The 72089-nt window shown below is 43.4% G+C and overlaps 1 non-coding gene across 1 annotated transcript; it reads right to left on the reverse strand.

Annotated features, from left to right (window-relative positions):
* Positions 1–39848: 39848 nt before the first annotated feature.
* On the reverse strand, positions 39849–39986 carry LOC119931236. Its single transcript, XR_005452089.1, has one exon. It is a non-coding gene; the product is annotated as a small nucleolar RNA SNORA7 (small nucleolar RNA).
* Between the last annotated feature and the right edge of the window lie 32103 nt (positions 39987–72089).

Below are 72089 nucleotides of genomic sequence, written 5' to 3' on the forward strand. Positions count from 1 at the left end.
AAAGCAGCATGGCTTAGTGGATAGAGCACGGGCTTGGGAGTCAGAGAACCTGTTTCTATTCCCAGCTCTGTCACTTGACTGCTGTGTGACCTTGGGCAATTTACTTCACTTCTCTGGGCCTCGGTTATCTCATCTGTAAAGTGGGGATTAAGAGTGTGAGTTCTATGTGGGGCTGGGCTTGTGTCCACCCTGATTTAATTGTATCTGTCCAAGCTCTTAGAATAGTGTTTGGCACATAGTAAGCGCTTCACAAGGACTGTAACTATTATTATTATTATATCCAGTGTACTGCAAGTGCTACCACTGGCCAGTGCCTCCTGCCCTGTAGTCTCCAGAGCTGAGAGTGGTCACTCTGGCCAGCTGTCAGAAACACTGTTCCAGAGTGCCCCTTATTAACGAGCAGTACATTAAGCAAATCTGATTTTTTTTATGGAACTTCTGAAGTGTTTACTATGCGACAGGCACTGTACTTAGCACCAGTGTGGATACAAGCTAAGCAGGTTAGTTTGTCCCACATGGGGTTCACAGTTTTAATCTCCCTTCTACAAATGAAGGACCTAAGATACAAGGAAGTGAAGTGACTTGCCCAAGGTCACACAGCAGACCAGTGGTGGAATTGGGATTAGAACTCAGGTCCTCTGACTCCCAGACCCATATGCTCTTTCAACTGTGCTATGCTGCTTCCATCTTTGATTGTTGGCTGTCTCAAAGCCTTGGCCTCAACTAGCCAGGACTGGAGACCTAGTTTGCCCCTCAAAATCACTCCTCTCCCTTCCTCACAAACACCACCTACTTTCTGGGAGAAACAACAAAATACAGGGAATGCAGAGTCATGACCTTCTCCGCCTGAAATCACCCAGTGACTCAGGGGAAGAAAAATAGGAAGAGGATCACCACCCACAGCCTCTAGCCTGAGGGGCTGGAGTCATCTCAGGGACTGCTATTGCCCAGTGGGTGAGTAATGGACCTCTTATTAGGCCATGCAAGCCCAGGGCGTGTCCCACTCAAACTGGAGCCCAGCACCTACGCAGTTCGAACCTCTTCAACTGTGAGAGGGCTGGGGAAAGTGTGGTGTGAACGACAGTAGTAGTAGTAGTAGTAATAGTATTACTAGTAGTAGTTGCAATAGTAGTAGCAGTAGAAGTAGTAATAGTTGTAGGAATAGTAGTAGTGAAGCAGCATGGCCTAGTGGAAAGAGGACAGGTCAGGGGATCAGAGGTAGTTGTAGTAGTAGTAGTACTGAAGCAGCATGGCCTAGTGGAAAGAGGACAGGTCTGGGAATCAGAGGACCTAATTTCTAATCCCAGCAATTCCACTTGTCTGCTGTGCGAACTTGAGCAAGTCACTTCACTTCTCTCTGCCTCAGTTACCTTATCTGTAAAATGAGGATTAAGACCGTGAGCCCCATGTTGGACAGGGACTGTGTTCTAACCACCCCAGCGCTTAGAAAGGTGCATGGAACAGAGAAAATGCTTAACAAATACCACAGTTATTATTATTACTATTACAAGAAGACCGGTGAGGAGGCTGATGTAGTAGCTGAACTGGGATATGAGTGGACTGATTAATAATGGATATGAAGCCTTAAGACCCTCTGGACTTTCCTTTCCTGGAATGGATGAGGATTGAGAGGGCCCACCCAATGAACCCCAATTTCTTCATCATTTAGACCACGACCACCACCCCTTGAATCTCAGATGAACACCCCTAAACAGCAAGGGGATCATCTGTAAAATGAGGATTAAACCATATTCCCTCCCATTTAGACTGTGAACCCCATGTGTGGGACAGAGACTGTGTCCAACCTAATTATCTTGTAGCATTTAGTACAGTGTTTGGTACATAGTAAGCTGAAGCAGCATGGCCTAGTGGTATAGTACAGGCCAGGGAGTCAGATGGTTGTGGATTCTAATTCCGCTTTACCATTTGTCTGCTATGTGGCCTTGGGAAAGTCACTTAACTTCTCTGTGCCTCAGCTACATGATCTGTCAAATGGGGATTAAGGCTGTGAGCTTCATGTGGGACAGGGACTGTGTCCAACCCAATTTGCTTGCATCCAACCCAGTGCTTAGTACAATGCCTGGCACATAGTAAGCACTTAACAAATACCACAGTTATTATTATTACTATCTTAACAAGTACGATAATTATTACTATCTTCAGTATTTACTGAGTCACCATTTGGCACACTGATCTAGGCGCTTGGGAAGTGCATGATAAAGAGACGGCACATACTCTGCCTACAAGGACCCTGTGATTGTGTGAATCCTAGGAAACATCATGGACGATGGAAAGGCTCTGAGAGGAGGAGGAGGAGGAGGAGAGTAGGACAACAGAAGCCCTGGATGGGAGCTGATGACAAGGGCAGTGGCAAAGCTGCCACTACCAGGGCGCCATGTCTGTGTCTCCTCTTAGATCACCCCACGACTCCTTAATTGTGGCTCCACTTCTCTCTTTGCCCAGCTACAGAATCTCAGCCCCTTTTTGATTGTGAAGCATCATGGCCTAGGAGTCAGAGGCCATGGGTTCTAAACCTGGCTCCACCACATGTCTGCTGTGCGACCTTGGTCAAGTCACTTCACTTTTCTGTGCCTCAGTTACCTCATCTGTAAAATGGGGATTAAGCCTGTGAGTCCCATGTGGGACCCCTGTTGTTCAACCTAATTACCTTGTACCTACCCCAGCTTTTAGAACAGTGGTTGGCACATAGTAAGTGCTTAACAAATACCACAATTATTATTTTTATTATTATTTGATATCCCTCAAAGTCATGGGACTTTTAGGTGGGACTCCCTCGCATTTCATGGGGGCTAGCAACATGGGCATATGCAAATGTGTTTGACAGCTAACACAGAGGGATGGTTAGAGAGCACTGGAGATTTCTTTTTTGTACTCATGAAATATCCTCAGGCAGTTTCTCTTCAGCTCCGTTTATGCTGATCATGCACACAATTCACATATTTGCATTTTCAGGTAGATTATTCCAAGTTAGTCTTTTAGGTAGGTTAGGTTTATCTGGGAGGAGAGCAGGTAACTGGTCACTTTGCAACATGGCATAGTGGATAGAGCACGGGTCTGGGAGTCAGAAGGTCATGGATTCTAATTCTTGCTCGACCACTTGTCTGCTGTGTGACCTTAGGAAAGTCTTCTCTGTGCCTCAGTTACCTCATCTGTAAATGGGGATTGGAACTGTGAGCCCCGCAAAGGCCAGGGACTGTGTCCAACCTGATTTTTTTTGAATACAACCCAGCACTTAGTACAGCGCCTGGCACATGGTAAACACTTAACAGATACTGCAAATATTATTGCATTCTTGCTCTCTATAGGTTTGTATTCTTGAAGATGGAACTGTTTCAGAGCTTTACTGCATCTATGTATCTCCTGGGAAAGTCAGGCTTCTCACAGATGTTGTTGGAAAGTTAGAAGTGGTTTTTTCCAGTTAAACAATATCTCAAAGTCCTGCCATCAAGGAATGTTTGTGGAATTGCTTAGTCTGTGGCTAGAAGATCATGGGGGAGAATTGTTAAGACTACCCAGCTCTAGATCCTATTTGCAAGTACAATACTGTTCTATTGTTACAATTCCTTTTCTGTGCCAAGAATTCTTTCTGGCAACCAAAGGGAGAGGTTTCTGTCAGTATGGGTCAATTGAATCTCAGCCTGGTACAGTATTTGGAAAGAAGTATTTTTTTCTTGGTTTTCCTTAAGTGGTATGGCGATATTTTCAAAAAAAGAGGCATGATTGAACACCTCAGTGGAAGTCTCAACATTAATTAAAAAGCTACTAATCACTTGCGCTGCAGTCTTGTTAAATAAAATTGCAAATTCATGGCTAATTTGTGTTTTGTTTAGCATAGATTTGCATATTTGGGTCAAGAGGCTGTAGTTAACAGTTGGCAAAATAAAACCAAGGGAATTAATTAGAGCAATTGGCTGCCACTATTCTCAAACTGAGTAGCCAGTATATAAAGCACAGCTAATTATTTGCTAAAATTGATTTTTAAAGGATGGCATTCAGTTATGTAGACCACAAATCTCAGTAGTATCAAGAGGGACTTTCATACATTCATGAATGATTGATCTATTATGAGTTATTAGAAATTAATGAAGGTTGAAATTGATTAGAAGGAAAGTGAGATATGTAAAGGGAAGAGTTTGAGATGTTGGATGGTCCAGACTGACACAGGAGGAGGTTGCCAGGAAACAACTATCATTTCCATGCAGAAGTAGCATGAAAAAGTGGAAAGAGCACAGGACTGGGAGCCAGAGGATCTGGGTTCTTACCCGGCCCCATCACTTGTCCGCTGTGTGACCTTGGGCAAGTCACATTACTTCCCTGTGTCTTAGTTCTCTCATCTGTAAAATGGAGATTCAATGTCTGTTTTCCCTCCTACCCAGACTGTGAGCCCCATGTGGGACCTGATAATAATAACTGCATGTTCTAAACACTTATTTAGTGTTAAGCACTGTTCTAAGGCATTAAGCACTGTTCTAAGCACTAGGATAGATACCAGATGACAATCTTGTTTCTTGTATCTCCCCCAGCGCTGAAGTGGTGTGGTCCAGTAGAAAGAAGACAGGCCTGAGAGTCAGAGGACCTGACTTCTAGTCCCAGCTCCACTATGTACCTGCTGTGTGATCTTGGGCAAGCCACTTAACTTCTAGGTGCCTCAGTTTCCTTATCTGCAAAATGGGGATTCATTATCTGTTCTCCCTCCTACTTATATTGTGTACTCCAGCCCTTAATACAGTGCTTGGCACATAGTAAGCACTTAACCGCCACAATTTTAGTAAGCGCCTACCAAGTGCCACAATTATTATTTGCCTACTCTAAGGGCTTTGTTTTTTATTTTTATTATTTTTTAAAAAATGGTATTTAAGTGCTTACTATTTATTTTATTTTGTTAGTATGTTTGGTTTTGTTCTCTGTCTCCCCCTTTTAGACTGTGAGCCCACTGTTGGGTAGGGACTGTCTCTATATGTTGCCAATTTGTACTTCCCAAGCACTTAGTACAGTGCTCTGCACATAGTAAGCACTCAATAAATACGATTGATGATGATGATGATGATGTTCTAAATGCTAGGGTAGACACAAACTAATCAATTTGGATTCCATCCATGTCCCACATGGGACTCTGTCTTAATCCCTGTTTACATATGAGGTAATTGAAGAAAAGGGAAGGTAAGTGATTTGCCCAAGGTCACACAGCAGACAAGTGACCAATCAGAATTAGAACCCATTCTAATTCATTCGATCGTATTTGTTGAATGCTTACTGTGGGCAAAGTACTGGACTAAATGCTTGGGAGAGAACAATACAATAAAAGACTTCAGGTCCGCATTCTATCCATTAGGCCACACTGCTCCCCAGCACACTTTCTTGCCATGAAGACCAAATAACAGGCCGAACGGACCACTGGTCTGATCAGTAAGAGCATTTCTTATTGTCTTATGATGTTCCGTTTAGGGCTGAGTAGAGCTTTAATCTGAACCTGAAAATTTCTGACTTTATTTTTACTAGTAAAAAGCTTCAGACTCCAGAACTTCGAACCTCTAAAAACTTACTTCCGTTAAGGTAGATTCACTTTGTGCTTTAAATATTTTAGACTCCTCGCAAGGCACTTTGTCTTCTCTATGCTTTCTGTTTCAGAGCAGATGGAAATTTCCAGTAGAGTAGAGCTGAATGTGTAAAATGAGTTAGCCAAGAAAGAGCCAGGAGGTTTGTGATATTGTGAAGCTGATAGAGTGGAGCTGAAAAAGAGAAATATTAAAAGAGCATTAGACTCCCAAATCCTGAAACCACCAGAAGGTGTTTCTAAAGGATGGACTATCGCTTTGGTCATATTTCAAACACAAAGTCAGGGGAATCAGAGATAATGTTGGAATAGTTTCATGTTTTGTGTATTTCTCCAAGTTTTGAGTTCCCAGTTCTAATTAACATTTGGATCAGGATTAAAGTTCTTCCCACTCTGATACTGTACGTGGATTTCTTTATTACAAAACCCAGGAATTCATTAAAATGCTGCCTAAGAACACCTCCCCAGTCAGAACAGGAACTTCAAAAGGCTATTTTCAGGGGCAGGCCCCCTCCCTCAGTGTTGCTGTTGTTGCTGCTGCTGCAGTGAAATCACCCTGGTGATGATGCACCCAGAAACTCGGGAGAGCTAGAGAGAAGTGAAGGAGAATACCTCATCTGTGACCTATAAGGGTGATTCACTGGGCAATAGAAGAAAAGATCATGGGGTTTGGAGTCAGAGGTCATGGGTTCAAATCCCGGCTCCACCACTTGTCAGCTGTGTGACTTTGGGCAAGTCACTTCACTTCTCTGGGCCTCAGTTACCTCATCTGTAAAATGGGGATTAAGACTGTGAGCCCCATGTGAGACAACCTGATCACCTTGTAACCTCCCCAGTGCTTAGAACAGTGCTTTGCACATAGTAAGCGGTTAATAAATGCCATTATTATCATTATCATGGGGCCAGAATCATGATTGATTCAACCAGTCCAGTATCCTGCCTCCATTTATGGCCATAGGATGGTAAAATGAACTAGATGAGAAGCAGTGTGGTCTTGTGGGAGTCAGAAGGAACTGAGTTCTAATCTTGGCCCTGCCACTTGTCTTCTGTGTGACTTGGGCAAATCACTTAACTTCTTTGTGCCTGTTACCTCATCTGTAAAATTGGGATTAGTACTGAAACTCATCTGAAAATGGGGATTGTCTCTCTTTATTGCTGAATTGTACTTTCCAAGCTCTTAGTACAGAGTACTCTTACAGCGTGCTCTTAGCACACAGAAAGTGCTCAATAAATATGATTGAATGAATGAATGAATGAATGACTAGGAACCCCATGTGGGACAGGGGCAGTGTCCAACCCGATTTGCTTGTATCTACCCCAGAGCTTAGTACAGTGCCTGGCACATAACAACACAACAAATACCGCAATTATTATTATATGGTGTTAACTTCCTGGACATCCATGCTCTTGGTTAGGGATGGACCATTTAAACCAACCCTGCCCCCTAACACTTCTCTCTTCAGCCCTCAACTCTCTTTTTAGTAACTATTCATTTTTCAATAAAATGCAAATACATTTTATTCAAGTGATTTGTTGACTATCTTCTCTGTCTATTGCACTGATGTAGACTGTAAGCTTGTAGTTGGCAATGCACTCTCTCCATTGCTTAGTACAGTGCTCTGCACATGGTAATCACTAAATAAACAAATAAATAAAATCAATAAATACAATTGGTTGATGTAGGGTTGAGCAGAATAGCCAAATTAAATTCCAGATTTCTATAGCTTTATGTACATATTTATAAATTATATATTATAAATTACCAATATCTGTCTCCTCCTCCAGGCTGTAAGCTTGTTGAGGGCAGGGAGTGTGTTTACCAACTCTGTTGTATTTTCCCAAGTGCTTAATACTGTGATCTGCACAAAGAAAGCTCTCAAAAAATACCATTGATGATGATGATGGTGACTTCTTGACATTGTGAATTGTAAATTAGGCAGAAAACAAATTAGAAATGTTGATTTGAGATTGAGCCACATCCCACCCACACTCCGGTGCTGTAGCACATACAGAAGGAATGGCCTTCAGTGGATCAGAGAGAGGGCCAAATGTTTTTTGAGTCTCAGTACATATTCAATCAATCAATCAATCAATCAGCCAACACACTGAGCACCTGCTGTGTGCTATTGTATATGTAGAGCTCAGTACTAAGTTCTTGGGAGAGTATACAAAAAATAGAAGCTATGATCTCTGCTCTTGAGGACCTTGCAATCTAGTGGAGGAGATGACGCTAAAATGAATTACAGATGGGAGGAAGAAAGAAAACCAGATATGTACACGTGGGTTCTAATCTTAGCTCTGTCATGTGTCTACTGTGTGACCTTGGGCAAGTCACTTCTCTGTTCCTCAGTTTCCCCATTTGTGAAATGGGGATTAAATACCTGTTTTCCCTCTCCCGTGAACTGGAAACCTATCCACAGTGGGATAGGAACTGTGTCTGATCTGATTTTAATGAATCTGCCTCAGTCAGTCAATCATATTTACTGAGAGCTTGCTGTGTGCAGAGCACTGTACTAAATGCTTGGAAGAGTACTAAATAAGAGACACATTCCCTGCCCGGGATTTAGCACAGTGCCTGGGACAGTATAAATGCTTAACAAATGCCACTATTATTATCATTTATGATGATGATGATGAAGGCATTTGTAAGTGCTTACTATGTGCAAGGCACTGTTCTAAACCCTGGGGAGAATAGGAGGTAATCAGTTTGTCCCACGTGGGGCTCACAGTCTTAATCCCCATTTTACAGATGATGTAACTGAGGCACAGAGAAGTTAAATGACTGCCCAAAGTCACACAGCTGACAAGCGATGGAGCCAGGATTAGAACCCATGACCTCTGACTCCCAAGCCTATGCTCTTTCCACTGAGCCATGCTGCTAATAATAATTGCTATTATTATTACATTATCATTACATGAGTGAGAACTTGTTAGAAAATGGAAGATATGTACAAAATTGCTAACTTCTACAGCACAGGAGCACTGAAGTGGCAGTTGGAAGACCTAAGAATGGTGGGTATATGTAATAATTGGGGGAGACCTGGGGGAGATGAGATTTCAGAAGCGCTTTGTAGATGGGGCTGAAGCCTGAAGAATTTGAATGAAGAGTGGGTACCAGGCAAGTGGGAGAGAGTGAACTAGAAGGAAATAATGGGAGAGACAAGAAGGCAGAGTAAGGGAGTAAGAAAGACGTGGGAAGAGGGAGAGCTGAGGTGTATTGGGAGATGAGTGTAGATAAGTAGAAGGGACAGAGCTAATTGAGAGTGTAAAGCCACTGGTCAGTGGTTTCTGCTTCATGTAGAGAGGAATGGGAACTCAGTGGAAGTTTGGAAAGGGTGGGAAGATGTGCGCAGAACAATGTTTTAGTAAAATGACTTGGGTAGTGTAGAGAAGTGTGAACAGGAGGGGAGAGACGAGGCAAGGAGAGAAGCCGTGTGGCCTAGTGGACAGAGAACGGGCCTGGGAAATCAGAAAGAACTGAGTTCTAATCCCTGCTCTGCCACTTGTCAGCTGGGAGACATTGGGCAAGTCACTTAACTTCTCTATGCTTCAGTAACCTCATCTGTAAAATGGGGATTACAACTGTGAGTCCCATGGGGAACAGGGACTGTGCCCAACCAGATTTGCTTGTATCTTTATCCCAGCTCTTAGAACAGTGCCTGGCACTGTGCCTGGCACAGAGTAAGTGCTTAACAAACACCACAATCATTATTATTATTATAATTATTGTTACAAGAAGAGCAGTGAGGAGACTCATGCAGTAGCCAAACTGGAATATGTCTGGACAGATAATGGTTTTAAAGCCCTCTGGACTTTCAGTTCCAGGAAGGGGTGAATATTGAGAGGGCCAAATGAGTGAACTACAATTCCCTCATCCCTTAGGCCACAACCACCATCCCTTGACTCTCAGATGAACACCCCCAAACCAGCAAGGGGAACATTCAGGGTCCAGCCAGCAATGTTTCCTCCCGAGGCTGGCTGCAAGAAAGTTGGAGGGGCTTTATCTCTCACTCTTTCTCCCTCCCTTCCTCAGCTTCCCCAGAGAATCTGTCCCCCAGGCATCCATGATCCAGTAAAACCCTCATTAGACTTCTGATTGGGTTTTTAGTAGAATAACCTCCACTGGTCTGCTGTGTAGCCTTGAGCAAGTCACTTTACTTCTCTGTGGGCCTCAGTTATCTCATCTGTATAATGGGGATTAAGACTGTGTGCCCCATGTGGGACAGGGACTGAATCCAACTTGAATTACTTGTACCCACCCCAGGTCTTAGTACAGTGCCTGGCACATAGTAAGCGCTTAACAAAAACACAATTATTATAATTGTTAAGGGGGTAACAAATAGAAAAATACGTTAATTCCAAAATACCTTTGCCTCTTCTCTAACACATTTCCCTTCCCTCAGGGTTCTTTCTGCTCCCTTGCAAGTGTCTTGTTGCCCACAGTCTGCTGGCCCATCCCTCTTAGCCTCTCCCTGGCAATCCAGGTTGCAGATTCCCCTCCCGGATCCTTCTTTTGGGAGTTTCAGATTCCGGGATAGAAACTGCTACTGATCTTCATAATAATTTCCTCCACTTTTTTTCTTTAGGGTATTTGTTAAGCACTTACTTTACTAAGTGCTGGGGTGAATACAGGCAAATTGGTTGAACACAGTCTCTGTCCCACATGGGGCTCACAGTCTTAATCCCCATTTTACAGATGAGCTACCTGAAGCCTAGAGAAGTTAAGTGACTTGCCCAAAGTCACACAGCAGACAAGTAGTGGAGGGAGGATTAGAACCAAAGTCCTTCTGACTCCCAGAACTGTGCTTTATCATTAGGCCGTGCTGCTTTCCTGGGAGAAGAGGGGAAGAGCATCAGTCCTCTGGAATTCTGGACCTAACTGTGGAGTATTCAATAAATATGACTGATTGATCAATTGGTTGAGCCCCCAGTTACACTCAGTTCCAACTCTAACTTTAAGTGGTTGAGAGGTTTCTTCTTCCCAGTGAACAAGGCCCTTCCCGTTTTCCCAATCCTCCCCCATGGTAGGCTGGGTTTTAGTTGGGGTCAGCAGTTAAAGACCTGTTTTTTCATCCAAAAATCAGGCCAGACACAGTCTCTGTCCCACATGGGGCTCACATTTTAAGGGAGAGAGAGAGATCAGGTGTTGAATCCCCATTTTACAGATGAGGAAACCGAAGCAGAGAGAAGTTGAGTGACTTGCCCAAGGCTACGCAGCAGACAAGTGGCAGAGCTGAGATTAGAACCCACACCTTCTGACTCCTAGGCCCTTGCTTTTTTCACTAGGCCATGCTGCTTCTCATTCATCCAAAGTCTTCCACTCTCACTCTAGGCTGCCTTTTGGAAGATGGCCACATATATATGTACATGTGTGGTTCTGGATGTTTTTACTGGAAATGGTTTGCACTTTGTCTAAGGAGAGGCGGCAATGGGCTATCCACCTAGACCAGTTAGGACCTAGAAGTCGGACACAAATGCCCCGAGAAGCCTCTGCTCATACCCGAAGACTAGATGAGGGGTGAGGGAGAGCTTGCTGGGTGTGATCAGGAAGCAATGATTTAATTACCTCTGAAAAGTTCTGAAAAAGGGCTGAGAGATTCTTCCCCACAGAGTCAGCCCCAGAGAAAAGGCCCAGAGCTGTCTCCATTAAGTGAAACTATGAGATTTGAGTGATGGGCAGTTGTTCAGAGTTGAACTCAAGGTCCATAAGAACCATAGTAAACTGTCAGTATGCCCCAGAATTAGATCCAAGGCCATATACAGTGGGTGAAGATACAAGGTTACAAGATGCACTTGAGCTACAGGCTTTGCAGAAGTTTATGTGGGGGTTTTGACTGGGGGCTGCCATTTTGAGAGAGGCCGGTCTTTCGATGGAATGGCCAGAATGGAGAACTATCAGTGGAGGTTGCAGCTTCTTGTGGGGGTGGGGGTGGGGGGGTGTCATTCTAGGTGGTAAATAAACCTGACTGACCCCCATCTGTGACAATTGCTTGCTGCATTTGACTATTGGAGGCTGCCATTGGTTGGACTGTCCTGAGAAACCATTTCTTAACCAGTAGAACAGTCCATGGCCTTCAGAATCTCATCTGACTTGGATGAGGCACAAGTAAATTTACAAGTCTCACTTCGAAAGGGAAGACGCTTTAGTGTTTGGAAGATGACCACATTGGGCATATCCTTTTGCAATCGGATATGATTTATCTCCTCATGCTGCTGTAGAGTGCTTTCTGTTTTAATATCCTCTGTGTTTTGGGGAGGGGACAATTATCTCATATTTTAGTAAGGATGTTAAAAGTCTTCCTTGCTGTCAATTGGTGCCGCTCTGAGTTGGAAAATTAAGATAGGTCCTGATGAAATCAATCATGGTTAGAGTCAGGCGCACTCTCTGGGGAAAAATGAATCCGTTACCTCACTTCATCTGTCACTCTGTGAATGGAACCAATGTCTGGATTTTTCCCTGTAAATCACTGTGAGCTTGCTGGATGCTGAGAAAGAAATTTCTGAAGCAGTCCAGAAGCTTCCCCACATGTGAGGAGTGAACATAGGACTCATCCATCATTTCCAAGGTGTTCTCTTACAGAATAAACATCCTTAGGTTGAGTCTCTTCAGATGCTTCCCCTCCTCAGCCCCAATAATCAGAAGAGGCTCTGATGACTTGTGCAGGAGATTCTGCTGTTCAGATAAGATTGCTTGTCCCCATGAGCCTTTGCTCTCTACCTGTCCTGCATCCATGGGACATTTAAGGGAATAAAAGCAGAAACAGCACACCCCTCTGGAGTGTTGAGCTAAGTCATTATCATCATTATTATTGTATTATTATTACATCCATAATGAGCTTATTAGGTGTCAAGCACTATTCTAAGTGCTGGGATAGATACAAGTAAATTAAGTCTTTTTTTGTCGTTGTTATTGGCATTTGTTAAGCACTGCCTGTATTCCAGACACTGTACTAAGTACTAGGGTGGATACAAGTTAATCAGATAGGACACAGTCCATGTCCCATGTGGGGATCACAGTCCCATCATACAAATGAGGTGAATGAGGCACACAGAAGTTAAGTGACTTACCCAAGGTAACACAGCACACAAGTGGAGGAGTCAGGACTAGAACCCAGGTTGTGTTGTGGTCAGGGAATGCATTTACCACCTCGTTTGTATTGTATTCTCCCAAACTCTCAGTGCTGCACTCTGCACACAATAAGCACTCAATAAATACGGTTGATGATGAAGTTGGACACAGGGGGAAGCAGCATGGCATAGTGGTTAGAGCATGGACCCGGGAGTCAGAAGGTCATGGGTTCTAATTCCAGCTGCACCATTTGTCTGCTGTGTGGCCTTGGGCAAGTCACGTCACTTCTCTGTACCTCAGTTACCTCATCTGTAAAATAGGGATTGAGACTGTGAGCCCCACATGGGAGAGTGACTGTGTCCAACCGGATTTGGTTGTATCCACCTCAGCTCTTAATACAGTGATTGGCACATAGTAAGCGCTTAACTAATTTCACAATTATATGGAGCTCCCAGCCCTTTCCCTTTAAAGATCAGATGATTGAGTGTGAGTGTTGACCTAGGAAATGCTGACTATGGATTCTTTTCAAAACTTTAAGTCTTTTTTTTCCCCTCTGTGGTCAGTTTGCTTGGATCTCACACCCCCCACCCCCCGCCTCACCCCATTCAAGTGCATTGTAAACCAACATATTTTGGTTGAGCAGAAAATGATATTAATTGTGGCATTTGTTAAGCATTTACGATATGTCAAGCACTGAACTAAGTGCTGGGGTATATATAAGATAATCGGGTCAGGTACTGACTCTGCCCCATATGGGGCTCAGAGTCTTTAGAGGAGGAAGAATAGATATTGAATCCTCATGTTACAGATGGGGAAATAGAGTCCAAGATACTTGTCCAAGGTCACAGAGCAGTCAAGTGGCAGAGGGAGCATTAAAACACAGGTCTCCTGCTTCCAAATCCTCTACTTTTATGCCACTTCTGAACGTTTTCTTCTATGTTTTGGTACAAAGTATTTTTTCAGAAAGACCATTCCACAGTGCACAGTTTTTCAGAAAGCAGATTTTGTAATAGTGCATTTTAAGAATACAAGAGCTTAGAATGTGGAATTTTATCTCCCTCAAAAGCTCTGATTTTTCTTGCCATACAATGTTTCCATCTTGCCTTGTCCATGTAAGGCATTAAAAAGAAGACACACTTTCTGCATTTCCACATGAAATCAAACTAAAATCATTTGGACCATCAATTTAATCCTAGGCTTCTTTTGCATCCACTCTTGGTGTGAGGTCAGTGACTGTCAATCACTCAATCAATAAATGATATTTATTGAGTACCTACTATGTGCAGAGCACATTAGCACTTGGGAGAGTGCAGTACAACAGAATTAGCAGACATTTTCCCTGTCCATAATGAGCTTGCAGTCTAGAAGGAGAAACAGACATAAATATAAATAAATAATTTATAATGTATAATTTAAAGATATGTATATAAGTGCTGTGGGGTTGAAGGTGGGGCAGATATCAAATGCCCCAAAGTAACAGATTCAAGTGTGTAGACAACACAGAAGGGAGAATGAGCCAGGGAAAAAAAGGCATAATCGAGGAAGGCCTATTGGAGGAGATGTGACCTTAATAATACTTTGAAGGAGAGGAGAAGGGAGTTCCAGGCCAGGGGAAGGTCATGGGAAAGGGATCAGTGGTGGGATAGATGAGATTGGGGCCCAGTGAATAAACTGGAGCTAGAGGAGGTGAGGTAGGAGGGGGCAAGGTGATTGAATGCTTTAAAGCTGAGTTTCTGTTTGCTGCAGCTGTGGATGGGCAGCCATTGGAAGTTCTTGAGGAGAGGAGAGACATGGACTGAATAGAGCAGAGTGGAGAATGGGCCAGAACGGGGAGAGACAAGAGGCCGGGAGGTCAATGAGGAGGCAGATGCAGGAGTCAAGGTGGGATAGGATAAGTGCTTGGATCTCTGTGCTTCAGTTACCTCATCTGTAGGATGGGGATGAAGATTGTGATCCCCCTCCGTGGGACCACCTGATCACCTTGTAACCTCCCCAGTTTTTGGAACAGTGCTTTGCACATAGTAAGCATTTAATAAATTCCACCATTATTATTATTATTTTTAAAAATGCCCTTATCTGGGTTTGGGTAGATAAGCACAATAAATTTAGGATTAAAGAAAAAATCACCAGAAAGGACAGGTAATTCTAGACCTCTGTGCTCTCCTTAATTACCCTCGTGCCTATGAGCAGAATGTATCTAAAGTGCAGTAGGATCAGCTATTCATTATTGGTGTAATGTGGTATTTCTTGTTAAATATTAACAGTAGAATAAAAGACATCTGTCTTCACCTCCCCTCTCCTCTTTTCCTAAGAAACTTGTTTAATTGGTAAACTTTCTATTTTGTTTACACATCTTATAATTAAGTCAATTCATAGTGTTAATTGAGCACTTATTGTATGCAGAGCACTGTACTAAGTGGAGTACTTTATAACAGAGTTGGTAGGCGTGTTCCCTGACCACAATGAGTGTGTAGAGTTACACTGAAGAGTTACTGCCCCTGCAACAAAATAGGAGTTGGGCCTTTCCATATCAGCCCTAAATTCCTCTGCTCCCAATCCCACTGCTGTAGCGCTTGCACTTGGATTTCTAAGAGAATCCAAGTGTGTGTTCTGTTTTGTTTTGTTGTCTATCTCCCCCCTTCTAGACTGTGAGCCCATTGTTGGGTAGGGATTGTTTCTATTGCCGAATTGTACTTTCCAAGCGCTTAGTACATTGTTCTGCACATAGTAAACACTCAATAAATACGATTGAAGGAATGAATGAATGAATATGTGTGGTAGCAGTTTGGCTGGAGATGGGAGGATGAGTTTTAGCGATCTTGTGAAGCTATATCCAATGGGATTTGGAGACAGATCGAATAGGTGGGTGGAATAATAATAATACTGATGATGGCATTTATTAAGCACTTACTATGTGCAAAGCACTGTTCTAAGCTGAGAGAGATGAGTTGAGAACAACGCTAAGGTTGAGATAGGGAGGATAGTGGCATTATCTTCAGGAATGGGAAAGATAGGGGAAGGACGTTTGTTCTGGAAGATAAAGCGTTCAGTTTTGGACATGTTTAGTTGAGGTGTCAGACTTACTGTTGGGCCCATCCCTGGGTGAACAGACATCTGCAGAACCTGGAATGGTGCTGGCCTAGTGGAAAGAGTACGGGTCTGGAAATCAGAGGACCTGGGTTTTAATATATACATATTATATTGATGGTAGTTATTAAGAGCTTACTATGTGCCAAGCTCTATTCTAAGCGCTGGGGTAGATAAAAGGTAATAAGGTTGTCCCATGTGGGACTCACAGTCTTCATCCCCATTTTACAGATGAGGGAACTGATGCCCAAAGAAGTTAAGTGACTTGCCCAAGGTCACACAGCAAATAAACGGTGGAGCCGGCATTAGAACCCATGTCCTCTGAATCTCAAGTCTGTGCTCTTTCCACCAAGCCACGATGCTTCTCTCTTTTAATCCCAGCACCACCCCTTGCCTGCTGTGTGACCTCAAGCAAGTCACTCAACTTCTCTGTGCCTCATAGTTTCCAGTAAGCACCTAGCAAATACTGAAATAGTCATGATCATTATTGTACTAATAGCAAAATGGAGTACAAAAAATGAATAAATGGGAAACAGAATTTGGGAATACCCTAATCCTGAGGTCCTGGGCAACTAGCCTTATCATCATCACCACCAACATCATCATCATCATCAATGGTATTTATTGAATGCTTACTATGTGCAGTGCACTGTACTAAGTGCTTGGGAGAGTACAATACAACAAAATTAGCAGACTTGTTCCCTGCCCATAATGAGTTTACAGCCTCCTGGCACCTTAATAATAATAATAAATGTGGTATTTAAATCCTTACTGTGTCCCAGGCACTGTACTCAGCACTGGGGTAGATACTGCATGGGACTCACAGTCTCAATCTCCATTTTACAGATAAGGTAACTGAGGCACAGAGAAGTGAAGTGAAGCGATTTGCCTAAGACCATACAGCAGACAAGTGACGAGTCTGGGATTAGAACCCATGACTTTCTGATTCCCAAGCCCGTGCTCTAGCCACTACCCTCTGTGGCTTCTCCAAGGCACTGAGCATGGGGTAATGACTAGTTAGATCGAGCTATCAAGCACTGGTCCCCTTTGGAATGGGTGTTCTGCTCATGGGATGGCTCGTGGCTTTCTCTGGACATGATGTGTCTTTTGGGTGGAGAATGACAAATTTTGCACAAGTTCCCTTTTCTCATCCTTGGATTATTAAGAAAAAGGTTTGAACATTTTGTAATTACTGTGCAATAGGAATGAGTGAATCCTTTCACTATTACGAAAACATAAAACAAATTAGATTACTGTTTGGAAAATGTCCCCTAGCAACTGTTGGGCTGTTTTTAGTTGAGTAAGTTTTTCTGCTGAAGAATGTTCTATGTGGCCCTATTTTTTTCCCCCAATTTTGACCTATGAACTTACTACCCTCTCTCTGCATATGGATATTGAATTCAATTTCCCTTTTCTTGCAGTGTTGTCATTATAATCTGCTAATTCTGCAGTATTGTTCTCTTCCAAGCACTTAGTACAATGTTTGCCACATAGTAAGCACTCAGTAAATGCCATTGATTGATTAAAAAAGGCAAGACTCAATCATTCACTCGGTGGTAGTTATTGAACCTTTACTGTGTGCAAAGCACTGTTCTAATCACTTGGTAGAGTACAACAGAGTTGGGAGACATGTTCCCTGTCCTCAAGGAGCTTATAGTCTAGATGGAGAGATAAAGACATTAAAATAAATTATGGGTATATACATAAGCGTTGTGGGATTGAAGATGGGATGAATTTCAAGTGTTTGTAGGATACAGATCCAAGTGCATAAGTGACAGAGAAGAGAGAGGGAGTTGGGGAGAAGAGGGCTCTATTGGGAAAGCTTTCTTGGGGGAGCTGAGATTTTAATAGAGTTTTGAAAGTGGGTAGAGTGGTTTAAAATCAGCAAACAGCCACTTGTGGGATATCCTGCTGTAAACCATTCTCCTCATTGTCTTTCAGAGCACACGTGTTGATGTGAGTATTACACTGAAAAAATGTCATCTGTGTAGAAAGGTTTTTTGGTGCCATTTGTTTGGGAAACTCTTGAAAGTGGACTTTTGTTTTAGAACTGTGTCCTCGTTTCTCCCATTACTCCTCGATAGTGCTTTGGAGAAAACCATATTTAACCAAATTTTCAGAAATCTCAAACAGACAATGAGTAGTCTTAATAATGATAATAATAATAATATTTTTAAGCACCAACTATGGAACAAGTACTGTACTACTGATAGTGTAGATGCAAGATAATCAGGTTGGACCTGGTCCCTGAGCCACATGGGGCTCAGTAGGAAGGAGAAAAAGTATTGGATTTCCATTCTGCAGATGAGAAAAGTGAGTTACAGTGAAGTTAAGTGACTTGCCCAAGGTCACATACTGGAAAGAGGCTGGATTTGAACACCCCATCTCCTGAACCTGTGCTCTTTCCACCAGGCTATACTGATCTTCTTTAGATTCAGGGGTCAAAAGGTCATCATTTTAATGAGGGAATGAGTACTCATTCTCCCTATTATATTGAGGACAAGAACCATATATTTTGCTTCTTGTGTACTTGTTTAAGTATTTAGTATAACTGTGGATATAGTAGGTGCTCAAAAGTGCCCTTCATTTATTGTTTGGTCTAAATAGGAATTCAACACTGAAAAGTAGTGTGTTTTAGTGGATAGAGCACCGGTCTGTGAGTCAGAAGAACCTGAGTTCTAGACCCGGCTCTGCCATTTGTCTCTTATGTGAGCACGGGCAAGTCATTTAACTTCTCTGTGCTTCAGTTACCACATCTGTCAAATGGGAATTAAGACCATGAGCCCTATGTGGGACAGGGACTGTGTCCAACCTGATTAGCTTGGATCTACCCCCAGCAGTTAGTACAGTGCTGACACATAGCAAATACTCAACAAATACATAAAAAAATTGGATTTCATATACGGCACTGGCCCACCAAAGGGTCAATCACTCAACTAATCATTGATATTTATTGAATGTTTATTGTGTGCAAAGCATTTTAATAATTGCTTGGGAGAGTACAATACAACAGTTTTTTTAAATGGTATTTATTAAGCGCTTTCTATGTGCCAAGAAACATTCTAAGTGCAGGGGTAGATACAAGATAATCAGGTTGTCCCACGTGGGGCTCACAGTCTCAATCCCTGTTTTACAGATGAGGTAACTGAGCCTCAGTGAAGTGAAGTGACTTGCCCGAGGTTACACAGCATACAAGTGGCAGAGCTGGGATTAGAACCCAAGTCCTCTTACTCCCAAGCCCGTGCTCTTGCCACTAAGCCACTCTACTCCCCAGTGAGAGCCTTCCAGCTACAAAGTGACTAGACTATAAAGTGCGAACTGCCAAGGTTCTTGGGTGAACAGCAACCCATAAATCAATCACTCGATCAATAGTATTTATTGAATGTTTACTGCATGCAGAGCACTGTACTAAGCACTTGGAAGAGTACAATGTAACAGACTTGGTAGATGTATTCCCTGTTCACATTAATATATTTATTGAACGCCTACTCTGTGGAAAGAGCTGCACTAAGTGCTAGGGAAATTATAATACAAATTAGTGGACAGGATCCTTACCCTCTAGGAGTTTACAATCTACAGATGGGGGAAGTAGTAGAATATATACCATATGTACGTAGTGCTGTGGTGAGTTGAACAGAAAATTGTGTAAGCTTAAATACCTAGGTGACCCAAGAAGGCTGAATTAGCATAGAGATAAGTTAAGAAGACTAGAGACAGTTCAGATGCCTATGCGGTAGACATAATTTAAAAAGGGGTTTGAAGATGAGAAGAGCTGTGCTCTGTCTGATATGAAGGCAAGGGAGTTCCAGACATGGGGGAGGATGTGAGAAAGAGGTTGACAGCCAGAGTGACAAAAACAAGACATGGTGTATCTTGAGAGCGGTGAAGAGTGTGATCTAGCTGGTGGTGGGAAAAGTGAGTTGATAAGTAGAAGGGAGAGAGTTGACTGAGTGATTTAAAGCCAGTGATCAGGGGTTTCTGCTTGATGTGGAGAGGAATGAGCAGCTATTGGAGGTTTAGGAGGAGTGGGGAGAAGTGGACAGAATGGCACTGTAGAAAAAAGGATCCACTGGAGAGGAGAGAGAATGCAGGCAAAGATAGGAGGACAGAGGCTGATGAGGCAGTCAAACTGAGGTATGACAAACTCCAGGATCAATGTGGTGGCCATGTGTATGGAGAGAAAGGAGAGATCCCGGGAATGTTGTGGAGGATTTTGTGACATTTGTTGAATGGGTGGATTGAAAGAGACAGAGGAAGATAATGCCAAGGATACAAGCTTGACAGATGGAAAGGATTTTATTAACAGTGGTGGGAGAGTTAGTTGGAGGAGAAAATTTAGGGGGGAAGATGAGGCGTTCAGTTTTGGAAATATTGAGAGCTTGAGGTGCCGAAGGGACATCCATCTAGTGATATCTTGGAAGCAGGAGAAAATGCAGAGAAGGGGAGAGGACAGGGCTAGCAATTTGGGGAGTGGGAGGCAGAGGAAATTTCAGCAAAAAAGACCAAGAAAGGTTGCCTAGGGAGGTAAAAAGAGGACCAGGAGAAAATCGTATCAGCATGCCAGTGTGATATAGTGATTTCAGGAGAAAGTAGTGTCAAAGACAGCTGAGAGATTGAGGAGGATTAGGGCAGAGAAAAGTTTGACACATTTCTCAAGAACAAGGGGGTGGGGAGGAAAGAGGGAGAGGGAGAGGCACCTCACTTCACTGGAGTGATGTGGAAATAAATTGGATTGTAGAGGAAGCCAGATTGAAAGTCTTTTAAGTGAGCTCTAAACTCAGATTCAGAAAAGGGAGGCTTCTATTTTAGAAAAGAAAACATCTGTAGGATTTGACCCTGCATTTTGGGACATATGCCAAAAATGAGCCTGTGAAGTTTTACATTAAATTTCAGAATCATTTTATGCAGGCCACTGCACTTATTTCCGTATTTTTTCAGCCTCTTTGAAACACATCATGGGACTAGCCAGTGTAGAGGAATCCTGATAACTTCTTTCCTCTCTGGTTCTCTGAACCGATTCAGAGATTCAGGTAATAGGATACTGCAAGTCTTTTGAGGGTAGAGTCTGGGTCTTGTTACATTGCATTTTACATAGATCCACTACAGGGTTCCCAAATAGAAGGTACATGTTATTTATTGAGGAAGATGATAATGAGTGCTTAAAAACCCTTCAGTACAACTCTAAGTTTGTTCTTCCTCCTTCAATCCTTGCATCAACCCATTTCAAACCAGGAAAGCTAAATATTGGGGGTCAAAGTCCAGCAGGTGAGTGGTCTAGCTATCATTCGACTTAAGATCTTCTGAAGTTGCTATTGAAAACTTGGAACCTGGCATTAAGGAGAGACCTGGATCGTGCAGCTGATTAACTATGCCCATTCCTGCCTCCTGGCTTCTTAATATTACTAAAGACAGGGCAGCATATTTTGGAAAGGCTAAATTCTTCCACTTCCTTGGCTCATTTATGTATTCATAGCAAATCCTTACATATCTTCCATTCCAATCCCTTCCTCCTGGGGTGGGGGTGGAGGGGGCTACCAGACAGCGAATCAACATTTCTGAAGATAATGGAATCAGGCATGGGGTTATGAGTGGAAGTGTCTTAACCCAGAGAGTTGATCCACCCTCTGCTTCACCTGGCATCCAAAGGCTTAAGTCAATTCTGAGTTAACGAGGGATGTTTTCCAAGTGCGAATGGCTGCCATGTGTTTGCTTGTAGTCGGGACTCAGGCCAAAGCCTCCTGATTTGCTATCAGTGGTTAGGGCTTACATCTTGTTGTGACCTTTGTGGTCCCTGTAGACACATGATGCTGGTAGAGAAGAAAAGTTATTTTCAAGCATTGTAATTCAGTTTGCAAGCACTCCTCCGGTCTCCCCTCTCCTTTTCCCCACCCCTCCCCAATGGGATTGATGTAAACTGTTGGGTTGCAATGGTCTATTAAACAGCTGTTGACCCCAAAGAGTTGAGTAATTTCTTTATTCATAGTTTAGAAAGCTCTGGAGAGGTATTGTTGCTAAGTAAATATAGGTATTTATGTTTCTGGTATATAGATCTGAAAGTGCAATGCTTAAATTCACATGAAGATGATGGAAACGTGCCTTGATATCATGCTAAGTCCTTCTATATGTCAAAGGAGATAGTGAAAAAAGAAAGGAATCCCATTTTTCAACACACAGTACTTGACTCGAGCTACTATTTAAAATTAAGCAGCAAATAGCTTGTTTCGAGGAAAGAGAAAAGGAAACCATATTTTATCCAGAGTGAAAAGGCAATGACTAAACTGAAATCAAGTATAATCATAGTGATAACAGTAATTATGTTGTTGTAAAATTTACTAAGCACTTACTGTATGCCAAGCCTTGTACTAAGCATTGGGGTGGATGCAAGAGGCTTGGGTCCAACACAGGCCCTGTCCTACGTGGTGCTCCCAGTCTAGGAGGGAGAGCAGGTATTGAATCCCCATTCTACAGATGAGGCAACTGAGCCCCAGAGAAGTTAAGTGACTAGCCCAAGATCACACAGCAGACAGGTGGATGAACTGGGATTAGAACCCTGGTCTTCTGACTGCCCCCTCCAGGCCTGTGCTCTTACCACTAGGCTATGCTGCGTCAGTATCGCTGGGCATGAGGAAAATGATCATGGAATCATTTACTAATTTACTTATTCTGGAGGACCAAAATGCTTTGGATGCTTCATTTAATAATAATAATAACTATTATTATTATTATCATGGTATTTGTTAAGGGCTTACTATGTGCCAGGCACTGTTCTAAGCTCTGGGATAGACACAAGCAAATCAGGTTGGACACAGTCCCTGTCATCCATTCATTCATTCATTCAATCATATTTATTGAGCACTCAGTGTGTGCAGAGCACTGTACTAAGCACTTGGGAAGTTCAAGTCGGCAACATATAGAGACGGTCCCTACCCAGAAACGGGCTCACAGTCTAGAAGGGGGAGACAGACAACAAAACATGTAGACAGGTGTCAAAAATCATCAGAACAAATAGAATTATGGCTATATGCACATCATTAACAAAATAAATAGAATAATCCATATGTACAAGTAAAATAAATAGAGTAATAAATCTGTACAAACATATACAAGTGCTGTGGGGAGGGGAAGGAGGTAGGGCAGGGGGATGGGGAGGAGGAGAGGAAAAAGGGGTCTCTGTCTGGGAAGGCCTCCTGGAGGAGGTGAGCTCTCAGTAGGGCTTTGAAGGGAGGAAGAGAGCTAGCTTGGTGGATGTGTGGAGGAAGGGCATTCCAGGCTAGGGGAAGGACGTGGGTCTGGGGTTGACGATGGGACAGGCGAGAACAAGGCACAGTGAGGAGGTTAGTGGTGGCAGAGGAGCGGAGGGTGCAGGCTGGGCTGGAGAAGGAGAGAAGGGAGGTGAGGTAGGAGGGGGCGAGGTGATGGAGAGCCTTGAAGCCAAGAGTGAGGAGTTTTTGCTTGATTTGTAGGGTGACAGGCAGCTACTGGAGATTTTTGAGGAGGGGAGTAACATGCCAAGAGCGTTTCTGTACAAAGAAAATCTGGGCAGCAGAGTGAAGTATAGACTGAAGCAGGGAGAGACAGGAGGATGGGAGGTCAGAGAGGAGGCTGATGCAGTAATCCAGCCTGGACAGGATGAGAGATTGAACCAGCAAGGTAGTGGTTTGGATGGAGAGGAAAGGGCGGATCTTGGCGATGGTGTGGAGGTGAGACCAGCAGGTTTTGGTGACAGATTGGATGTGCAGGTTTTGGTGACAGATTGGATGTGTGGGGCGAATGAGAGAGGGGAGTCGAGGATGACACCAAGGTTTGGGGCTTGTGAGACGGGAAGGATGGTAGTGTCATTTACAGTGACGGGAAAGTCAGGGAGAGGACAGGGTTTGGGAGGGAAGATAAAGAATTCAGTCTTGGACATATTGAGTTTTAGATGGCTGGCAGACAACCAGATGGAGATGTCCTGAAGGCAGGCGGAGATATGAGCCTGGAGGGAGGGAGAGAGAACAGGGGTGGAGATGTAGATTTGGGTGTCCCATGTGGGGCTCACAGTCTCAGTCCCCACTTTACAGATGAGGGAACGGAGGCACAGAGCAGTAAAGTGACTTGCCCGAGGTCACACAGCAGACAAGTGGTGGAGCCAGGATTAGAACCCATGACCTTCTGATTCCCAGGCCCATGCTCTAGCCACTAAGCCATGCTGCTTCTCATTTATTATTCTCATCTGTATTTATTACTATAGGATCATATGCTCATTGTCATCATCACAGCAGCATTAGGTCTGACTCCTTACACTTTGAACCGAAGCTCCTGTCTTTGAAAAACTTCAAAATTGTGAGGTAATGTCCCATGTCTTTAAACTGAGGGTGTCTGAACATTGACAGGCCAGAGGTTGCCAGTGGAGTAGTAAACTGGGGGGTTTGATCAGCTCAGAACCACTTATCACCACTGTTGTGAAATGGACTGAGTGTCTCAATGTATGCTGTATTGACAATGGGAAACTCTTACACTATCCTAAATAGAATTCTGGGTAAGTCAGCAGCGCAGGGCAGCTGAGGAGATGGCAGGATGTGGTCTCCCACAGAGACTAAACGGTCTCATTTAGGAAGGCACTAGTCACCCCAGATGGAAAAGAGGTTAGAAAAGGTGCTTTAAACATGTGGAAAAGAGGTTAGATATTGTGAAGGTGGGACTGACTGTATTTGGTGACAGATTGAATATGCACGTTGCCTGAGAGAGAGGAGTCAAAGATAACACCAAGGTTACAGTCTTGTGAGATGGGAAGGATGGAGGTGCCGTCTACAGTGACAGAAGCCTAGGGAGCAAATGAGTTCTCCAAGGGAGTGAGTGTAGATAGAGAATAGAAGGGGACCAAGAGCTGAAACTTGAGGAGCCCCTACAATTAGGGGATGAGAGGCAGAGGAGGAGCCTGTGAAGGAGACTGAGAATGAGCAGTCAGAGAGATACGAGGGGAACTGGGAGAGGATGGAGTCAGTGAAGCCAACATTGGATAACGTTCCCAGGAGAAGGGGGTGTTCCACAGTGTCGAAGGCAGCTGAGAGGTCGGGGACAGGGACTGTGTCCAACCTGATTACCTTGTATCTACTCCAGTGTTTAGAACAGTGCTTGGTACCTAGTAAGTGCTTTTAAATATCACAATCATTATTATTATTGTTAATAATAACAATTATTATTATTAATGAATTGGACTCCAGCATTTAAACACCAGTGGGCCAGAGCCTTCACTGTGGCTTTTTTCAAATGCTGTGACTTTATGTGTTCTGGAATTTGGACTTCTTTGGTATGGCCCCTGCTGTGGGAAGTTGTGCATGTGAAAGTATGTGTGCAACATGTACGTGTATGTGTGTATGTGTGTGTTCTTAAGATGGTTCCAAAGCATGAGGTCAGAAAAGCATCCTTGACAAGAGCAATAAAGTGGAATCATAGCTTACGCAGATATTAACAATCATAGGAGTGTTCCAAGGCCAACCTTTTGTCTTTATGCCAACATGATGCTGTTTTTCCCATAAAAAGGAAAGAAAAAGAAAGAAAAAGCTGGTATGACTTCCCCAAAAGAGAACTGCTTCTTTTCAATTACTTCTGATTTATGAACTGCTTAAGCCATTTCCCAACATCTGCCTTCAAACTCTTGATTCTGTCTGATAAACACAGCCCCAAGAATTCTGCAGGCTTGCAAAATATCTTTCTCACAGCCCTAAAGTCACATACATGCAGTGTAAGGACAGAAAGATTCAGAAGAGCTGTTGGTGACAGATGTCTTCTGCATTTCCCGTTGTCAGAGAACAAAGGCAAAGCTGAAAGGAAACCACATAGACTGCTGGAATTCTTTATTTTTCCTTCAGCTCTCTGCAGCAATTGCTGACATCAGAAACTAAACTTTGTTCTGTCTCTCCCTCTCTTTCCTTGTCACTTCTCCTTCTCTGCCTTTCTGTCTCTCTCTACCTTACCATCTCTCCCTTTCTCCTGTGCTATCTCTCTTTCTCTCATTCTTTTTCTCACTCTCTGTCCTTCAAAAAACCTTGGTCTCATGGACAGTGACAAAGCTTTTGCTTTAAAACTAGGATGAAAGCTAAAAAACAAACTATAAAGTTCCCGAGTCCACAGTTTTTTCACAGGCCAGAGGCAAGAAAATAGAGGCAGGAGATTAGGGAGGTGGTGGAAAGTGATAAGGGGAAAATAGACCCTCTTTGAATGCAAATTTGCAGGCACAAATGATGGTAGAAAATCCAACACTGCACAAGGCATTGCCTGTGTTGAGCTCCAAGCAAGAAAAGCCCAAATCGGTGAACCATCCAAGGAAGTCTTTTAGATATGCCTCAAGTCACTTTGAAACAACTGGGTGAGGAAAAGGGGAAAGGAGAGGGTTCACAGTGAGGGAGTTAGCTCCCCAAATGGATCCTCATCTTTAGCCTGAGAGAATGCCTGGGAATTATGAGGAAGTTTTGTGAGTAACGTTTCTGGTCGACAGACACATGAGGTCACCCTTGAATTCCAAACTCTCGCCAGCAGTGGAAGTGAGGTTTGGCTTTGGGGCTGAGGAAAGGGGGTTAGAATCCCATCCACACTTCTGGGTGAGGGGATTCCAGTTCCAGACTGACCTTTGGGGCTTTTCTGCATTCATTGCAAGCCAAACCTGCCTTCCTGTTTTTAAGGGAAAGACCTTCAAAAGCTGAATTTAAACCGATCCAAAATTTCCTTGGGCATCCAATAAATGTTAACAAAACAGCACTGGGATGACTTTTTGAATATAAGTGATTCAGAAACATGTGGAAACAATTTCCCTAGAATTACCCCAAGCTTTTAAATGAAGAAGAGAAAGTACTGTGACAACTTTCATTTGTTCGAGAAACTAGTAAATCTGAACGGGATGGTTTTTCCTCTAGACAGTCCCCCTTTAGACTCTAAGCTCCCCATAGGCAGGGAACGTGTCTACCAACTGTTATAGTGTACTCTCCCAAGTGCTTGGTAGTGTTCTGCACACAGTAAGCACTGAATAATCAAATCGTTGGGTAGACTGATTTCTCTCTGGTTGGGAATCTCTACAGACACCACAGTTCTCTGAGGTTTCACACTGACAGTGTCAAGGAAACACTGTGATACAGTCAGGTCTCCTAGATAATCAGGCTTACATTTTTGCAAAGCCTTGTATTAAGGAATGCTCACCCTAGCAGTCATCATCTATTTACTAGATTGTAAGCTTCCTGAGGGTAAGGATCATGGCTACCAACTCGAACTTCCCCAAGCATTTAGTATAGTGCTTTGCACACACAAAGTACTTAATAAATACCCCTGATTGATTGATCATTGGTTCTGACACTGCCAGTCGCTGAGCCTAAGCAGGCTCCCGTTGTCAGAATAGTGTTCCCTAGAAGCAGCATGGAAAGAAAGGAGGCCTGAGAATCAGGAGACATGGATCTGCCACTTTTTTTTTCCATTATGGTATTTGTTAAGTGTTTACTATGTGCCAGGCACTGTACTAAGCGCTAAGGTAGATTTAAATTAATCAGATTGGACATAATCCAAGTCCCACATGTGGCTCACAGACTTAATTCCCATTTTACAGATCAGTTAATTGAGGCCCAGAGAATTTAAGTAACTTGCCCAAGGGTACAAAGCAGAATCCTGGTCCTTCTGACTCCCAGACCTGTTTTCTGTCCACTAGGCTGGTGAGGCCAGGCAAAACCGAGTCCTGGCTCCCTGCTGCAAGCCAGTGTCTCTCTGGGGACTTCCCGGCACCCCACTCCCTCCCACCTAGATGAATCCATGGGTAGGGCATGCAATAAGTAGGTGCAAGCGTGGCTCAGTGGAAAGAGCATGGGCTTTGGAGTCAGAGGTCATGGGTTCAAATTCCAGCTCTGCTGCTTGTCAGCTATGTGACTGCGCAAGTCACTTAACTTCTCTGTGCCTCAGTTACCTCATCTGTAAAATGGGGATTAGGACTGTAAGCCCCCTGTGGGACAACCTGATCACCTTGTAACCTCCCCAGCACTTAGAACAGTGCTTTGCACATAGTAAGCTCTTAATAAATTCCATCATTATTATTATTTTCATCTGCCTGCTGTGTGACTTTGGGCAAATCACTTATAATGATGGTATATGTTAAACGCTTACTGCGTGCACTGTTCTAGCTGTGGGGTAGGTACAAGAGAACCAGTTTAGACACAGTCTGTCCTACTTGGAGCTCACACTCTTAATCCCCATTTTATAGATGAGGTAACTGAGGTCCAGAGAAGTTGTGACCTGCACAAGGTCATACAGCTGGCAAGTGGCAGAGCTGGGATTAGAACTCAGGTCCTTTAGATTCCCAGGCCCTTACTCCACCCACTGGGCGGTGCTGCTTCACTTACCTTCTCTGTGCCCCATTTTCTTCATATGGAAAATGGGAATTTAACATTTGTCCTCACTCTTAGACTGTGAGCCCTATATCTGATTGGATTTGTTTTCATCTACCTCATTGCTTAGCACAATGCTTGACACTTGGAAAGCATTGAACAAACACCACAATTATTATTACTATTTTTGATTCCCTAACCAAGACACATAGTGAAACATACATTATGGCAGAACTGAGTGTTCGTGGTATTTTAGGGGAAAAAATGTTATTTTCCTCCTCAGCAGAGATCTCTATTTATTCAGTGCTTAGAACAGTGCCCAGCCCCTAGAACAGTGCTTGGCACATAGTAAGCGCTTAACAAATACCATTATTACTATCTGACCCAAATGAGTAAAGATATAGACACCTTATCCCCATTTTGATACTCACCCCAAAGTGAGCGGAAGGGGTGGGGAGAGGAAAACTTCTTTGTTTAAAACACATACCTATACAGAGTTGTGGTTAGTCTAAATTCTGCCATAGAATTTTAATGAATGCCCCTATTTTGGTTTCCAGGGAAAAGACTTTTAGATGCTGCATCCTTCATTCTAATGGTTTGCTTTACTAAAAGAAAAGCTGAGATATTGGGTGCATTATACCCAGAGGTATGAGGTACATTTTGCTCCATTGGATGTTCCGCCCTAACGGTTGAAAACTCCTTGAGACTGTGAGCTTGTCATGGTCAGGGATTGTATTGTACTTTCTCAAGTGCTAAGTACAGAGCTCGGCACACAGCAAGCACTCAATAAATGTGATTGAATGAATGAATACATCTCACCCTTTGGGGCAAACAGGAGATGAAGTAACTCTGTCTGAAGCTACACACGGAGAAACTTACATAACAGTGCTATGAAACTGAGAAGACACATATAGATATTAAAATTATTAGACTGACCCTTGATTCTTTATTGAATGGTGTCTCCACCATTAGCAGCTCCATCATAATCTCCATTGTCATCATCATCCTAAACCACCATGGTCAGCACCATTTTTATCATCATCATCATCATCATCATCATCATCCCCAGCTCCCTCTTTATAGCCATTCCATAAATAACATCTTTTAGGCCCCCCCAAACTTCAGGGTACTTTTTAAAGGCTTTCACAGAAGTTCAGGTTTGTACTGATCCCTGCTCTCCAGGACCTTACCATCTTTCAGAAAGGAGAAAAATCTCCAAAGACTTCCTTCTTTCTGGTTTCTTTGGTCACACCCTTGACCACCAGATTAAGAAACAGGGCAAATTAAGTTAATGGTGGTTTGGCCTCCTTGGCCAGTGAACTAAAAAGGAACTTGAGGGATGGTATACGTGACTAGTTTGTTTTATTAATCGTGATTGCAAGGAGATTTAAGAAGAATGTGTCATTGCAGTGCACAAAACAGGAAACAGATGTAGACGGTTCCTTTCCCTTCTATGTAGTAAAAGGCAAACCCATACAGAATAAATATGAATTGAAGAATAGAGGATCACTAATATTGTAATCCTGCAAAATTGTTTGGGGATGGCAAAGTTACTGAAAAGACAAATTGTGTATCTTAGATTTGTTCAAGGAGCAATGTGGCTTAGTAGATAGAGAATGGGCCCGGAAGAATAGAGGATCACTAATACTGTAATCCTGTAAAATTGTTTGGGGATGGCAAAGTTATTGAAAAGAAAAACTGTGAATGTTAGATTTATTCAAAGAGCACCTCCCTTCTCTCCTTCTACAGCCCAGCCCACACCCTCCGCTCCTCTGCAGCTAACCTCCTCACCGTACCTCGTTCTCGCCTGTCCTGCCGTCGACCTCCGGCCCATGTCCTCCCCCTGGCCTGGAATGCCCTCCCTCCACACATTCACCAAGATAGCTCTCTTCCTCCCTTCAAAGCCCTACTGAGAGCTCACCTCCTCCAGGAGGCCTTCCCAGACTGAGCCCCCTTTTTTCTCTCCTCCTCCCAATCCCCCCTGCCCTACCTCCTTCCCCTCCCCACAGCACCTGTATATATGTTTGTACAGATTTATTACTCTATTTATTTTACGTGTACATATTTACTATTCTATTTATTTTGTTAATGATGTGCATCTAGCTTTATTTCTATTTATTCTGATGACTTGACACCTGTCCATATGTTTTGTTTTGTTGTCTGTCTCCCCCTTCTAGACTGTGAGCTCGTTGTTGGGTAGGAACTGTCTCTATATGTTGCCAGTACTTCCCAAGCGCATAGTACAGTGCTCTGTACACAGTAAGCGCTCAATAAATATGACTGAATGAATGAATGAATGGCTTAGATTGAGAACGGGCCTGGGATTCAGAAGGACCTGGGTTCTAATCTGACCTCTGCCTCATGTTTGCTGTGTAACCTTGGGCAAGTCAGTTAACTTCTCTGAGCCTTGGTTACCTCATCTGTAAAAAAATGGGGATTATAATTCTGGTATTTATTAAGCGCTTTCTATGTGCCACACACTGTACTGAGCTCTGGGGTGGATACGAGCAAATTGGGTTAGACACAGTCCCTGTCCCTCGAGGGGCTCACAGTCTCAATCCCCATTTTCAGATAAGGCAACTGAGGCACAGAGAAGTGAAGTGACTTGCCCAAGGCCACAAAGCAGACAAGTGGCATAGCCAGGATTAGAACCCATGACCTTCTGACTCCCAGGCCTGTGCTCTATCCACTATGCCAGGCTGCTTCCAGGATTACGAGTGTGAGACCTTTGTGGGTCAGGGACTGTGTCCAGACTAATCTACCCCAGTGCTTAGAACAGTGCTCGGCACATAGAAAGCACTTAACAAGTGCTGTAATTATTAGATTTGAAGCAATTGAATGCTAATAAATGTGACTTCTGAACTCTCAGCAGGAAAATACAATTCTTTCCCTTCCCTTTTTTTGCTGAATTGTATCTCCTCCGGGAGGCCTTCCACTAAGCCATCAACCCCACAATTTCACTCATGCACCTAGACTCATCCCGTTAAGCATTTAGATATTCACCTCACCCCACCCCTCCCTCATTCCCCAAAGCATTTATATTCATATCCCTATACCCCATTGAATTCATGTTCATATCCTTATACCCCATCAAATTAATTTTAATATCAATCTCCCCCATTTAACTGAAAGCTCTCTGAGGGAAGGCATTCTGTCCACCACTTGTGTCATATCTCCCAAGTGCATAGTACGGGGCTCTACACAAAGTAAGCATTCAATAAATACCATCGATTGGCTGATTTTATTGTTACAAACCTGAAACAGTACAATTTAGTTCAAGTCCTGTGGTGCCTCTTCTTTTATCCTCAATTATAACTAGGACCCTAGGACCACCTGACCAGTGACCCTCCATATGTGAGTAGCTAAAGGATTGAAGAGACAGAGAGGACAAAAGAGCCAGGAGAGGGTGTGTGCCTTGTATCTTGAAGGTTTTCCCTAAGATTTCCAAAGCAGGGATTGATACTGGGGAGAAAATTCTTCACAAGCCACTTTCAGCTTGACAGAGACCTCAACAAAAGTAGAGCGGTAGTGTGCCCTAGCAGATAGAGCAAGCCTAGTAGTCAGAAAGACCTGGATTCTAACCCCAGCTCCACCATCTGAATGCTTTAGCCTTGGGGAAGTCACTTTACCTCCTTTGTGCCTCAGTTTCCTCATCTGAAAAATGAGGATTAAGACTGTGTGCCCCATGTGGGTCATGGACTATGTCCAAAATGATTAGTTTGTATCTACCTCATTGTTTCATACAGTGTCTGGCCCATAGTAAGTGCTTAACAAATACCATCTAAAAAACACACAACAAAAAGAGAAACAACAAAAACCAAAAGCTGTGGCAACAGCTCCATTGTGTATGGTTCCCTTGGGGGATGATGGAGCCCAATGTACCACTCCCAAACCACAAATTATCATAGGTCAAATTGCCCTCCCACAGCTCTGACTAAGGCTCCTGTATCTATAACTGTTGGTTCGAGAGCAAGGTAAGATGCAGAAGTGTCTGAGGAGTACAACGTTTAGTACAGTGCTCTGCACACGAGGGCTCAATAAATGCCATCGATTGATTGACTGTGTATATACACCTCTATGGTAATACCCCCTGGTTCAAATACGTTCCCTGGGCCTGGGGTCTCTAACCACCCTCGGTCTGTCTATATGAAGTCCTCTCTCTCCCTGTCAACCCTGCTCATGGAGCACACTGTGTCATAGACTCAACAATTCTCCCTTCCATCTGGAAGAGATCATTCTGGAATTGAACAGGGAAGAGTCCTGATATTTATGTTAAATGGACATTACTCCAGATAACTAAGATTTCCCCAAACGTATTCCATGACAGCATTTAGATTTCCATGGCAGGGAAAAGTTTCTCAGTTCTTTTTGGATAAAACAACCCCAAACCACTGAGCTCAATGCTATAGGCATGTTCAGCTCTACAAGATTGCTTGAGATAAAGACGTTTCAAAACTCACAGATCTTTTCTTTCTTTTCACCCAGCTATATGGATCCAAATTTATATGTCCTTCGAACTTTAAGATGATTTGCTTTTCTTGTTATGTTATTTGTTAAGCACTTACTACGGGCCAGGCACTGCGCTGAGCCCTGGGGTAAAATACAAGCTAATCAGTTTGAACACAGTCCATATCCCACGTGGAGTTCACAGTGTAAATTTCCATCTTAAAGATGAGGTATCTGAGGCACAGAGAAGTTAAGTGACTTTTCTAAGGTCACATGTGGTGGATCTGGGATAAGAATCGAAGTCCTTCTGATTCCCAGGTCCGTGCTCTGTCCACTAGACCACACTGCTTCTACAGTGTGTCAGACTTCCTAAGCACTACCCTCCTGCTATATAAATGGCTTTTTGATCACTGTAGAATCATTGTTATCTAGCTCTCAGGATCAGAAAATTAGGATTTGGTAGGTACAGGAACTCTATCAATGTTTAGGGATTTGAATTCAATTGTACTAGCTATCTCCAATCTATTTATATATTAAAATATCAACTTCAAAAATAAATGGAGTTCAGTAGATGTAAAGTGCTCATCTTTCCTTTATTATGAAATATTTATTTTCTTCAACAGAGATTACGATTGATTTCCTTGTTAGCTTTTTCCTTCAAGGACATTATTTTTCCTAGAGAGCCAACTGGCTAAATTAGAAAACAGATGAATCATGCCTATATCCCATTTACTCAGAACAATATTTTTTAAAATGCTGTTCTTATAGAGACATTCAATATTTACAAAATATTAAATATTTCCTGTGTCCCAAAATATATGATTTATCATTTTACACCCAGAAGAGTTCAGGGAAATACTTGCTTGTCCAGTATATTTTAATGGTATTTGTTAAGTGCTTAATATATGTCTAGCACTATACTATTACTAATAATGATGATGGTATTTGTTTAGCACTTACTATGTGCCAAGCACTGTTCTAAGAGCTGGGGTAGATTCAAGGTAATCAGGTAGTCCCAAATGGGCTCACAGTCTTAATCCCCATTTTACAGATGAGGTAACTGAGGCAAAGAGAAGTTAAGTGACTTGCTTAAAGTCACAGAGCTGACAAGTGGCGGAGCCGGGAGTAGAACCCATGACTTCTGACTCCCAAGCCCGTGCTCTTTCCACTAAGCCATGCTGCTTTGGGGTAGATGTAAGGTAATCAGGTTGGACATATTCTATCTTGGAAGGGCTATAAATCTAATGGGTGAGACAAGCAGGCTCCAATTTTTCCCTTGTCCATAAAGATGCGTGTGAGCTTTGGGATAGTCAGAGGTAGTAGGAGAGAAGATGGGTGGAGGGACAGATTGGGGGTGTAGGTTTGGGAATGTCATCTGACCTTCATAAATAATGATAATAATAAGGAAAATAATTGTGAAATTTGTTACGTGCTTCATTCATTCAATCGTATTTATTGAGCGCTTACTGTGTGCAGAGCACTGTACTAAGTGCTTGGGAAGTACAAGTTGGCAACATATAGAGATGGTCCCAACTCAACAATGAGCTCACAGTCTAGAAGTGCTTACTACGTACCAGGCACTGCACTAAGCCCTGGAGTGGATACAAGCTAAACAAGGTTGGACACAGTCCTTGTCCTGCCTGGAGCTCACCACCTTAGTCCCCATTTTGCAGATGAGGTAACTGAGGCACAGAGAAGTGATGTGACTTTCCCAAGGTCATGCAGCAGACAAGTGGCAGAGCTGGGATTAGAACCCATGAACTTCTGATGCCCAGGCCCGTGCTCTGTCTACAATGCCATGCGGCTTCCCATCCCAACCTCTGTGGTTGAATAATAATAATAATGATGGTATTTGTTAAGTGCTTACTGTGTGCAAAACACTGTTCTAAGCATGGGGCGGGGGGGATATAAGGTGATCAGGTTGTCCCACATGGGGCTCACAGTCTTAATCCCCATTTTACAGAAGAGGTAACTGAGCCCAGAGAAGGTAAGTGGCTTGCCCAAGGTCACACAGCTGACAAGTGGCAGAGCTGGGATTCGAACCCATGATATCTGACTCCCAAACCCGGGCTCTTTCCACTGAGCCATGCTGCCTCTCTGTGAGGTTTTGTGGAGACCTGACTCAAACAGGAGAGGGTTGATTTAGCTCTCTCGAGTTGCTGTGGACGGGCCAGAAGGTGGAATTTCCAGTTTATCACAATACCCTCCTGAATTTCCCCATTTTCCCATTTCCATGGGTCAGCAGCAGGAAGGCTGAGAACTTGCAGTATTCATTGCCTGAGTGAGGGGACCAGGAATCCCCAGTCCAAGATCAATCTCAGGGGTCCTTGACCATGCTGGGCTCCGTGTGTCCTACAGGCTACTGAGGGAGGGGATGAATTCATCAGTTGTATTTACTGAGCACTTACTGCATGCAGCTTGGGAGAGTAAAATGTAAGGAAGTTGGTGGACATGATCCCCCTTCTGAACAAACTGTGTCTGGTCCAGTTAATTCCCTCTTTCCTAGGACCTTGCAGGGTTTCGTGTGAGTGGGAGATGAGGTTACACCACTTTAAGGAACCATCTCTACACCTGCAGTGGGACCTGCAGGGGTCAGTGCTTTACCTGCAGGGGTAAAGCTGACTCAACAGTTAGTCCAATGTTCACTCGGAATAATACACTCAGGTTTTAATATTTTGGTTCAGTGGTTTTTAGCTTCAAGTCTTACCCAAATGTCTTTGGTTTTCCATGTTTTACACATCCCACTCTGAGGACATCCTTCAGTGAGAAAAAGATAGAAATTAGAAGGAATCTGATCTACTTGGGAGACTAATGGAGACTGGAATTAGAAATGAGACAGCTAGTATGCCATCTAGTCCTCCCTTTCATGCCAGTGAAAAACCATTGTGAACAAACTTATTTTCCAAATTGCAGTCCAGATACAGCATTAATTACCTAGAAGAAGGAGTTTCCGTGACTTCCCTAGGCTTAATACACCCTGCCATTAAACAATGGTTCCTGATACTTAGCCCAAATATTTGGTTTCAGTTCGCTTCATTTCATCATCTTTCTTCCAAGCCTGCCATGTCGAACCACCCTAAACAGCTTTTCTTCTTTTGCAGACTTTTCCTTCTGTTTCATATCATAGTGGGATTAAAGTAATAGACCACCGGAGATACACATAATTCTCAGAGTTAGGAGAACTCCATGGGACCTGGCTTGCTTGGGGCCAGTGTCACTTGAACAAATGAAAACTCCTTTCTCTTGCGTTGATTCTAAAGGTCATTTTAGAACAACCACATGGACTTTAATATTCAACAGCAGGTTATGAAGCAATCACATTTTCCAAATTATATTCCAGATCCACCTAAAACGACCTAAAAGATGAGGCTGCTCTGAGTGCATATTGAATGACTTTTCAGCCTCTGGAGCCAGGTTAAAGAAGCAGGGTAGTAAAGTGGAAAAAGCCAAGGCTTGGGAGTCAGGAAATCTTGAGGGTTGTTTGGGGTTACTTTTTGGTTTGTTTTTATTTTTATGGCATTTGTTAAACACTTACTAAGTGCCAGGCACTATACTAAGCACTGGGGTAGATACTAGATAATCAATCAGGTTGGACACAGTTCCTTTCCTACATAGCAGTCCCAGTTTTAATCCCCATTTTAGAGATGAGGCAGCTGAGGCACAGATAACTTAAGTGACATGCCCAAGGTCACATAGCAGACAAGTGGCAAAGACAGGTTAGAACCCAAGGTCCTCTGATTCCCAGGCCCATGCTCTTTCCACTAGACCACATTGCTTCTCTTGTTTCTAATCCTGACTCAAGTACTTGTGACTTGGGAAAAGTCACTGAACTTCTCAGTGCCTCAGTTTCCTTATTTATAAAATGGAGTTTCTGTACTTCTTCTTCTTCTCTTCTAGATTCTGAGCCCCATATGAGACACGAGTGGTGTCCTACCTGATAAACTTAATCATAATAATTGTGATATTTGTCAAGTGCTTACTATGTGCCAAGTCCTGGGGTAGATAATCAGGTTGGATATAGTCCCTGTTCCTAATAGGGCTCCCAGTCTTAACCCCTATTTTACAGATAAGGGAACTGAGGCACAGAGAAGTGAAATGATTTGCCCAAGGTCACACAGCAGGCAAGTGGCAGAGTTTACATTAGAACCCAGGTCCTTCCGACTCCCAAGCCCATACTCTATCCACTAGACCATGCTACATCTCCTGAATCTACTTGTATCTACCCTAGCCTTTAGTACAGTGCCTCACATATAGATAGCACTTACCAAATACTGTAAAATAGGAGGGAGGGAGAGAGGAGAGAGCGAAAAAAAAAGAAAGAGGAAGGAAGAAAGGAAGGAAGAAAGAAAGGAAGGAAGAAAGAAAGGAAGAAAGGAAGAAAGGAAGGAAGGAAGGAAGAAAGAAAGAAAGAAAGAAAGAAAGAAAGAAAGAAAAAGGAAGGAAGGAAGGAAGAAAGAAAGAAAGAAAGAAAGAGAGAGAGAGAGAGAGAGAGAAAGAAAGAAAGAGAAAGAAAGAAAGAAAGAAAGATAAAGAAAGAAAGAAAGAAAAGAAAAGAAAAGAAAAGAAATGAAAAGAAAGAAAGAAAGAAAGAAAAAAGAGCACAGGGCTGGATTTTTTTCCCTGGCTTTGCCCAAATACAGCTGGGCGAATGGGAAATACCTCAGCAACAACAGTGGTAAAATGGGAAGCTAGATCCAGCAACTAAGGTTTGTCTTCCTTCTTCAAGAAGACTCCCAGGAGATACAAAGGGCATGGAGGGAATTTTCCATTGTAGAAAATGATGATTAATCAAGTAATTCTCTCCCTTCAGCATTGCCAGTCCACACCCTTTCTTTCTATCAGAGCCATTCTAAAAAGTCACCTCCTCAGGAAGGGCAGTGTGCCCAGAGCATGGGGCTGGAATTCAGAGGACTGGGTTCTAATCTCAGCTCTGCTATGGACCTGATGTTTGACCTATGGCAAGTCACTTAAATTTACTGTGCCTCAGTTCCCTCACCTGCAAAATGGGGATGCAATACTGGTCTCCTTCCTACTTAGACTTGGAGCTCCATGTGGGAAGTGATTGTCATGTATCTACAACAGCACTCAGTATAGTGCTTGGCACAAAGTAAGTGCTTAACAAATACCACATTTATTATTAGGAGACATTCCCTGAATATATCCTCACCACACTGCTCTTTTAATCCTTCTTCTGTATTGAATGACATATTTTTTCCTGTTGATTCATTTAGTGACTTGTGTTTATTGTTCAAATTCAGCCTTACATTCTTAACAGGATATGATATTCCAGAGCTCAGGAAGGACTTAAGGAGTTCCACTCTCTTCAACTTGGAACTACGTTCCCCTCCTAATTCTCTCTCCAAAGGGGCATCATCTTGGACTCCTCGCAGTCATTGCACGCTCACCAATCAGTTAATGTTATTTATTGAGCACTTTCTGTCTGCAGAGCATTTCATTCATTCATTTGATCGTATTTATTGGGCGCTTACTGTGTGCAGAGCACTGTACTAAGTGCTTGGGAAGTATAAATAGGCAACACATAGAAACGGTTCCTACCCAACAACGGGCTCACAGTCTAGAAGGGGGGAGACAGACAAACACAAAACAAAAAACAAGTAAATAAGTGTCAGTACCATCAGAATAAATAGAATTAGAGCTATATACACATCATTAATAAAATAAATATAGTAAATATGTACAAATAAAATAGAGTAATATATATATACAAGTGCTGTGGGGAGGGGAAAGGGGTAGGGCAAAGGGAGGGAAGGGGGCGATGGGGAGGGGAGGACGTTGTGCTGCTTCCTCTCTAGGCTGAGGACTGGCTGCGGAGAGTATGGTGAGTTGCCCTCCAGTGCCCGCTGGCCTGCCCCGAGCCTCCATCCGGTGCCATCTGCCGCCTGGTGACCGCCCCGCCGCCATCGGGGGCAGGGACCGTTTTGTCGGGGAGCTTTGCTGCTTGTCCCTCTGGCTTTGTAGGCAGATGTGGGGATTCCCGGCAGCGGGGCAGGGCCTAGCTGGGCCTTACCCGGTCGGATGCCCGTGGCCCGAGAAGGGGAGCCATGCCAATTGTCAGCTGGGTGACTTTGGGCAGGTCACTTCACTTCTCTGGGCCTCAGTGACCTCATCTATAAAATGGGGATGAAGACTGAGCCCCATGTGGGACAACCTGATTATCTTGTATCTACTCAGCACTTGGAATAGTGCTTGGCACATAGTAAGCGCTTAATAAATGCCATTATTATTATTATTATTATTATTATTATTATTATTATTATCATTATTATTATTATTATTATGTGGCTTGGTGGGCCGAGGGTCTGGCTTTATTTCTATTTATTCTGATGACTTGACACCTGTCCACATGTTTTGTTTTGTTGTCTGTCTCCACCTTCTAGACTGTGAGCCAGTTGTTGGGTGTTGTTGGGTACTGAGAGCTCACCTCCTCCAGGAGGCCTTCCCAGACTGAGCCTCCTCGCCCCCCCAACCCCCCCACTCACAGCACCTGTATATATGTTTCTACATATGTATTACTCTATTTTACTTGTACATATTTAATATTCTGCTTATTTTATTTTGTTAATATGTTTTGTTTTGTTGCCTGGCTCCCCCTTCTAGACTGTGAGCCTGCTGTTGGGTAGGGACTGTCTCTGTATGTTGCCCCCGCTCACAGCACAGGTATATATGTTTGTACATATGTATTACTCTATTTTACTTGTACATATTTAATATTCTATTTATTTTATTTTGTTAATATGTTTTGTTTCGTTGTCTGGCTCCCCCTTCTAGACTGTGAGCCCGCTGTTGGGTAGGGACTGTCTCTGTATGTTGCCAACTTGTACTTCCCAAGTGCTTAGTACAGTGCTCTGCACACAGTAAGCGCTCAATAAATATGATTGAATGAATGAATGAATGAGAGGAAAAAACGGGGGGCTCAGTCAGGGAAGGCCTCCTGGAGAAGGTGAGCTCTCAGTAGGGCTTTGAAGGGAGGAAGAGAGATAGAAGGGAGGAATAGAGCACTGTACTAAGTGCTTGAGAGAGCACAATACAGCAGAGTTGGTAGACATGTTCCCTGCCCATGAGAAGCTTACACCCCATTTATGTCTTGTTGTTGTTGTCTTTTGCTGTCATGTCCAACCCATAGCGATGTCATGAACACATCTCTCCCAGTACACCCCACCATCATCTGCAGTCGTTCTCGTAGTGTATCCATTGAGTTTTCTTGGTAAAAATACGGAAGTGGTTTACCATTGTCTCTTTCTGCACAGTAAACTTGAGTCTCTGCCCTTGACTCTCCCATGCCTTTGCTGCCCGGCACAGGTGAGTTTTGACTTGTAGCAGATTGCCTTCCACTCGCTAACCACTGCCCATGCTAGGAGTGGAATGGATATACCTCTGCTTGACTCTCCCTCCCATAGTCGTAACTGCTAAAGTACTGGAAACTCTCCAGGTGTGACCCTGAGAGGGGCATTTATGGCTAATTCAAGCCAATTATTCCTCAAAACAATTTTATGAATCCACCTCTTTCCCTTCATTCTTTGAGTCATTGCTATGTTTCAGGGAAGTAGTATGGTCGAGTGGAAAGAGCACAGACTGGGAGTCAAAGAATTTGGGTTCTAATCCCGACTCTGACATCTGTCTGCTGTGTGACCTTGGGTAAGTCACTTCATTTCTCTGTGCCTCACTTTCCTCATTCGTAAAATGTAGGATCTCCCTCTCCCCTAGTCTCCATGCCCATGGAGTTCCATGTGGGAAAGGGCCTGCATCCAACCTGATTAATTTGTAACTACCCCAGCATTTAGAATAGTGCTTGATGCACAGTAAGTGCTTAATAAGTATGATAATTATAAATCGTGTATTATAAAGTATTTATATCAATATCTGTCTCCCCCTCTAGTCTTTAAGCTTCTTGTGGACAGGGAACATGCCTAACTCTGTTGTATTGTAGTCTCCCAAGTGCTTACAACAGTGCTCTGCACTGTTTGGTGTCCTCTTTGGTGTCCTTGCTTCCAAGCACTCTCCTCCATTTCTGTTCATAGTCCATAATGCTGCCCAGACCAGCTTCCTGTACCATCACTTAGTGCACGGCTCTTTTCTCCTCAAAACCCTCCAGTGGTTGTCCATCATTCTCTGGATCAAATACTGGCTTCCAGGCTTCCCAGAGAGATCTTTTTTTTTTGGATGGTATTTATTAAGCACTTACCTTGTGCCAGGCACTGTACTAAGTGCTGGGGTAGTTTCAAGTTTATCAGGTTCGATATTGTTCCTGTCCCACGTGGATTTCACAGTCTCATTCCCTATTTTACAGGTGAGGTAACTGAGGCCCAGAGAAGTGAAGTGACTTGCCCAAAGTCACACAGCAGTTAAGTGGCAGAGCTGGAATTAAAACCCAGATCCTTTTGACTCCCAGGCCTGTGGTTTAGCCTCTAGGCCCTGCTGCTTCTCCTTACATGTTACCCACCAGCTCTTCTTATTCCCTTGCTCTCACCCTTTTCTCTCCACAAGCCCATCTCCTGGCTGTACCCCGCTCTTGCCTTGACCATCTCACACTCTTTGCTCAAATTATTCTCAAGACTCAGAGCTTTCTTCTGCCACCAACATTCACCCAACTTCAGCCCTCTTCACCCTCAAAATTTTATTTGGAAGAAATAGAGAAGCAGCGTGGCTTATTGGAAAGTGCCTGGGCTTGGGAATCAGAGTTTGTGGGTTTTAATCCCAGTTCCACCACTTATCAGTTGTGTGACTTTGGGCAAATAACTTCACTTCTCTGTGTCTCAGTTCCCCTCATTTGTAAAATGGGCATTAAGTCTGTGAGCCCCATGTGGGACAATCACATTACCTTGTATCTATCCCCAGAGCTTAGAACAGTGTCTGGCACATAGTAAGTGCTTAACAAATACCATTATTACTGTTATTATTATTTATTTATATTAATGTCCGTCTCCCCCTCTAGAAGATAAGATCTTTATGGGCAGGGAATGAGACTGTTATATTGTTATCTTGTACTCTCCCAAGCACTTAGTACAGTGTTCTGCACACACTAAGTGCTCAATAAATAATGGATTGACTGACTGACTCTAAAACCCTCCTAATTATCATTACCCTGGTTCTTATTAGTCCTTATCAACCCTCCAGTCATTCTTTGCCTTTATCTATCTATCTATCTATCTATCTATCTATCTATCTATCTATATCTATCTATCTATCCCCATCACTTGGGCATGTACATGTATTCAACATCTTTATGTCTACCTCCCCCAACAACGTGAAAGCTCCTTATGGGAAGGAAACAAGTCTTAATAACTGTGGTATTTGTTAAGCTCTTACTATGTGTCAAGCACTGTACTAAGTGCTGGGGTAGATTCAAAACAAGTCCCACATGAGGCTCACAGTCTAAGTAGGAAAGAGAACAGATAATGAATGCCCATAATGCAGAGTAGGGAACTGAAAACACAAAGAAGTTAAGTGACTTGCCTAAGGTCACACAGTAGGTAAGTCGCAGAGTCGGGATTAGAACATAGTTCCTTCTGACCCACTCAGCTCTCTTTCCACTAGACTACACTGCTTCCCCTAGCTTGTACCTCAGTTCTATCTCCCAAATGCTTAGTTCAGTACTTAGAAGCATTCAGTCCAGTACACAGTACATTATACTCAGCAATCACCCATTAGAAACATTACAACAATCAATCAATCAATCATATTTATTGAGTGCTTACTATGTGCAGAGCATTGTACTAAGTAGTTGGGTTGGTACAATACAACAGAATTAGCAGGTATGCTCCCTGCCCACAGCAAGCTTACAGTCTAGAGGGGGAGACAGATTTTAATATGAACAAATAAGTAATTGATAATGTTTACTTTAAAGATATGTGCATAATTGTTGTGAGGTTGTGGGTGGGGAGAATGTCAAGTGCCCAAATGTCACAGATTGAGGTGCATAGATGACAAAGAAGGGAGAGCGAGCCGGGGAAAAAGAGGGCTTAATCAGAGAAGGCCTCTTGGAGAAGGTGTGACCTTAATAATGCTTTGAAGGTGGAGAGAGTATTGGTCTACACATATGGAGGGGGAGGGAGTTCCAAGTTAGGGGGAGGATGTGGGAAAGGAGTTGGCGTTGAGATAGACAAGATCAGGGTACATTGACTAAGCTGGTGCTAGAGGAGTGGAGTGTGCGGTCTGGGCTGTAGCAGATTAATGAGGTGAGGTAAGGTGGGGTGAGCTGATCAAGAGCAACAACTACTATAGTAGTTGTGAATTTCTGTCAGCTTGTCTTCCTTGTCAAATGAGGCTCTTACTGATAGCCCTGGCATCTGTCAGTATTTCCTGGGATCACTGTACCATGATCTAATCTGTCTCACCACCTACCTCTCACCGCATCCTGCCTCTGACCTGGAACCCCCTCCCACTTCAAATCCAACAGACGATCATTCTTCCCATCTTCAAAGCCTTACTAAAACCACATCTCCTCCAGGAGGCCTTCTTCAACATGGCCTTCATTTCCTCTTCTCCTATTCCCTTCTTCATCACCCTTATAGTTGGATTTGCACTCTTTATTCACCCCTTCCTCAGCCCCACAGCACTTAATGTACTTATCAGTAATTCATTTATTTATATTCATGTCTGTCGCCATATACAGACTAAGCTGCTGTGGGCAGGGAACATGTCTATCAACTCTGTTATATTGTGGTCCACCAAGTGCTTCAATCAATCGTTTGTATTTATTGAGTACTTACTGTGTGCAGAGCACTGTACTAAGATCTTGGGAAAGTACACCACAACAATATAACAGACACATTCCCTGATCACAATGAGCTCACAGTCTAAAGGGGGAGACAAATATTAATATAAATAAATAAATTATGGATGGGTAATAATAATAATAATTATTATTATGGTACCTGTTAAGTACTTACTCTGTACCAAACAGTGTTCTTAGTGCTGGGGTAGATACAAGTTAATCAGATAGGTCACGGTCCCTGTTCCATTTAGGCCTCACAGTCTTAATCTCCATTTTACAGATAACATAATTGAGGCACAGAGAAGTTGAGTGACTTGCCAAAGGTCACACAGCAGATACGTGGCAGAGCTGAGATTAGAGCCCAGGTCCTTCTGACTCCCAGGGACATGCTCTATCCTGTAAGCTATGCTGCTTTTCAATGTACATAAGTGCTGTTGGGGTGGGGGTGGGTGTGAATAAAGGGAACTAGTCAGCGTGGCTCAGAAGAGAGTGGGAAAATAGAAAATGAGGGCTTAGTCAGGGTCTCTTGGAAGAGATGTGCCTTCAATAAGACTTAGAAGCTGGGGAGAGTAATTGTCTGTTGGATATGGAATTGATTGGATTTGAAAGAAATGAAATTGGATATGAATATGATATTCAGTTGCTCAGTAAGCAACTAAATGGGTATACTGCAGTAGCTTATTCTCCTCACATGTCCCATCCAGCGGGAGCATTGTTGCCACGAACATTTGCTTAAGAGCTGGTGAGATGACTGTCTTCCAGGTCCTTATTGCTGGTAGTCCTGCCAGCCACTTGCTGCTACCATACTCAGTATGTACTGGACTCAGTTCCCCTACTGTTTGAACACTCCTAGATCTCCTTTGCTGGGAGAATTGTATTGAGGTGGAGGTTATTTGCAGACTGGAATTCCCATACTGCCTCGTGATAGCCATTCTCACATCTTTCCCAAGCGTTAAGATTTTTTCTTAAGACCAACCAGCCTTTACTCCGCTTTAAGATGGATTTATAAGAGGAAAAATATGTTTTGGGCTTTATTCAGAAAAAATATTCAACAATTCCAGTCACGGAGAAAATCATTTAAATGGCTTCAGTTACTGGACACATGCTTCTTATTGCTGCAAATCCTAGACCATTTTTTTTTTCTGTAACAACTCTTGGAGCTCTGCTTTTGACCTAAAACCTGAATTTTCCAAGTGAAATTGAAATTGTGAGATGACAAAATCATTTGGATTTATCAGCTCCCTGTACCTTCTTGTGAACAGAAGGCAGGTGCTTAGGCCTTGTGACTCAGACCAACAGCAAGATCAGTCAAATCATTGCATATGACACTGTTAGAAGTACAGAATCAATCAATCAATCAATCAATCGTATTTATTGAGTGCTTACTTGTGCAGAGCACTGTACCAAGTGCTTGGGAAGTACAAGTTGGCAACATATAGAGACAGTCCCTAATCAATCAATCATATTTATTGAGTGCTTATTGTGTGCAGAGCACTGTACTAAGCGCTTGGGAAGTACAAGTTGGCAACATATAGAGACAGTCCCTACCGAACAGTGGGAAGTCCCTACCCAAGAGTGGGCTCACAGTCTAGAAGGGGGAGACAGAGAACAAAACCAAACATATTAACAAAATAAAATAAATAGAATAGATATGTACAAGTAAAATAAATAAATAGAGTAATAAATATGTACAAACATATATACATATATACAGAATAGAGTTTGAAGTGAACCCAGGATTCTTCTTCAGCCCTGCCTAATTTTAAAACCAACCAAAGGTGCCCTTCACTTATTTCAAAGAAACACAGAGCAGAAAGGATACTATGTTTAAGCTAAAAGAAGCATTCTTCTTGGAATTGCTTTCGAACACTGAAATTCTCATTAAGAATGAAGGAAATGACCAAGCAATCAAACATTTTTTTCTCCTGACATATTTATTCAAGTTCTGGAATTCACTCTCAACTGTAGATATTTGTGTTTCACTCCAAGGTTTGGGGAGGTTTTTTTTTCCCCAAGAATTGAATCCAATTCTCAGGAATCTGTTGACCCATTGATGAAGTAAAAGAGAACCAGATACAAAAGTCCCTGGTTTTCCATCATCTGACACTGAGGGCCGGGGGGAGAATTTTGCAGTGTTTGTGTGGGCACCACGGTGTACAGGCAACAAGTGTTTTTGGCACCAAGTTGGAGGAAGAGGGACCCTTGTTCAGGATCTCCACCCAGGGAAGCCCTTTCCTATAAACTGGGTTGACTTTCAGGTTGATTGTTAGGCTATCAAGGAACTGGACCCATTGTTTTCCCTAAGCTGTCATCCTAGGAGAAAACGCATCCCCGCTCCAAGGTCGGGGCAATTTTGGAAAAAGCTTTCTTCATGGGGGAAAACATTCGGAATGTGAACACTACGAAAGCAAAGTCTGGTTATAATTATTTCCCGGGAATTCCGAGAACGGCTTAAATTCTCATCAGGTCAGCACTCCAGACAGAAGCCCCCTCTGACACCAAAATCAGACGTGCTGCTTCCTCCAAAACAATCAACTCTTTTGGGACTGAGACTTCCCCTCTCTCCCTTCCCCCAGCCCCTCCACCCTACTCCACAATCCTTCCAGCTGGAAACAATGGCTCTCGGGCTCTCCTGACTCAGTGCTTGGAAATTCAGGACGATATCACCCATCCTCCATCCCTCGCCCACGTGACAGAAACCAAACACTCTCCTGCCCTCAGCCATGGGATGCTGTCATGCTCAATCCCCAACAAGGAAGATTGTCAAGTGTGACTCAATGACTGTCAGATTTATCAATTTCAGCCACAATTATGACCACCTCCCACAAAGGGAAGAAGTGGATGCGGGCCCAAAGTGGAGGAAAACTGCTGGTTTTCAGGATTATCATCTCAGATTCTTTATTTCAATTTAAGGTCTAGTCTAGTGGATAGAGCATGGGTATGGGAATCAGAAGGACCTGGATTCTAATCGCAGCTCTAACACATTTCTTTTGTGTGACCTTGGGAAAGTTACTTCACTTACTTCTTTGTGTCTCAGTTATCTGTAAAATGGGGATTAAGACTGTGAGCCCCATGTGAGACAAAGACTGTGTCTCTGATTACCTTGTATCTACCCCATCACTTAGAAGAGTGTTTGGCATATCATAAGCACCTAACAAATGCCATTATTATTGTTGTTATTATCATTATCTTGGCATTTCCCTCACCAATATTCTGCTTGCCTGAACCATGGATTCCTCTTCATGTTCCAGGAGATCATCCATTAGGGAATAAAGCTAATACTTGATGTGTACATTAAATATTATATTTACATAGATTTTAAAAACAGAGATTATTTAAAATCTATTTCAATATAGACTATTTTAAATGTAGTAAAACGAGAATATTAGAAACTTGATTGAAGTGTTACTGATAGAATAATTTTTAGAAGCAAAAAACATCAGATTTTTCTGATCTCCAGAAAGATGTTTGATTCATTAAAAAAGAAAAAAAAACCTCTAAATGTCTTGGGTTTCAAAGCATTTATATTCCATACACTTGCAATAGTTGGTTTTTTCCACACTGTATATTTACAAGTTTTGTGACCTCCAGAAGACAATTCAGAATTTGTAATATCCTATTTTAAATTGAATCCTGAGGGGAGCAAATTAGTTGTCTTGGTTTAATTTTCATAAACTATTACAGAGATGCATAAAATATTAGAGAGATGTGTATTCTCTCCCAATAAAATATTAAAGAGAACACATTATGCACACTTTACTAGGTAGATTAATCACAAAGGAACTGATTTGTAATTTTCCTTGTCCAAAATAACTTTTCCTGTCCCTTGGGATTGGTGAATTCCTCAGCTTTGTCAGGTTTGTCAGGACAGACTACCTCACTGCTCTAGTTTCATTAAATCACATTTTATGGTATTATTTCACTCTTCCTCCAGAAAATAGATCTGACTTGTAGAATTTCATTGGGTGTGCACCAAAGGGAAGTTCTTAACACTTTCTTGTTCATTTCTAAACATTTGTGTTTTCACCGTCTGGTTTTGTAATAAATACTTAGGTTAGATTTATTAGTACTGTTTTTTATGCTTATGTTTCTAATATTTTTCCTGCAGTTTAACTGCTTGGGACAACTTTCCTCCCGCCAAACTTCAACTTTCACCTTGGTCACATGCGGAGTTTTAGTTTTTGGCTATTGGATTTTCTGCTTGAATTGAAATTATGATCTTGCTGGCAAGAGTTTATAGCAGTCCATGTTATGCAAAGGAAAAATCAATCATTTGTATTTATTGAGTACTTATGGTATTCAGGGCACCGTACTAAGCACTTGGGAGAGGACACTACAATAATCCAAAAGACACATTCCCTGCCCACAATGAGGGAGAAAGCTGGAGATGGCAAAAGAAACACAGAGAACTGAAGGAAAGAAAATGGCTGTGGGAACAGGGATTTCTGAGAAGCTACTCCAGAATCATGCTAAGGAGCATGGTGTTACACAATTACACCCACATTTCTTTCACATTTTAATGTATTGAATTGAAATTTGGGCAGAAAGCCCATCAACAGCTGTTCTGATGCTACTGATAATATTTTAGTAGTGAGTGTGAGTGTGTGTGTGTGTGTGTGTGTTTGTGTGCAGGTGTGTGTCACACTGACCTGCTCCTTTTATTCATCCCTCCTCCCAGCCCCACAGCACTTATGCACATATCTGTAATTTATTTACATATTTTAATGCCTGTCTCCCCCTCTAGAATGTAAACTTGTTGTGGGCAGGGAATGGGTCTTTATTGTTATATTGTAGTCACCAAATAGCTTAGTACAGTGTTCTGCATACAGTAAGCACTGGAGATTGACTGACTGACTGACTAGGTTTGTGTGTGACTGACAAAACCTATGCATGGGTGACAATAATAATAATAATGATGGTATTTGTTAAGTGCTTAGTATGTGCCAAGCACTGTTCTAAGCGCTCTCACCTTGTATTTAATTAAAGATCTCTCCTTGCTGAAATTGGCATTTGTTACCAATGGAGTCTGGCACAGTTTCAGTTTCTCCCTCTTGGTGCCATGATTGTCTCAAAGTCTCAGCTCACCTGTGTACTTGTTTTGTTACCTGTCTACTGGTTTTGTTTTATTGTTTGTCTCCCCCTTCTAGGCTTTGAGCCCATTGTTGGGTAGGGACTGTCTCTATATGTTGCCAATTTGTACTTCCCGAGCGCTTAGGACAGTGCTCTGCACACAGTAAATGCTCAGTAAATATTATTGAATGAATGAATGAATGAATGGTCATCCTGTTTCTGATTGCTGCGGGCCAGGCCCTTCCCAGTGTTCACTGCTGAACTACATCCTTTGGGTTTTGTTTGCTTGTGTCTCAAAAGTGTTTCTTCTGCCCACCCTGCTTATGATTTCCTATCTTCAGTTCACCAAGGAGCAGCTTTTTGGGAATCCTGCTTTCGACCATTATCTTCATGTCTGATTGAAAAAACAAAACACGCGAAGCTGCCTTTTCCTGAATCAGTTTGGATAACAGAGGAATAAGTGCAATGATATAGATGGCTATATCTGGAGTGTGTATCCCATTAATTAAAGCAATATCTCCCATGGCATCCACCAGTGTTGGAGCAAGCAAAACTGTGCACAGAGTGAAAAATCAAACAAACTGAAACACTCAATTAGGCTGCCAGTGGAAGAAGTGACTCACTGTCCCTAGAGCTCTTCCAGCCACGATAGACTGCGTATATGATTTTCAAGCAGTGTTTGGTTGGAAAAACACAGCTTGTCTCCTCCCACATTCATTCAGTGACAATCCCTGCCCTCCGCTTTTCCCAGATCCTACTGCTCCTCATATCCTGAAGCTCGGAGGACATAAGGATCCTGAATTGCCTTGGTTCCCTTTTGCTCAACAAGAAGGACAGGAAGAGTAGGGAGAATTTTCTGAATTTCTTCTTGGCCTCTGAGCCAGTGGCTCAATCCTGATTTCTTTCAAGTGCTGAGAGAGTAGCCCAGTGCTCCGTATTGTTGAGTTAACTTTTCTCTCTCCCAATGTACCACACTGCTAAAAGGTGTCTATTTTTCATTTGTGTATTCTCTCCCAATGCTTAGTACAGTGCTTCCCCTCTAGACTGTAAGCTCCTTCAGTCAATCAATCAATCATACTTATTGAGCACTTATTGTATGCAGAGCACTCTACTAAGCGCTTGGGAGAGTGCAGTATAACTGAGTTGGTACACACATTCCCTGCCCATAATGAACTTAGAGTCCTGAGGGAGAGACAGACATTAATAAAAATGAACTGTGGATATGGACATATGTGTATCTACTCCAGCACTTAGAACAGTGCTTGGCACATAGTACTTAACAAATACCATTATCATCATCATCATCAAGTGCTGTGGGGCTGAAGGGGTGGTGAGTAAAGGGAGCAAATCAGGGAGACACAGGAGTGGGAGAAGAAGAATTGGGGGCTTAGTCAGGGAAGGCCTCTTGGAGGATATGTGCCATCAATTAGGCTTTGAAGTTTAGAAGAGTAATTGTCTGGCAGATATGAAAAGGGAGGGTGTTCCAGGACAGGGGCAGGATGTGGGTGAGAGGTTGGTGGTGAGATAGATGAGACTGCCATACAGAGAGTAGGTTGACCCCGTAGGAGGGAGGTGTGTGAGCTGGGTTTTGGCATGTCCATTGTGGGGCTCACAGTCCATCTCTCTTTGATTTTTCTTACTCAGGATCTGGGAAAGGAGGCTGCAGTATCTCTTGTTTTCTGGAAGATTCTCAGTTGCTGAAGCCCCAGAGCCATTTTGTGCATCATATCAGTCACCGGAGACGGGCGACGGCGGTGGAGGAGGTATCACTAGTTTGGGAGTCACATCAGTAACAAGGCAAGGTGTTTCCTTTATGGAAGCGAGGTGAGATGGTGCCTCGAATTCCTTTCTCCTCCTGAAGCAGCACCTGTCCGGTCCTATTCATTTAATCGGATGTGGCCAGGAAGGCTTCCCCGGGGGGGGGGGGGGGGGGAGGGGGGCGTATATGGGCAGGCCTCGGGGACTGCAGGGAAGACTTTGGCATGCAAAGAAGTCGGGCAAGCAGGCCTTGGTGTCCGGGATGGAAGAGCAGGCTTCGGCCCTCCTCCACTGTGTCTGGGGAGGCTGTCTGGGAAGGCCTTGGTGTCTGGGGATGGAGAACGAAGCCTCAGTCCTCCTCCGTTGTGTCTGGAGAGGATGTCCAGGCAGAATTTGGTGTGTGGCGTTGGAAGGGGGCAGACTTCAGTGTCTGGGGATGGTGGAGCAGGTCTTGATGTGTGTGGAAGGCAGGCCAGGCCTCAGCACTCCTCCGTTGTGTCCAGGGATGGTGTCCAAACAGGCTTTGGTGTTCAAGCAGGTGGGGGCCTGAGGCCCCCAGATGGTGGATCTACTTGTGGGCGGCAGGGAATGTGACTACCAACAATGTTGCGTTGTACTCTACCTCGCACTTAGTATGGTGGTCTGTACACAGTAAGTGCTCAATAAATACTGTTGATTGATTTATGAATACCACTGCTTCTACTATTAATATTACTGATATTTCTGGGTGGATGGGGGCATGGGGAGGTTCTCCAGCTCCCCTAAAGTTCATCTTCTCTCAAAGTGATGGGTGTTTGGCTCCAACCGCTTCCCTGCAGTGTCATCCAGAGACTTTCTTCATGCTTGCCTAAACCCTGGATCCAACCCCCGATAGTTCCCTCCTCCCCAAAAGAGAAACAGTATGGCACTGTGGACAGAGCATGAGCCTGGGAGTCAGAAGGACCAGGGTTCTAATTCTGCCTCTGCCACTTATCTGCTGTGTGACCTTGGGGAAGCCACTTGAATTCTCTGTGCCTCTCAGTTGCCTCATCTGTAAAATGAGGATTAAGACTGTGTACCCCAGGTGAGGCATGGACTTGTCCAACAAGATTACCCTGTATCTGTCCCAGTGCTTAGTACAGGGCCTGGCAAATACTAAGTGTTTAACAAATACCATAAAGAACAAACAAAAAATCAGGCCTTTATTTCCCCTAATACAGCATTATCCTGGTTCTCCTTTTCTCACCTCTCTGACCACTCCTGCTCATCTTCCTTTGTTGACTCTTTTTCTGTCTCTCATTCTCCTACTGTGGGCATATATCAAGGCTCTGTTCTAGATAATAATAATAATTAATTATTATTATTATTATTATTGTTGTTAATATATCATTATAATTAATAATATCATTATCGTGGTATTTGTTAAGGGCTTACTATGTGCCAAGCCTTTACTAAGCTCTGGGTCAGATACAAGAAATCAGGTCCCACATGGGACTTACAGTCTAAGTAGGAGGGAGATTCATTCACTCAACCATATTTATTGAGTGCTTACTGGTTGCAGAGCACTGTATTAAGCTCTTAGAAAGTACATTTCAGCAACAAAGAGAGACAATCCCTGCCCACACCAGGCTTACAGTCTAACGTAATGCATCATTACAGCACATCATTACTAAGCATCATTACTAACAGGGTAGAGATAAGATAAAGACTGTAAACCTGTTCTGGTACAGGGACTGAGTCCAACCTGATTAACTTGTGTCTATCAAGTGCTTAGTACAGTGCCTGGCATATAGTAGGCACTTAACAAATATCAAAAAAAGGGTCAAGAAGGGGATTATTGAAAATGAAAGAAATAAAGGGGACAAGAGAAACTGTAGAGTGAAAGCTCCTTGTGGGAAGGGATCTTGCCAAACAAGTTTATTGTATTGCACAGTGCTCTGCACACAGTAAGTGCTCAATAAATACCATGAATTGATTGCCTGGAGTGAAGCAGATCATAGGCAAAAGATGGAATGCCTTAGAATTGCCAAGTGTTGCCAACAGCAGCCCGTGGATGAATGGAAACCATTATGTGTGGAAAGGAAGTAGGAAAAGGAAGAGAAAACTGTATTTCCTGTTTGAGGAAAAAGAAAGGAGATTCAGAGGGAAACAGAGAGATCAGGGCAGGCCATTTCCACTTGGCTTTAACTCAGGAAATGTAAGAGGTGAATCTGAAAGAAATAAAGCCAGATGAGTCTCTGCCAATTCCCAAGGCACTGGTTGTCAGTATGACTAAAACATTCAGGCTTTCTCTAGTCTGTATGTTGACGTGGACAGAGCCTGGCAGTTCTCCTGGGAGCGTATTAGCTGCTCCATCACAAACACCTCTCCTCAGGTGGAAGGAACCAGGCATAGCAAGACCAGAAAAGGCATCAGTCACTGAGACCCGAGTGCTAGCTTCCTTTCGGGGTTTCTCCTTACCTCTCTCCCCGCTATGGTAATAGACGAATCCTCTAGACAGCTCTGGGGCTTGGAGCAGACCTTTGATTTCATGGGCACATCCCCAGATCCTGTTTATTCTTGGCGTGTCTGGAATTTGAGTGCACCATGAGTGGTGTTTTTGCGAAATAACGAAAGGAAATTAAAGCCACAACCCCCACCCCCAAAATAATCAATCGGATTAAAAGAACCGTGTTTCAGAGCAGAGCCTAATGTGGAATAAATGCAATACATAGTACCCTTGGAAAGACCTCTGGGCTGGGGTTGAGAAGACCTGTGCTTTGGGCCTAGGGTTGTCCCTGGTCTGTTGAATGTCCTCCTGGACAAGCTACTTAATCCCTCTGGGCCTAATAATAATTCTTGGTTAACAACTGCCTAATAATTCAGACAGAGGGAGAGAAGTGCTCTGGAAAAATAAAAGCTGTACCCAGAATTGGAGTCTCATTAGTGATAGGCACAGCAACTTCTACAGTTGCTCATTCCAAAATCTTCACCAACCCCTGCCAAGAAAGAGGTGAGGGAAAAAATTATTCTTCCATTGAAGAAGCATATAATAAAAATAATAATGGTATTTGTGACTACGTGCTAAGCACTGTTCTAAACCCTGGGGTAGATACAAGGCAATCAGGTTGTCCCACATGGAGTTCACAGTCTTAATCCCCATTTTACAGATGATGTAATTGAGGCACAGAAAAGCTAAGTGATTTAAACAAAGTCACACAGCTGATAAGTAATGGAGCCGGGATTAGAACCCATGAGCTCTGACTCCCAAGTTCGTGCTCTGGAAGTCACAGGACCTGAGTTCTAGCCTCAGCTCTGCCATTTGAATATTGCATGACCCTGGTCAAGTCATTTATCTTCTCTATGTTTCAGTTACCTCATATGGGGATTCAATATCTGTTTTCCCACTCTCTTATATTGTGAGGTCCAAGTGGTACAGGAACTGTGTCTGATATGATTGCATTGTATCTGTTCTTCACATGGCACAAAATAAGCACTTAAAAATATTCTTCTTAAGTGGCGACATAGTGATCTGCTTTCTCAAGAGAAATGTTTTCAAACTGCTCACTGGTATTTGCTCAAAATGTTTCCAGCTATGAGGAGATTGTTAAATTCAGACAGGTAGGTGAGCATGATTCATTATCGTGATTTTGAGAGGCTGACTCATTGGCAGCAGAAAAGATCCGATGGATTACCACCTGCTGCTTAGTCACCACAGCCTTGCTGTGAATTCTCAGGGGAGATAGCTTGGCTTAGTGGAAAGAGCACAGGCTTGGGAGTCAGAGGCCGTGGGTTCTAATCCTGGCTCCATCACGTCAGCTAATTGACTTTGGGCAAGTTACTTAACTTCTCTGTGCCTCAGTTACCTCATCTGTAAAATGGGGATTAAGACTGTGAGCCCCACATGGGACGACCTTATTACCTTGTATCTACCCCAGCACTTAGACACATAGTAAGTGCTTAACAAATATCATAATTATCATTATTATTATTATACCAGTAGCTGGCATCCCACCCAGAACACCTGGTAAACACCAGCCTGGTGCCTGACTAGGAGGCAGGAGGAATTTCCTTGTGCAAAGTTCCTGATGGTTTGGGATTTGCTGGTGTCCAGGCACTGGATGTCTCCCCTGACTTCTCATCCAGCTGCCAGCCTATCCATTCTCTAAAGAAGACCCCAGGCAGACCAGACCCCAACAACAGTAATCAGTGTCAAGAATCTGTTGGGGACTCTTGCTGGTAAGGGCCACTGCAATGAGTGTACAAATGAATGAAAGACCCTCTGACACCCAGACCTGGGCGTCTCACTAGGCCACATAGCTTCTCCTGAGTTGGGCTCAGAGTTGACACTAGCAGGGAGAGCACCATGAGAGATCATTGCAGGTCCAATATGAATGAATTTCCTTAACAACATCAGCGGTCTTTATCAGGCACCTAGTAGGGACACACCACATTGTTTTGAATGTCTACTGCATACAAAGCGCTGTATTGGGTGCCTACTGTGTGCAGACCGTAGTGCTGAGGGCCTACTGTGTGCTTTGCAATGTACTAGACAAGAAAAACAAGACCTTATCCCTGCCTTCAGCTTACTGAGGGAAATAGTGATCCCAGCCTACTGAGGAAGACAGTGGGTATCTATTGACAAACAAACCAAAGTTCTGAGTGCTAGAGAAGGTGGGATCACCCTTCAGCAATGACAGGAGTCTTAGTCTTGAGATGTCAGGGTGGAGAACCACATGAAACAGAAACTCCTTTATTATCATTTAATATTAAGTGCCATCAAGTTGTTTCTGATTCCACAGTGACTCCATGGATATACTTTCTCCAGAATGTATATTCATTCCTCTGCCATAATGTGCAACCTTTCTAATGGTTCTTCCGTTATTGTTGTTATGGTCTCTATCCATCTAGCTGCTGGTCTACGTCTTCCACATTGTCCCTGGACTTTTCCTAGCATTAGTGTCTTCTCCAGAGAATTAGTCCTCCTGATTATGTGTCCAAAATATGCTATTCTAAGTCGAGTCATTTAGCCTTCCAAAGACACTTTGGTGTAATGTGCTCCAAAATTCATTTGTTTGTAAGAAACTCCTTGCTATTGGCTTTAAAGCGTTTGATTACCTTACCCCCTCCTACCTTATCCTACTGAGAGAGTAGGAGGACAGGATGGTGAGGGGATGTGTGAAGTGCACACAAAGATGATGTTTTTTAACATGCAGAACCTCTTTTGAGCCAAAGTGACCACAGCATCATACTGATGCTTTGCACTACATTTATAACCCAGCAGGTGGTTGTCTTGGGAGCAGCTTTGGTCTTCGCTACCCATAGGAGCCAAACCTGTTTTTAGGATTTCTGTTGGACCTTTCCATCTTGGGAAGCCCCTAGGGTGTTTCTTCAGCCAGAAACCTTCATCACAGGTGGCAGAGCCCCTGCACACACTTCTCTATTTGCAGTCTAGACATGAACCCACCTCTCCTGCCTCCAAAGAGCTAAGCAGCGTAGCTTCGAGGAAAGAGCCCAGGAGTGCTCTGCACACAGTAAGCGCTGAATAAATATGACTGAATGAATGAATGAATGAGTCAGAGGTCATGGGTTCTAATCCCGGCTCCGCCATATGTCTGCTGTGTGACCTTGGGCAAGTCACTTAACTTCTCTGAGCCTCAGTTACCTCATCTGTAAAATGGGGATTAAGACTGTGAGCCCCATGTGGGACAATCAGATCACCTGTATCCCCCCCAGCGCTTAGAACAGTGCTTTGCACATAGTAAGTGCCTAACAAATGCCATCATTATTATTCCACTGGTTCCACTGGACCAAAAGTGAGGCATATAAAGAATAAACATAAAGGCATGAATCAGTTGATAACCAATAAATTCACACATAAATCTATGGGTGCCGAAGTGGCTGAGGAGTTGCTCTACTTGAGTAGATGTGTGCAGAGTGGGTTAATCGGGGAAGATCTCACAGAGGTGATGCCTAACTAGAGGGATTTGAAGGAGGGAAGGGATATAGTTTGGTAAAGCTGAAGGGAGAGCACATTCTAAACTTGTTTGGGATAGCAGAATGTCTGGGTATTGAAGAATGCGGAATCCAGACTCAAATGGCATTTTTTCCAGGAGCATTTAGATGGGAAAGGTAATAATAATAATAATAATAATAATAATAACATTTGTTAAGTCCTTTGTCAAATGTAGATACAAGATAATTGGACTGGAAACATTCTTTATTCCACATAAGGCTCACAGTCTAAGGAGGAGGGACGAACGAGTATTTAATCCGCATTTTACAGATGAGGAAACTGAGACACAGAGAAGTTAAGTGACTTGCCCAAGGTCACACAGCAGGTACGTAGGGGAGCTGGAATTAGAACCCATGTCTTCTGACTCCCAGGCCCCTGCCCTTTCCTCTAAGCTATGCTACTTCTCAATGATAATCCAAGTTACATGAGCCCGCTACCTGACTGTTAATCGGACCCTTCCATCTGTGATCTGATTCGGTGGGGTGTGACTGGATAACCTCCAGCTTTGAGCTGGAAAATGGCTCAGGCTCCGAAACAATCGTGGAGACAAAGGTGCCACAAAAGTCAAATCGGTTTGCGTGCACTGGCCCATTCACCGCTAAAAATGGTAGTCTGGGCTCTGAGAGGACAAGGGAAGCGCCCCCTCTCCACCCCCCATGCCCCCCAGGAGGTAAGTAACGACTAAAGCATTAATAGAATTCAGGTCGCCACTCTCCCCATCTAGTATCCTGCCCTTCGGACTAGTCTGCGGTTCCTGTGATTGATATGCAAGTCAAGACTACTCCTACTGTGAGCGTTTAAACACAAAAGTCGACTAACTCACGTGATTAGGTCCCAGAACCCTGCTCTGCTCATGGATAATACCTCCCCTGTCACCAAGCTCTCTGAAAGCCTGCCTTAGTGAAATGTCTCCGGCAGACCTGATTATTTGCTCAGACACTGAGACTTGAGAGATGTAAGAGGTCTTACGAGTTCAGCAGTTTTTACAGTTCCCACTTTCTGGAAAGAACACTCACCACTGTGTCCAGAGAATAGACTCACTGCAAATCGAAAATCCAGTTGGTAATAAATCTAGGGGAAATCATAGAACGAGTTCAGCATGATCTACCGTCCCATATCAGCCACAGAACATATTCGGCCACTACCTGCTTTGGGGTGGGAGCATTTTGTAATAATGGTCCTGGAATTTGGGCTACTGGGCTGAGAGATACTGTTTTAGGGATAGTCATGGAACTGAGAAAAGCAGGTTTTAATTTAGAAAAGTTGAACAAGTTGAGTTGCATTTGGTAGTGTATGATGAGAAACAGTGAGGCTTAGTGGAAAGAGCATGGGCTTGGGAGTAAGAGGTTGTGGGTTCTAATCCTGACTCTGCTACTTATCAGCCACATGACTTTGGGCAAGTCACTTAACTTCTCTGTGACTCAGTTATCTCATCTGTAAAATGAGGATTAAGACTGTGAGCCCCACATGGGACAACCTTATTACTTTGTATCTACCCCAGCGCTTTGTACAGTGCTCAGCACATAGTAAGTGCTTAACAAATACCACTATTATTATTATTATTATCTTGTCTGCTGTGACAGACCCTGATACTCAGGTGAAACCAATACAGGTTAATGGTAGAGAGAGGTATTTGTGCCTGGGAAAATTATGGGAATGGGCAGGAATATACCTCACGAATCTCCATACATGTCTCTAACATGGCACTCTTTGCTCATTTCCCCTAAGCCTCTCGAATACACCCAATCACCAGGAATTCTAGAATGTAAACTCAGTGTTTACACCCCGCCGCCCAGCCCGCACCCTCTGATCCTCTGCCACCAGCCTCCTCACTGTGCTTTGTTCTCACCTGTCCTGCCGTTGACCCTTGGCCCACGTCCTCCCCCTGGCCTGGAACGCCCTCCCTCCGCACATCCACCAAGCTAGCTCTCTTCTCCCTTCAAAGCCCTACTGAGACCTCACCTCCAGGAGGCCTTCCCAGACTGAGCCCCCTCCTTCCTCTCCCCGTCCCCATCCCCCCTGCCCTACCTCCTTCCCCTCCCCACAGGACCTGTATATATGTTTGTACAGATTTATTACTCTATTTTACTTGTACATATTTACTATTCTATTTATTTTATTTTGTTAATATGTTTTGTTTTGTTGTCTGTCTCCCCCTTCTAGACTGTGAGCTCGTTGTTGGGTAGGGACCATCTCTGTATGTTGCCAACTTGTACTTCCCAAGCGCTTAGCACACAGTAAGTGCTCAATAAATACAATTGAATGAATGAATGAATGTGGGCAGGGATTGTGTCTGCTGTATTGTTCTCTCCCAAGTACTTAGTACAATGCTCTGTATTCAGTAGACTCTCAATAAATATGATCAATTGATTGATTTGGGGAATTTACCCAACATGCTGGGTGGAGATAGTCTGGACTGAGACATATCAACATTATTTAGGCGTATTAGTCCCTGTCTTTCTATTCTCCTTCCCCCACACTCCACTGCTCCACTGTGGCTATCATTCATTCATTCATTCAACTTTTTCCAAAGTCTTTTTTCTTTTTTTTTTAATATGATGGGAGAAAAACTGTAGGCCAGGTAGCCCGAAAGTGAAAAGTTGCCTTGGGAAGATGAGATCTCAGAGAGGTGTTCCCAAATTCTTCTTTAGCTTGAATTTGTACTGAAAAAAGGAAAATTTGTGGCGAATGTTTATCATTTTCAGTGGGTGGAGGGGCTATCTCTCCTATGAATCTATGCCCACTTGTGGCAGGAGAGTTTGTGTATGCTGATGACACTTACAGCTATGCCGTATAGGGCTACCCATAATGGAAAGTTTTACGCCTAAGTGTCAAAGTTGATTCATCTATGCTGGGTAACAACAGCTTGGGAAAGAGTCAAAGGCAGATGATGAAGTAATCAAAACATTGATCGAAGACATTGGCAGAGACTCAAGTTTTTACTGTGCAGAAGAAGGCAATGGTAAACCACTTACGTATCTTTACCATGAAAACTCTTTGGATGCACATACCAGAGTGGTGGGGAAGCAGCATGGCTGTCCCGAGGTGACCCTGGGGTACCGGCCATCTCAAGGTCAAAAGCTATCTCATGACCACCTGAGCCAGCTGGCGGAACTCGGAAGTGAGGGTGGGATACCGCCCCCACGACCAAATCTGCTAGATTGACAGCCCAAGCCGGGAATACAGAAGGTGTCCCTCGCCCCCGTGCCAATCAAATTAGGTATGGAGGAGGGGGGAGGGCAGAGATTGGATAGACTGAGGCCGGAAGCGAGAATGACCTGGGGCACAGGCAATAAATACCTGTCCCCTCTGACCTTTGGGGTGAGAACACCGGGACAGATAGCAGCAGGAGGAGCAGCCACTGCAGCAGCAGCAGCAGCAGCAGCAGCAACAGCCCACATGTCCCTCTCTGCCCAGAAGGCCAGATGCCCACTCCACATCCAGAACCAACACACTGAGGCAAGGGCTGCGGGACGGGTGAGTGTCTCATGGGTGGGATCCAGGTACCCCGCTGCCGATGGGAATCATGAGTGGATTCCTCCCATGTAGGGAGAGCACATTGTGAGAGCTAGCCTCCCACCACGTGCGCAGGTAATGTAATGAATTCTTCCCATTTGGGAAAGTAAGTGGATTCTTCCCGAGTGGGAAGTGCACATGGGTGAGAGCTAGCCGCCTCACCCACGTGTGATTAACGTATGATTGTGTTCCTCCCATGTAGGGAAGCTCTAATATTGCTAATTGATTATATACCTCCTGAAAGGGAAGTTCAATCCATTGCGCCTAAACAATTACATAAATTCAATTCGTCTCACAGAATAAATTTTATATAAAACTCAGGCTTTCCATCCCCGGCCTTTCTCTCTCTCTCTCGCCTCACTGATCACTGAACGAACCCATCCCCAGATGACGGGTGACAATGGTGAAGTAGATAGAGCACAGACCTGGAAGTCAGGAGGTCATGGGTTTTAATTCTGCCTCTGCCACTTGTCTGCTGCGTAGCCTTGGGCAAGTCACTTCACTTCTCTGTACCTCAGTTATCTCATCTGTAAAATGGGGATTAAGACTGCGAGCCTTATGTGGGACAGGGACTGGTCCAACCCAATTTGTTTGTATCCACCCCAGAGCTTAGAATAGTGTCTGATGCATAGTAAGCGCTTAATGAATACCACATTTAATATTATTATTATTAGGACACAAGATGGGATTTTCTGAAGAGGATGTGTCCATGGAGTCGCTATGGGTTGGAAATGACAGTATTTGAAGAAGAAGGAGGAACTGTACAAATTTTCTTTGGTTCTTTAGTGATAATCATTCTACTGTTTGTCCTTCATTTGCATAGGGGAAGTTTCCAATCTAAGTAAAACAGATGGTTTTCTTCATTTGAGTGGATGATATTTGAGTTAGATAAAAAGAAAAATGAAAAAGGCAGAAATGTAATGAGCCATCTCTCTATGGGTCTTTGCTGCTCATCATTTAGCTGTGCAGTAATTTTTCAAAGCCTTTCATGTGGGAGGTATGTTCACCCACTGGGATTGAGTAAGTGTGAAGATATCTGACGGTTCCCAACCCATTATTTATAAAAAAAACCCCACCACCCACAAACTCTCCAGCCTTAGATTTGGAGGACTTTCTGTAATTAAGTCAATGATTTGAAGGAAATGACCACCTCTTTTTTGAGTCATGACGAATAATTCAGAGCCCTTTCAAATAATTCCAACCAATCGGCAGTGAGGCATAATTTCACTTTACAAGCCATGCTGACTTTTCCCCAATAGGTTGTAGTAGTAGCGTCCATATTTAATAAGTGCCCAGTTAGCACACTGCACTGTACTAGGTGCTTGGGAAGTACAGAAGAAAAGAAGCAACGTGGTCTAGTGGATACAGCACAGACCTGGAAGTCATTAGGATCTGGGACCTAATCTTGGCTCCATCACTTGTCTGCTGTGTGATCTTGGGCAAGCCACTTAATTTCTCTGTACCTGTTACCTCATCTGTAAAATGGGGATTAAAAGATTGGGAGCCCCGTGTGGAACATGGGTGGGGCATGTATCTACCCCATCACTTAGTACAGTGCTCAGAGTAAATGTTTAACAAATATAATTTTAAAAAAGTATCTAGTTCCCTGTCCAGGAGGAAAATTGAGTGGGTAAGACCAATATAAAACTAAAGGAGTAGTCAAAATAAATGATTGAATGTACAATTGAATACACATGTATGCAAGAGTGATGAGGAAGGTAAAAATACAATTTCAACATTGGCTAATAAGTTTATATGGTTTAGAGTGCTAAGAAATTAAATCAGGAGACTGTTGAGGGGGTGGGATTTTAGGACGGCTTTGAATGTGGGTAAGTGTTGTGCTCTTTAACATTTGGGAAAGAAGGGGAAGCAAGAGGATGGGAGAGTTGGGAATGAGGTTGGCTTGGGAGAAACAAGGACAGTTGGGAAAGGACTGGAGAGGAAAACAGATCAATTAGGAGGTGTGAGTCAATGAACGAGCTTATTTTAATGGGGGAAGAAGAAGGGATTGGATCTAGGAAACTTTGTGTAGGAAGAAGCAGCAGGATTTGCCAGTAGATTGAATGTGAGAGGAGAAGACAGTGAGGAGTTGAGAAGGATACCAAGATTATAGACTCCTGGGACACAAGGGTCATTGTATTATCGAATGAGATGGAAAGTCAGGAATAAAAGTAGGTTTAGAGGGTACTCAGTCAGTCATGTTTAGTGAGCACTTACTGTGTGTGGTACACTGTACTAAGCACTTGGGAGAGTACAATATAACAGAGTTGGTAGACACATGCCCTGGTCATAAGGAGAAGCAACGTGGCCTAGTGGAACGAGCACAGGACTGGGAGTCAAAGGACCTGGGTTCTAATTCTGGCTCTGCCACTCATCTACTGTGTGACATTGGGCAAATCACTTCCCTTCTCTGAGCTTCAGTTCCCTCATCTGTAAATTGGGGATTAGGACTGTGACCCCTAGGTGGGACAGGGACTGCGTCCAACCCCATTATCTTGTATCTACCCCAGCATTTAGTACAGTGCGTGGCACATAGGAAGCACTTTAACAAGTATTGTTAAAAAAAATGAGGTTACAGTCTAGAGGGAAAGATAAGATGTTCTGCTTTAGGCATTTTGAGTTTGAGGTACTAGCAGAACATCTGAAGGGAAATATTCTGGTGGAAAGAGGAGAAGCAGAATTGTGGGTCAGTTGAGAAGTCAGGGCTGAAGGGGTAGATCTAGGAATAGATTGGAAATCACCTTCATAAATACTTTTGATCAATTTAAAGAGATGGTGGCTAAGGCTTGTGAGCAGATGCACTTCCTGAGAGAAGGAGTGTAGAGTGAGAAGAATAAGGGACCCAGAACTGATTCTTGGGAGATGCCCACAGAACGATAATGAGAGGCAGAGGAGAAGCCAGAGAATGAGAGTTAGAGCCAATCAGAAGTGGGCAGAGAACTAGAGCTTACGGATGACCTTTTTGCCCCCTTTTCATGCAGCTTAATGAAACACCTGGTAACTGCCACCTTGCTTCCCTGCGTGTTCTTGGCCTCACTCCACCATGACCAAGAGAACGACTTCCTCCCCATCCCCCTCCTGAGGGTTCCCTCCACACCATAGGGGAGACCCTATCCCTTCCTGCTTTCCACTACCACAGTGGGTAAAAGAACAGCACTTGCAGCCTGCGGCCTCGCAGAACCTCAGGAAAGCTAGTGGCCACAGTAAATTGTTCCTGTGGCCATAGATGTGTCATGGACTCTGAATCATGAGCAGCCTGAAAATCTGCTCCTCTAGCCACAGCTCCCTATTGAATTTTGTTTTTATTTTGTATATTTTGTATTTGTCCTTGTCTCTTTTGCTGTTTTACTGTTTTATTGTTTCATTGCTTTTGATGAGTCTGTCCCCAGTCTTCTCCTTGACCTATATTTATAGAGGTGAGACCCTCAAGGGACAGGATCTGTATCTAATTCCCACTGCTATACTCTTTCCCAGTATTCAGTACAGTGCCCTGCATGCAATAAAAACTACTAATACTACTGATAGATACACCCATTTAATGATAATTATGGTACTTTTTAAACACTTACTATGTGCCAAGCCCTGTTGTAAGTGCCTGGGTAGATACAAATTAATCAGGTTAATCAGGTTGGACACAGTCCCTGTCCTACAAGAGACTTATAAGCTAAGTACGAAAAAATATGATTCAATCCCCATTTTACGGATGAGGTAACTGAGGCACAGAGAAGTTAAGTAACTTGTCCAAGGTCACACAGTAGACATGTGGCAGAGCCAAGATTAGAACCCAAGCCCTCTGGCTCCCAGGTCCATGGTCTGTCCACTAGACCACACCGTATTTGCGAACATAAGATTTGGACAGACTCTCAGATTTTTGAAGGTGCACCAAGAGAATCTGAAGAGCGCACAACCTCCCAAATCTCTCAACACCTCTGGTTGAGAGTCCCCATTCCAACATAATTATCCCTTCCACCCTTCGATCTCCACTGCCCCTGACAGCTGCCCCTTCTTCATCTTGCAAGATGCTCCTGATCTCCTGGGCACTTCTTACCCTTACCTCTCAGGCCAGAGAATTAGGGGGAACCAATGTTTAAAGGTCGGTGTTTACTTGGAAAGGGGGATGCTGTTATATCATACTCTTCCAAGAGCTTAGAAAAGTGCTTTGCACATAGTAAGTGTTCAGTAAATATAATTGATTGAGTGATTGAACTCTTCATAGTTTGTGTGTAGAGAGGTCAATATGGGAAAACTAAAATTGCTTTTGGCTCTGGGGGCTAATGGATTCCTTAAACCCTCCCCCTTAAACCCACCAACTGGGTAATCATTTTTTGAACTGTTACCTATTTCTCCAGCCAACAGTTAACATCCTTTTGGACTGGCCTGTTAGCACCAGAATATGAGAAATATGAGTTTGTCAACACAGGTGGTCTTTATTTGAGGGGCCTTGGGTAGACTGCCAATCAGAACTATGTCCATCCCAGGAAAACTTTAAGGGAAAAATGAAGGGTACACCATAACCAAAAAAACTCTTTAAATTTGCACCCTGGTTGGCTGGTTGGCTGTTGATTAATATTTTACATAGATTTCTTAAAACCTGCAAGCTTTCTCTGTTTTGCTATTGATCACTGGAATGCAATGAGGAGCAGCATGACATATTGGATACTGCACGGGCCTGGGAGTCAGAAGCTCATAGGTTCTAATCCCGGCTCTGCCACTTGTCTGCTGTGTGGCCTTGGGCAAGCCGCTTCACTTCTCTGAGCCTCAGTTACCGCACCTGTAAAACGGGGATGAAGAATGTGAGCCCTGAGCGAGACAAGGACGGGGTCCAACTGAATTGGCTTGTATCTACCCCAGAGTTTAGTACAGTGCCTGGCACATAGTAAGTGCTTAACAAATACTATTATTATTATTATTATTTTTTTTTTTGCTTTCCCATCAGGAGAGATAAAATAAGCTATGAGAACTGGAATAAATCTTCTCTGACTTTGGTTGATGGTGTCAGAATTCTCCAGAAGGTCAGTTCCCAGGGGTAACGGTTCCAGTAAAAATCAAAATCCCTGAGTGTTTGTGAAGTTGTAAGCCAGTTTCATATAAACATTACAAATTCACATTTTCCCAAGTGTACTTGCAGATTTTGGTCAGGGTTCAAATCATTTCTCAATGAATCTATTTAGTAATGTGGCACTTTGAGAATATGACCAGGCCCAGAGAAATAACCAGACCCAAATCCAGGGAGAAGGAGTGTAGTGGATCGGTGAACCTTTTCTGTCTTTTAGCATGAGTGGTTATTTCTTGGTGCTTATTTTGTTTTTTGTGCGTTCGTGTGTGTATGTGTATGTGTGTGTTCCTTTGGCTCAAGAAGGTGAGAGGACTTATGGAATTAAGTGATGAATTGAATTGAATGACATGTCATAAACTTTCTAAGGGACAGAAGCCAAGTCTAATTCTCACCCGTGTATTCTTTCCCAGCATTTATTACAGTGTACTGCAATAATAGTAATAATAATGATGGTATTTGTTAAGCGCTTACTAAATGCCAAGCACTTCTCTAACCTCTCGGGGAGATACAAGAAGATCAGGTTTGATACAGTCCCCATCCGACATAGGGGTCACAGTCTTAATCCCAATTTTACAGATATGGGAACCGAAGCACAGAGAAGTAAAGTGACTTGCCCAAGGTCACACAGCAGATATGTGGTGGAATTGGGTTTAGAACACAGGTCCTTCTGACTCCCAGGCCTGTGCTTTATCCGCTAGGCCGTGCTGTTTCAGTTTGTGTTTAATAAATGGTATTACTACTACTACTACTACTACTACTACTACTACTACTACTACTACTACTACAATAATAATTATTATGGCATTTATTAACTGCTTACTGTATGTCAAACACTGTTCAAAGCCCTGCAGTAGATAGAAGTTAATTTGAACACCGTCTCTGCCCTGCATGGGGCTCACAGTTTCTAGACTGTAAACTCATTGTGGGCAGGGAGCATGTCTACCAACTCTGTTGTACTGTACTTTCCCAAGTGCTTAGTACAGTGCTCTACACACAGTTAGTGCTATGATTGTCTGATTGATTGAAGTACAGAAGCATAAATTGATTGATGCACAGAGAAGTGACTTGCCTAAGGTCACGCAGCACGAAATTGACAGAACTGAGATTAGAATCCAGGTCCTCTAACTCCCAGGCTGGCAATCTTTCCACTAGGCTACCACATGTTCTATGTGCATGCAACACACTGTATCCCTTTCTCTACGACAACTTTTTCGATATACGCAGTGATGCACCCATATTTGCTACCCATCCGTCTCCATTACTTCATACAAGCCTGTTGTGGGACATGGCTGAGTTTGCCGCTAAGAGGGCTCCAACACAAGTGTCTATTCTATGGCCACAGGCCACACCTGGTTTCCCAATAAAAGCCCCAACAATTAGTAGAGCAGCTGTTAACTTCTCACTTGATAATGGTGTGCAAACTGGGTAAGGGCACAGTGGGACTCTGCTCCTGGACATGGGACCGGATATCCTCTTCTAAGGCCACAGGCGATACCCTTCCTCTAACCAGTCATCTCTCAGTTGAGCTTTTGGCTCATGGCGGACTGAATAAGAGAGTGTGGATGGTTCAGTGCAAATCATCACCACTAATGAAAACGAATTCCTACTGATGGTGGGATAATGCGCACTTGCATTCTAGAACACCTAGGTGAATAGGAAGTCCAGGATGTTGGCTGCTGGAGAGGCAGCTGTGCCACTTGGTAGTGTCTCAAAGTTCTGAGACCTCGCCTGTTTAGGTGTGAATCTCTCACCCTGAATGGACAATAATTCAGTCACATTCCCTGGCCTCAGGGCCCTCCCAAGCTAAAAGGATCAAGAGGACAGACATATAGGGAAAGAGAAAGAAATGTGAGAAGCAGTGTAACCTAGGGGATAGAGCTCAGGCCTCGGAGTCAGAAGGACCTGTTTCTAATCCTGACTTCCACTTTTCTTTGTGATATTGGGCAAGTCACTTAACTAATTTGTGCCTCAGTTACCTATTCTGCCAAATGGAGGTTAAGACAGTGAGTCCTATGTGGGACAAGGACTGTGTCCAACCTGATTAGCTTGTATCTATCCCAGCGCTTAGTACAGTGTCTGGCACATAGTAAGTGCTTAACAAATACCATAAAAAAGAGGAGGAGGTAAGAAAGAAAATATGGTTGTAAGCTTGTTGTGTGCAAGGAATGTGTTTGTTACACTGTTGTGTGATACTCTTCCAAGTGCTGCATATAGCAATAAATATGATTGATTGACTGATTTATCAGTAAAGGAGGTGACCCCAGAAATGAAAACTACTTTTGCCTACTTTAAGGGACTAGAAAAGGTGTCCCTAAAAATGACCTGCCTCACCCAAACTCAACTCACCACTGACTCAGAATAGATTCATACATCAACAGCACTTAATGCCTGCTGTTAGTGATTATCCATCATATTGTAATCTCCCAAGTGTTTAGTCCAGTACTCTGCACACAGTAAATGCTCAGTGAAAGACACTGATTGTTATTCAGTTACTAGGGATGGTATCTCACAAGTGTGGTCTCAACAAGTCTTAGTTCTGACATATATGCCAGTTCTATCCTACCTTCCCCACTGCTTGTTGCAGTGCCCGACACAGAGTAAGCGCTCAATAAATACCATAAATTGAATGAACTTCTAACTGGTTGCAGGAACTAAGGACTTAATCAATTGTATTTACTGAGCACTTACTGTGTGCAGAGCACTGTACTAAGTGTGTGGCAAGAGTACAATAAAACAGAGTTCAAGTTTTAAGAATTGAGAGTTAACATGCTAGTGTTTCCTACAATTCAGTTATGCCATCATTATTAATGAAAAGGTGGAGTTGGGCTGCCCCCAAGTCTTGCCACAGGGTGAAACTATGCCCGGAACAAACAATTACTGTAATGTGAAATGCTGAAATTACCAGAGAATGGTTTCCTCCCACATGGGACCTGGGACTGAAATACACACCCAGATCTGGTCTCCTCCCTGCAACTGAAGCCAAGCAAGGTCCTCAATGGAGCCTGAGACAAGTCCTGAAGCTGTTAACCTGCAGTTGATGATTTTGCAGCTGCCAACCCTGCAGCTGATGATTCTGCAGCTGCTGACCCTGCAGCCAACATCCCAGCAGCAAACAAGGCTGTGGTAGTGTTGGTGGCAGTGGGGAAACTTGAATGGTAGCAGAGCTGCCTTGGATGGGGTGGCTCTAATGGAAAAACACAGATATCTGAGCTGCACGCTTTAGTGTTGCTTACTTTTCTTCTGCCCATCTCATAGGGGAACTCGGGGTACTGGTCAGACTGGGGCTGCACTGGTCAAAATCTGTTCATTCTTCAGAAGATGGGCTGTAGTGAAGTGAAAGGATTAATATCTGCAGGGCAGAGTGGATAGGGCCCAGGCCTGGGATTCAGAAAGACCCAACTTCTAATCCTAGTTCCACCACCTGTCCGTTGTGAGACATGGGCAAGTTGCTTCACTTCTCTGTGCCTCAGTTACTTCATCTGTAAAATGGGGATTAAATCTGTGAGCCCCATGTGGGACAGGGACTGTGTCCAACCTGATAAGTTTGTATCTCCCTCAGTGCTTAGTATAGGGTCTGCCACATAGTAATGCATGAAAAATACCCATAAAAATAAAATAAAAATATTGTAAAAGAGGGAAAGTGATGGTGGCTTGCCCAAACTAGAACAGACAGGAGAAGAGCAATAAGCAGGTATTTCTCTTTTTGCTGGCTTGCTTTGACTTACATTAATCACTTACATTGTGCAGGCCACTGTACTGAACTCTGGGAAAAACTCAGCACAAGTGAATTCTGACAAGTCCCTGCCCTCAGGAAGTTCACACTGTAAAACAGGCAGATGGAATTCAGGGAGAGAATGTAACACAGTCTAGAGGAAAGAGCCCAGGGGGCTTGGGAGTCGATTCCTGAGTTCTAGTCCTCCCTCAGCTCCTTGCCTGCTCTCTGATCTTGGACGAGTCACTTAACTTCTCTGTGCCTTAGTGTTCCCATTTGTAAAATGGTGATAGAATACCTGTTGTCCCTCTCTCTGAGGCTGTGAACTCCATGAGGGACTGGGGCTGGGTCCAATCAGCTTATCTTGTGTCTTTCCCAGAGCATAGTATAGCATTTGGAACAAAGTAAATGCTTAACAACAAAAAATGCATCAGTAAGGAAAAGAATCAAGTCATTTAACTTCTTTATGCCTCATTTCCCTCATCTGTAAAAGAGGGATCCAATACCTGTTCCCCCTCCTACTTAGAATACTTAGATTGTGAATCTCATGGCTCCTGATGAACTTGTATCTACTCCAGCACTTAGTATAGTGCTTTTTTCAATCAATCAGTCACATTTATTGAGTACTTACTGTATGCACAGCACTGCACTAAATGCTTGGGAGAGTATAAATGCTTGGGAGAGTACAACACAACCATTTAACAAACACATTCCTTCCACAACGAGCTTACAGTCTAGAGGGAGAAACAGATATTAATATAAATAAATAAAATGCTTGGCACAGAATAAGTGCTTAACAAATACTACCACAGTTATTATTGATTATTAGAACAGATGCAGCCGACCTCAGAGCAACAGCACTGGAGCACTTATTGCACATATCTATAATTTATATCAGCATGGCAGAGTGGATAGAGCACAGGCCTGGGAGTCAGAAGGTCATGAGTTTTAATCCCAGCTCTGTCACTTGTCTGCTGTGTGACCTTGGGCAAGTCACTTCACTTCTCTGGACCTCAGATCCCTCATCTGTAAAATGGGGATTGAGACTGTGAGTCCCACATAGGGAAAACACTGTGTCCATCCCGATTTGCTTGTACCTACCCCAGCCCTTAGTACAGTGTCTGGCATATAGTAAGTGCTTAACAAATGCCATGATTATTATTGTTATCATCATCACAATAGTCATATATCATTGTATAAGGATAGTGCTATCATTTATTACACAACATATACTTATAACATATTATATATTATATGTGTTATATATTACATATTATTATATGTTGTGTGACCTTGGTCAAGTCACTTCACCTCTTTCCACCTCAGTTACCTCATCTGTAAAATGGGGATTAAGACTGTGAGCCCCACGTGGGACAGGGACTGTGTCCAACCCAATTTTCTTGTACTCAGCCCAGCGCTAAGTACACTGTCTAGCACACAGTAGGTGTTTAACAAACATCGTAATTATTATTATCTCCACCATTACCTAGCATGGTGCATGACACGTAATAAGTGCAAAGAAATACCACCGTTTTTACGATTATGGGTGTCCAAGTTGTCCCGGAACATGGATATGTGCTCTGGGCCAAGGAAATGTGGAGCCAGGACTGGGTGGGATTTGGGGCAGTACAGGAGAAGACCCCCGAGGAGGGTGCAGTCTGGGCGTGGTTGGAGGCAACAGTTCACAGCAGGGGCAACCCCAACACCTCCAAAGATTGGGGGTATGGGCTGGTGTTGGTAGCAGTGGAAGTGACTCAGTCTCCAGGGATGGTGGAGGTCCAATTGGGCCCATTCTAGTATTTGCTTTGGGCCACACAGAGAGGAGGCTGGCCTCTTCTGAGCTCGGCTTCTGCTCCACTACTCTTTGGGATGACAGTGGACTGGGGACTCAGATGGCAGTCAGAAGCCCCCTGCATTACCCTAAGATGAAGTGATATTTGCAATATGCCAAGAAGCAAAGAACGGAGGTCGGCACTGAGCCACTGTGACCAGAGCCGGACCAAAGACCTCTGTGATCTTCCACCTTGCATGTAAGTGTATGAAGTCCAGGTGAGAATAATAATGATAATTACAATATTCCTTAATCAATGTGTGAAACACTGTGCTAAGCACTGAGGTAAATACAAATTAACCAGGTCAGGCAGAGTCCTTGTCTACATGGGACTCTCAGTCTAGAGGAGAGGGAGAACAGGTATCGAATCCCCATTTTACAGATGGGGAAACTGAAATACAGAGAAGTTAAGTGACTTGTCCATGGTCACACAGCAGACAACTGGCAGAGCCAGATTAGAACCCAGGTCTTCTGGCTCTCAGCACTGTGATCTTTCCAGTAGGCCATGCTGCTCCTGTTTATCCAGAACATGTGCACTGCTAGGGATGGGAAGTCAATCAGTCAGTCAATCATATTTATTGAGCACTTACTGTGTGCAGAACACTGTACTAAGCACTTAGGAAAGTACAATATAACAATATAATAGATACATATCCTGCCCACAACAAGCTTACAGATTAGAAGGGAGACAGACATTAATATAAATACATAGAATTACAGATTTGGACATAAGTGCAGTGGGGCTGGTAGGGGGTACGGATGAGGGGAGCAAGTCAGAGCGACCCAGAAGGGAGTGGAAGAAAAGTAAAAAAGTGCTCAGCCAGGGAAGGCCTCTTGGAGATGTGCCTTCAGTGGGGTTTTGAAGGGGGTTAGAGTAATTGTCTGTCAGATATAAAGAGAGAGGGAGTTTTAGGCCAGAGGCAGGTTGCGGGTGAGAGGTCGGCAGTGAGATAGACAAGATTGAGATACAGTGAGAAGTTTGGTATTAGAGGAGTGAAATGTGCAGGCTGGGTTGTAGCATGAGAGTAATGAGGTGAGACAAGGCAGTGGAGTGTTTTAAAGCTAATAGTGAGAAGTTTTTGGTTGATGTGGAGGTAGATGGGCACAAACTGGAGTTTCTTGAGGAGTGGGGAAACATAGCCTGAACATTTCTGTAGAAAAATGATCAGGGCAGCAGACTAAAATATGGACTGGAGCGGGGAGAGTCAGGCGGCAGATATGTTAGCAAGGAGGTTGATCAAAGTGGGATAGCATAAATGCTTGGATTAACACGGTAGCAGTTTGGATGGAGAGGAAAGGGCGGATTTTAGCGAGAATCATCAGTTCATTGCGATCTCTGTCTGATCCATGCACTCGTAATTTATCAAGAGGAGCAGTCAGTGCCGCTGAACATAATAAAATGTTTTTGTGGATAAGATTATGTGTCATCGAATAGCATCCAGGCTGCTCACCAATCCCAGGGCAAGCCAAGCTGGAGTGTAAAAGTAGTCAATTATGTCCAGCCACTTTGTCACCACTCTTCCATGTTTCCTCCCATTAGTAAACACTGATTCTCCTGTCTTTTCCAAGTGTGAACTATTAGTCATTCAGCCATTAGCAGTACATCTGCCATCCGGTACACTGGGTCCCGTCTACCGTTTGGATGACTCACCCCATGCAGGAAAGGTAACTGAGAATGACCCCATTTGGGAAGATTCTTTCACGGTACAGTTTACACAGCTAATTGCTAACAGCCTAATTTAATACCCAGGGAAGGAGAGATGCATGAACAAATAAGGCCAATTATGCTTGAACATGCAGTGTTTTCATAAAGGTTTGCTGATAATGGATTACATTTAACAGAAAAAAAATCATTATGGGTCGATCTGCAGAGCAAATTTGCACTGGCTTCTGCTTTGCAAACTTGGCCCTTAAGTGGT

The sequence above is a fragment of the Tachyglossus aculeatus genome, chromosome 7 (assembly GCF_015852505.1).
Source record: "Tachyglossus aculeatus isolate mTacAcu1 chromosome 7, mTacAcu1.pri, whole genome shotgun sequence".
Taxonomy (NCBI): domain Eukaryota; kingdom Metazoa; phylum Chordata; class Mammalia; order Monotremata; family Tachyglossidae; genus Tachyglossus; species Tachyglossus aculeatus.